Source organism: Pocillopora verrucosa, chromosome 1, assembly GCF_036669915.1.
Source record: "Pocillopora verrucosa isolate sample1 chromosome 1, ASM3666991v2, whole genome shotgun sequence".
Classification (NCBI taxonomy): domain Eukaryota; kingdom Metazoa; phylum Cnidaria; class Anthozoa; order Scleractinia; family Pocilloporidae; genus Pocillopora; species Pocillopora verrucosa.
The window spans coordinates 26,764,937-26,830,502 of record NC_089312.1 but is presented as its reverse complement, the minus strand read 5'-3'; the positions used below and the strand labels follow the sequence as shown (position 1 = coordinate 26,830,502).

Below are 65,566 nucleotides of genomic sequence, written 5' to 3'. Positions count from 1 at the left end.
CCTGGTCCAGAGGTTGTATTTGTCGGTTTTCTCGCGAAGACTCTCGCTACTTCTGTTGTTTCGTTCGCAAGTGTCTTTTCCAAGTTCTGTAGAAAGATTAAAACTCAGTCTGTAGTCCTTTTTTTTAACTGCTTTGCCACCGCTGTCCACCAATCCACGCCGGTAAGCTATAAAGTCCTCTTTCATGGCGCAGGCCTCTGCTTGATGGGGGAATCCAGGAGATGATTGGAATCACATCGTGTTTCAGACAATGGTTGACAGTCGTCAGGTTGCCAAGAAATCATGTGAATTTTACAGCGGAGAAGTCGTATGAATATAGATCTGCCCTGCATCGAAACCATAAGTTACCAAATCCTTTCTCATGGGCGTCTATGGTGTTCTGTTCCAAGTATTTTTTCAGTGGCGACTTCCATTTGAACCAGTTTGTGCAAAATCTTGCTCGAATCTTCGCTTGGTACTCTTTCGGAGAAATCGGATTATTCACGTTCACTACTGCAAAAAATTGAATGGACTGTTTTTTTACGGGCCAAAATCGGGCCAAAATTCTTGAGTGCGACCCTTGGGCTCGGTAGTTAGGAGTAAATATTCTGCCTTCATTTGTCTACACTGATTTGGTAGTTTGCCGATTCCACCGGCAAGCTATCAAAGGATAATTCGAGCTGAGTTCGGTAAAAACTGGCTCAAGCCAAATGAGAATTGGACTCACGATGACCCACTAAGGTACTCTGAGAAGCAAGTTACAGACGTCCATGAATAAAGGGTTTACCAACTTACGAATTCGATGTAGGGCAGATTTGTACCCAAACAACTACTTCGCCCTAAATTTTACATGGTTTCTTGGCAACTTGACGACCACTGTTGATGACTGTCTGAAACGTGATATAGTTTCAATTATCTCTTAGTTTCACCGTAAGGTCGGAGGCCTACGCCATAGAGAAGGATCGCATCGCTTATGTTGCCTGGAGGACAGCCGTGGCACGACGGTTAAAAGACAGGGACTATAGACTGTCTTAATCTTTTCACAGAACTGGGATTTGGCGCGTGTAGAACTAATGGAATACGTTGCAAAAATAGTCCTCGAAAAAATATCGTCAAATACACTCAAGAATGTAACAGAAGCAATCCAAGCGAAAGAAAGAAAGAACGCTCAGCGAATACTTATTCTGGTATCGCCAGGAAAAACTGCTAAGGATTCATCTAAAATCAATTCAACAATTAATCAAGAGAATAAAGAAATAAATGTGTAGAGTTTAGCCTACGTGCAGCTGTACCCTCCCTCCCTCCCCCAAGGTGAAACGCTTCCGTTTCACTTGGGGGGGGGGGGGAAGTACGGCCACACGTAGGCTACCAAGAGTTCTGTAGTATAGCGTGTAGCCACAGCTGGTAGTGAACAGAATAGCTGAGGAGGAAGTAACTCTGTCTGTTGCGAACGAGAGACATTGATGTTCTAGAGTTGGCTGCGAACTGCCGTACTTGTCAGTATCTTGTTTTTTTTTCCCTCTCTTTTTGACACTTTTTCGAGTCAAAACAACAGGGAAATGAAGATGAAATCGGCCTGTCCCATTAACCCTTTAACTCCCAAGATCTGATTGTTAATTCTCCTCTCTAGCTTTTACACAATTCCCGGCAAATAAGTTAGGCGAATTTGGTTTTAGATCAAGATAACAACTTTTACCTGATAAGTTTGGGTATTCTCATTAGTCCTTTGCTGGATAATGTATGGATCTCGTAGGGAGAAGTTTAATGTTTATCACTTCTGGGAGTTACAGGTTAAAATCGGCCAGTATTTAATGCATGTTAAATCACTTGCCAGATTCAGTTTTTATTTCGTCGGAGGCTGCTTTCTTCGTTCGCTTATCCTAGACCTCTTATCCTCTACTGAAAGAGAGCCTGGAAAAGGCTAAAATCAGGACAAATGGGTTCCTGCAAATAGGTAGAATATTGAGTCCTCTTGATGCGGGGACTGAGCCTAAGAGTCAAAAAGAGTGGTGCCTCATGTTGTGCAAAATTGCACAAATGCATGAGAGGAAATTTCATGCAAGACGAAGCTAGCCTTCCACAAGCTTCTTTTTTATCGTCAGTTTCGAGCGAAGTATACCATCACGTTTGTGCAAGTCGTTTATCTTCATTATGGTCCTATAATGAAAACCTGGTCATGTCTGAGAACATACCTTGGTTAAGGCATCAGGTGATAAAACACTCGTCTTTCGTATTGTGTTGAGGAGCTGGTATAGTCGAATGTTTACTGAGACGAAGCGGCTGATAATCCACAATTACGATAATCTGAGAAATACTACTTAATGAGGGAATTGCATCACCGCTTTAATCAAAAAGTACTTATTTGAGAGCGAAAACCAAAGAAATTACAACAGCCAATGAGAGCAAAGTAAATACCAAAAGAGCCAATGAGAGAATAAAAGGGGCATGATAACCAAAATGATACATATATGATGGCTAAGTGGCACCGATTTATACTTCAGGGTCAAACAAAAGAGATAATTTGTCAGTGTACTGGAGAGGAAATGGTAGTTCTAAATGCCGAACAAATGTCAGAAATGCAATTGAAAAAGCGACTAATTCCACGAAGGAATCAGGTCTGCTGACGTATTTTAGTGCGTGTATGGCGCATGATAACTTATTTGGTGTGACAACGGAATCGGAAGCTGTCAACTTTGCCCGTTTTATCATTACAGAGCTGCAGCAAGTCAACATATCATGGTCCTTTTACGCTCTGGAACACTACTACGACACCAAACGTGCGAATAAAAGAGAGGGACTCAGAACATCAAAAACTAAGCACTAAACTTGTCCAGGAGTTTGGTAAACATATGTGAAGTTATGCCAAAATAGCCTTAAAATTAAAATTTACGCCAGATTAGGCCAGTTATCGTCATTACATATTAGTTACTGGTATAGTTTACGTTTTCGTAATTTTGTGGTCAAAAAAAGGAGAGAAAAAAAGGAAAATGAAATACGTTTTCTGAACGACAAACAGTTAGAGACAGCAGCGTTAAAGATATAGGTCTACACGATAATTGTGATCTTAAATGGAATGCACACATACAGGAGTTAGTAAATAAAAAGAAAAACGAAAGGCGAGACAAACACAGGCACAGCTTCTGGTGAACTACAAGACTATTACTCATCAACACTTTAACCTGAATAATGTGGAAAAGTGCACTGGCTCTGACGAAGGGCTAACGCTCGAAACGTCAGTTTTTTAACTCTTTACGGTGGCTAATTCACGTTATTAACTCAGATGATAATAAATTAACTATTGGATGATTGTTTCACTTGAAAACGATAATAAAACCTATAAATCAAGAATTGGTTCTTGATTGACGTGCGTATATCGAGTTATGGACGCACACGAGACAAGCTTGGGAGCTGCTCGAGGGGTGCAGCGATAACAGTTTTTACGTTTCTTTTGTGCCCCTCAAAACTTCCCGTGTGCATTTATAATTCGATACACGCGCGCTAACCGATTCTTGATTCATGGGTTTTACTATCGTTTTCTAGTGGAACAGCCACCTAAAGGAACAGATGGTGACAATAAATTATGGCATGTCATTATGCGTTATTGACGTGCACTGTCAAGCCAACAAACCGACATGCAACCGAAACACTGTTTCATTTTTGTTTGCTAACCAAATCTTATTCCATTTCTTTAGTGGTTAAAAACTAGAACTGATGTAGTCCTCTTTCTTATGTCGGGATGTAAGAATTGGGCCATATTTTTAAGTGCGAACTCTCTTTGACTTCCATGTTATCTGCAGGCTTTATGAAACTTCCCAGTGAGTATAGTTCTCGGTCCTCGACGAGCTAAAGAATTTGTCTTTTCTCAGAGTTTAATTACAAAATGCTTAAAGAGACGGTTAGAGGCGCCATTCGCGATTTTGAATCGACTATTTGAAAGTAATTATGAACTCTACAAAGACACACGCTATTTAGTAGCACTCAGAGACAAGGGGATCCTTCACATTCTGCTCCATGATTAAATTTGAGACATACACCATTTTCCATGGAGTGAGAAGTTATCGTCCTGTCGGCCATGGTAGTGCGCCTGCAGCTTCCCTGGCCACGGTAACAGTGAAATTTCTCGTGAATGTGGGATCAGCACACGACTCTTGTGAACGAACGAAAGGCAAAGGAATTAAAGTTTGTTGCTGTAAAGACGAATAAGTTCCTTTTTGTTGTGTTTGTTTTTTTTCTCTCTCTTGAAATAATAACAACCTTGATGTTCTGGCATAACATTGGTTCAAACTAACATCTCACTTAGTCAATAACTTGTAAGCATTTTGAACCTACAGTACTCAATTGCTTCTTGTTGTTGTTGTTGTTGTTGTTGTTGTTATTGTATTAATCGGAAATCTAAATTGAAAATTTTTTTTTTTGTACCTCTCGCCTAGACACGCAACAGTTATGAGCCGGAAGAGGCGTGTTACAACCCTTAACCCATGCACCTCCAACTGTACTAGAGGCTATGAAGACATCAAGCAGCAAGACAGCAAGCTTTCTGAAAAAGTCCTTAAAATTGAGAGAACCCCCAGTCATGAGAAGGAAGATTTTTTTTCTGAAAAAAGGGACCAAAAAGGTTTGTCACAAGTTCTGATCTCTATCTAGACAGTCAAAACCACCAAGGTTGTAAGGGAATAAAGTCTACGGTTGAAGGTCTATTTTTTCGGTTGGTTTATCAAAATTAATCGATGATTTGTAAATAATTCCGCAAACAGTCATATCTTCCTTAAAAGCAACAAATAACGAAAAAAGAGAATTTAGACTGAAACTTTTATATCTTTAAGTGCCCAGAAATTACTCCCAACATGATGATTTATGCAGAAAACGAATGCGTCAGTACTCCTTTTAAAACGATTTATTACGATTCTTCAGCAGTTTGCATCATTCTAAGTCCTTCACTGAAGTTTTCATACAGACTACAAAATGCCCAAAACACGACTAAAATTACTCTAACTTATTACTTTTTGAGACCCAGACGAAAACAATGGTTGACACGATCTGGGCTTACTTAATAAAGTAGCTCAAATGTACCGATGTAAAGTTAACTAATAAATAGCCTTATGGCATTTCTTTACGAATATTGTTCAAAATCTTGGCCATCTTTAACTGCTGACCTTTGATGACTTGAGTCTCTGTCCGCCATTTGCTTTTCTTGGTGTCGTAATAGTTGTCCAGAACGTTCAGGGACCACGGTATGTTCTCCTTACGCAGCTCCTTAACAAAGAAACGGGCAAATTTTATGGCTTCTGTTTCTGTTATGCCTCCGTTTGCGTTATCGTGAGGCATCCAAGCACCAAGATAGGTCAGCAGACCAGTCTTGTTCGAAAAACTCGTTGCGTAGCTAATTGCTTCTTCGACATTTGCTTGGCCTCCAGATTTACCATCACCACTCCAATACTTTTGGGAATCCTTCTCTTTGTTTGGCCCTGAAGCATAAAGATGCCATTCAACCATCATATACCGATCACTTTTGTAAATTTCTGAATCGATTTTAGGTAAGTCCTTGGCAGTTTTTCCTGGTGACCCAAGAATGAGTATTCGCTTTGCGTTATTTCCACCCGTACCTCGAATCGCTTTTGTTACATTTTTTGTCCACTCGTTGTATTTGTCTGTTCTCCTGCGAAGACTTTTGTCACAACTTTTGCCTTCCTCTTTACAAGTGTCAATTCCAAGTTCTGTGAAGAGATTAAAACTCAGTCTGTAGTCCTTGTCCTTTAACTGGCGTGCCACAGCTGTCCACCAACCAACATAGGCGACACGATCCTTCTCTGTAGCGTAGGCTTCTGCGTGGTGGTGTATCCAGGAGATAATTGGAATCACATCGTGTTTCAGACAATCGTCGACAACGGTCGTCAGAGAGCCAAGAAACCGTTTGAATTCGACAGTGGAGAAGTCGTATGAGTACAGATCTGCCCTGCATCGAAGCCTTAAGTTACTAAAGCCTTTCTCATGGACGTCTATGATGTTCTGTTCCGAGTACTTTTTCAGTGGCGGCTTCGATTTGAACCAATTTGTGGAAAATCCTGCTCGAATCTTAGCTTGGTACTCTTTCGGAGAAATGGGATTATTCACGTTCACTACTGCAAAAAAATTGAATCGACCGAGAGCATTAGATAGAATGTTATTGTATGTTCAGTATGCCTCAGAGTTCGTTCACCAAGCAAAACAACGATCCCCAATATTGATTTTTAATACAATACCTTGAGAAGACAAGAGATACACATCGAAACGTTTAAAAAACAATTTCAATTTTTAAAAATACCCCAAACCAGACAAAAACACTCAATTTGCTTTAAAAATCTGGTCTCAAGCATCAGGGTGCGGAATCCGTCGGTATAAGGTTTGACTCCTTAAAGATTTGGAATTTCTTTTTGTCACACACTTGTGACACGACAGAAAAAAAAAACATTTCCAATGAGTTATCTGAATTTACCGGCATTTTCAATAATAACTGCGGCAAACAAACTAAGCTTGATTATTTTTAGTATTTCAGAAATTATCGTGCATTATCTAATTTGAAAAGCTTGAATTACGAGAGGGTAAAACAGGTAATTTCCTTATTACTCGCCATAACCTGTTTTTACATTGACTAATCTTGAGCGAGAAATGAATCAAACGAACGCATTTTCCTTGGGTCTATAACGTGATAAAACAAAACTCATCAGCCGTGGGGCGGGTGCTTTTTTAACTTTCGAGTGTTCTTTTAGCATCTAAAGTGGGTTGGCACCGATTTAAAACCTTCGAAGATGTGCTCTATGGCTGTTATGGCATAACCGTTTATTAGGTTTAGGAGAGCGACCTAGACATTTATCACTTACTTTGAAAATCAATTCGCTGATTCTCAATAAACCGGTCAAAAAGCGCGAACAACCGGCGAACAACCGGCGAACAACCGGCGAGTGCGACCGAATCAATGAGCGCGGTGATACAAGGAATCCAAGCTGAAATCACGATGAAGCTCAAGAGAAAGTTTAGCCTGCACAATGAAGGCAAAAAAAACATCATTACCATTAGACTTTCTTCAATTTGGATAAGGAAAACGCAAGCTTTGTGGTAAGAAAAGAAGTGTGCCCCTATTCCTGTGTGTGACGATAGGTTTTCGCTCGCTAACTGGAAAACTGAATCTTCGCGGACGGGACAATGACAACTGGGGGAAATAACTCGGTAGAGACGACTTGGCAGCGAGAACGGAAACTCGTCACGATTTCCTGGTACACGGAGATCTGCTTCGAGTGAGCTTATACGGACGTCAAGGATAAGACAATCTTTGGTTCCACAGTACTTTTATTCTAGGTCAGGCCAACAAGCGACATGACCTCTAGCATACTCTAGTTTGTAATCATCAAAGCTGTACAAGGTACTTGCTTAAGAAGTAACTGGTGTGAAGTGCTATTGTTACACAAATCGCAATATTTGAATAAGGACACATAGGAGCGGAAAAAAGTCTCTTTGAAGTTAAACGAAAACTACTTAAATATTCCATCTGTTTCTACGACGGAAAGAATCTCAAAATTAAAAAGACGGATGCAATAAACTCTAGGCCATTAAAGTAGGAAACCTAGGTGCGAATTTACAGCTCTGATATAGAAAACAATACCTATCTGAATTGCAGTAGCGCAGCTCAAGAAATAAAAACGGAAAAGCAATTAAAAGTTTCTGCTTATCTATCCATTAACACTTATATTTACCTAAAAAACCATGTAATAAATAACAAAAGTGCCGACAAGTAGGTGCATGTGATGAAAGCGAGTAACAACAAAAATCTATTCTAAAAGCTACTGTGGTTTTTATGCATTTTTTGATTTATTAAAATGAAAGGACTTGAAATGGTTAAATGTGAAAGTTTACGAATAAATATGTTTCGAATAACACACACGGGAAAATCAGTAAATTTTCCCGTAACATGTGAATTCGGCTGTCGTTCATTCATAAATGAATAATAATTTGAGCAATTTTTTTTTTTTAATTGTCATGAAAAAAAGAGGAGTTTTTTATGAGCCACAATTCGACCGAATCTCACTGCACATTTCACTTTTTGATTCAGTATTAAAACTAAAAACTTGTAGGAAAAATTGTTAAATTTGACCTGCCGAACTATTTCAGTTTGTGAATTATTGCAGATATGCGACCAATCAGTTTATTTGAACCATTCTAACAAGGATTGTAATTGGCTTGTTGTTTCGTGCTTTATGAGAGTAAAGAGCAAGCTAACGACACCGTTGTTCGCTTTAGAAATAAACTTTGCTCTGAAAATTGAATGTGATGCCTGGGGAGTTTAACGGATTCTTTACTATAAAACAAATGGAGTGCTTTGACTCAAGAAGTAGGGAGAAACACTCGACTACCATTAGTGTTTCTCCCTGCTCTTCTTTCGTGCTCCAGTTGCTTTCTACGTGCTTTACAACAGAACAAAGCACAGTCGAGGCTTCTCTATGTATTTGTTCCAGAAACTCTTCACGTCACAATTTAATAAAAAAAATTGTCGATGGACCCACCTGTTTCCCCGGTTATGAAAACCATAAACAGCAGGAAAGCTGAAGGTAACAGGACCAATGATCCAAACATGTCGTTTCCTTTCGTTGATTCCTGTCGATCTGTATAAGGGAATTTAAGAGATACATTTAAGGCCTTGCGTCCGAGAGGAAAGTGTCGTTTGGTGTGTCATAGGATTGCAAAGTGTAGTAACAGTTATTCTAACATGTGACACGGGTCTTGTAAACGCAAGAAATTCGTACGTTTTTCGCTTCGTTTTTCAAACATTGAATATTATTTTAAAATGTTGATATGCCCTAAAGCAGAATTCAATAGGATATTTTAATTTTAGAATCGTACAAATTCACGATTTCCATCACAAACTTACGCAATTTACTGGCGGTGAGTTCTATTAAACAAAGATTTAAGCAAACTGAATCTACTACGCAGTCTTCAGTATGCAAGAAATTCATTTGTTTTTTAGCGTCTTAAGCAAATTTACATTTTAGAAATAAAATTTTGGTCTCAATATATTTTTTGGGTCGTTTTTGCCTTTTCTTTTATTCATAGTTTTTGGGCCGGATCGCGATTAAGTGGTAAACTCGACACAATAGTGATAAAACCCTTTCTTCAAGCACGGGTTGAGTCCGTTATGTTATAAAAGAGCTGGTTCGTGCTTTTAGTTATGCATATATCGAGTTATGGATGCACTTGGAAAATTTAGAGAGCACTCAAGAAGCTAAAGTTGCTCGAGGCGCGGCCGAGAGTAACTCTTACGCTTATCTCGTGCTTTCCAAACTTCCCGCGTACATTCATAACTCGATATACGCACGCTAAGAATGAGCCAACTCCCCAATTTTCTTATAACATATAAAGGGGGCAAGTCCTACGTAATTCCTAAGGAGCTACTATGGTAAAAAAATCCTTATGTACGCACTGCCATGCATCCATAACACGACGTGTGCAGTTTCACCTTATTTTAGCTGCAAGTGCCCGTTGAGTATAGCCGCGAGGTTTCAAACCTTTCAAAATTTTGTTTCCATTCCTCCTTGATTAAGATAGACCTTTTGGAGCTCAAAATGAAAAGCAGATATACTAAACAAAACTTATGAGAATGAAAGTCATCTCTCTGACTTTAAGTGAGGCTTTGCGACGTAGGGGTCAATTCTTTAGAACGGTAAATATTATTTTAAGTATTGACATGTCCCAAAAGTAATTTTCAATAGGATATTTTGACTTAAATCGTACGTTTTTCAAAAATTTCAGCGCAAAGCCTTGCAATTTTCGAGTCGTAACTTCTAGTAAACGCAAATTCAAGTAAGGCGAATCAACTTGGCGGGTCTCGTAAAGACAAAAAATTCGTACGTTTTTCGCTTTGTTTTTCGAACAGTGAGTATTGCTTTTAAATCTTGCTATGCCCCAAAAGTATTGTTAAATAGATGATATTAATTTCAAACCGTACAATTTCAGAATTTTCATCACAAACCTACACAATTTTCTGGCCGTGAATTCTAGTAAACAACGATTCAAGCATGTTGAATCTACGACGTGTTCACGCACATGCAAAAGATTCGTTTTTCTCTTTAAACTTTTTATCATCATACTTAAAATCCTTCAAATACATTTTTAGTCTAATATATTTCTTGGTCGTCTTTGCCTTATCATAAAGTCATAGCTTTCGGGTAGATTGCGATTACCTGGGAAACCCGACACAATAGTGATATTTTAAAAAACTCTTTCTTCCAGCACAAGTCATGCTTTTAGCTGTTCGTAGATCGAGTTATGAATACACGCTGGAGACTTTGAAAGCACCAGGGAAGCGCTATAGTTGCTGAAGGCACAGCCGAGAGCAACTAAAGCTTCTTGATTGCTCTCCAAACTTCCCGCGTGCATCCATGATTTAATATACGCACGCTAAGCACGATCCAAGGTCTTGGTAAAGAGCGTGGGCCAGTACAAAGAAGAGTTTTAAAGATAACTTTGTTATTCTATACCAATTGTAGCCCTGAGTATGTTTTAGAATTGGTTCTAAGTTGATTGAAATAAATAAACCGCTAATGTCACGGGAGCGAGCTCTTTTTTGGCACAATTACTCCAAGATAGCACTAAAGTTTCAAAGTTGAGCTTTGTTGAATTAACTCTAGCGTGACATCCGCCATTATCGACTATTCTTCATGAAATTAGCAAGTATCCGAGACGTGTGGTTTGTTTTTATGCACACTTAAGTTTATATCAAATTCATAGAATCGGATTTTAAAACAAAGGAATCTTGTGGTTGGTTTTGTCTCTAACCGAGGAATTATGGCTGTGTTCGCTTAGATATTTCAGACAAAAAACATGCAACTTATGTGCCTGTTCAGAGGAGAACTGATTTCAAGTCATTGAAGACCTTTTTTCCCGTGAAACATCGGTTACAATGACACATAATTATATTTATTATATTATTATTATTGGACTTGAAATAGGATAACCACCAGATACCTCACTAAAACATAACGGTTTCAAAGTGTATCACATTTCTGAACATGATAGACATTTCCGTCACTACATACTCAACCAAAACCATCATTTTCGATCCCTGATCCCAAGTATTTCATAGGATAGTAGATAAAATCTAGTTGCCTATTAAGTAAAAAATGGTTTTGAAGAGTGATAGTGTTTGTCCCTAGTGTAGTTACTTACTTGTCAAGGTGTTGCTGCTGACATAAGTATGTAGATCAAGCAAATGAGATCTGGAGGGCTAACCCTTCAAACGTCTGCTTTAGAAACCCTTTACGTTGGCCAGTTTACTTTGGCCAATGGGCTATTTCCGAATTACCTTTAGCCTCTTTTTCATAACAAGGCCTGGTGCTTGTATGAAAATGAAATTTGCATGTGAATGAAAACTTATAATCCTATGAAGGGTTGTGGACCAAGACTCGCTTTGAAAATAAAGGGCTATTTACATAAGCTAATTATCTTGTTATACCCCCAGCCGACACAGCATCATACTAAGTTTCTCAAGAAACTTACCCTCTGAGGTCTGGAATTGCTCAGCTACCGAGGCACTAATGATCTAAGACCATCTAAGATGAGCTACGTTTTAAGGAAATGGGTGTTACTAAATTTAGGCCCGCGGCCTCGACGTCCGACCTCATCAAGACCTGTAGCCATAACAGGTTAGCCAAAGGGCAATAGATTCTAAAATGTTGGAATATTGCGCTATTTTAAGTTCACAGAAGGTAAAAATGTCCATTGTTTTCACGATAGAGGATCGCTACTTGAGAAATTTTGGTGACAAATCTTACTTGTCACAGAAAATAAAGGGCTATTTACATAAGCTTATTATCTTGTTATACTCCCAACCGACACAGCATCAAAATATGATTCTTAAGAAACTTACCCCCTGAGATCTGGAATTTCTCAGCCACCGAGGCACTAATGATCTAAGACCATCTAAGATGAGCTACGTTTTAAGGAAATGGGTGTTACTAAATTAAGGCCCGCGGCCCCGGCGTCCGACCTCATCAAGACCTGTGGCCATAACAGGTTGGCCAAAGGGCAATAGATTCTAAAATGTTGGGATCTTATTCTATTTTAAGTTCACAGAAGGCAAAAATGTCCATTGTTTTCACAATAGAGGATCGCTACTTGAGAATTTTTGGTGACAAATCTTACTTGTCACAGATCCAATTTATAAGACAAATGTGATTTTTGGTCAACGCAGAAATTAACCCAAAACCCCGTTACCGAAAACGTTTAATTCAGTCTTAACTCAGTCCGAAATAATTCCAAAATCGTCCACTTAGAGAGCAAATCGAAGTGGCAGCGAACCCCTAGGCTCGTAAATTGAACTATCCCGGAGGGTTGAAACTTCGAGGCCACTGAAAGGACTTAATATTTTAAAATCTACCCGTATAAGGAAGAAAATGTTTTATCAATATCAGTCTACTAGCGGAAACATGTTATCACATAGAAATATATTACATACTTTGGCAATGGACAGTACAACCCCGCTCAAGTGAAAGGTCCCAGGAGCGATTCCAAGTGATGACGATTTCTTCTCCAATTAAAATACACGTTTTTCTGTTTTTTTTCAGAACAGCACCATTTATTGCGCAGAAATCGACATTTAAGCAGCCATTACCGAAGCACAGCGTTTGTCTCTCCTTTCCCAGCTTTTGCAAAAAGGGAAGGTTCTAATCATGCCTGAGAGCAGCTCATCGATTTTGTGTTTTCGACGTTCATGCATTCAATTTTGGGACCAAGATGTATATACAAGGCATCTAAATAATTAAATGTGAGTCGGCTTATAGCCATTGAGCGATATATTTATCCGACGGAGGGAAGATTGAATTTTTGGTCCTAACAACAACTCAGAAGTGAATTTTGACCATATTTTTGAATTGAAAAATAACCCAGCGCCCAGTTAAAGTAAACAGAGTTTCTTAATGCTTGAGAAATTATTGTGCATTCTAAGTCGTTCTCAGAACAAAGCACGATCGGGAAGTGAAGACCGTGTTAACGCGTGAATACTCATTTTCAAGCTGAATTTGCAGTAGTGTAGGCAGAACTTTAGAAAATATTGTAAAAATTGATTATTTAGCTTTTTCATTCCTGCTAGGATTCCCAATCGCAAAACGTTCTAGAATTTCAGCGCGATCATCCACCATGAAGCTGGAAAGCCGCGAAAGGTAAACATTAAATCTAATCTTGAGAGATCTGTCAGTAAAGCGATAAAAGAAAATAATATACGCAGAATATCATGAGTTTGAAGAGAGAAAGAGTTTTTCATCGTGAAGTTACTTACTTGTCACGGTGCTGACTTATTTTTTTGAAGATCAGGCAATTGAGATCTGGAGCAGTTCAGTTACAGCGAGGCACTAATTATCTAAGACCATCTGAGGTGGGGACTACATTTTAGAGTAGTGGGTGTTGCTAAAATCAGGCCTGCGGCCCACGTCTTACCTCATCAAGGTCCCCAGGCCATAACAGGTTGACCTGAGGCCAACGCACTCGAAAGACTTCGAATCTTATGGTCTGTTAAGTTCACATGTGGAAAATTCTCTAGGGTTTTATATGTTACTTTTTTTTTCCAGATTATCAGCCCATAAAACTTTGGTGCTGATTGTTCAGGGAATGAAATGAAAGTCTTTCCTGCCGGACAGATTGACGTTTTTCGGCAAAACAGGGAAATTGAAAAGATCGGCCACAAAGAGAATGGAAAGTCATTCCTGTAGCGACTTGTCACAGCCTTGTCCTTTGAAAGGTGTAATACCCTGGTGTCTGCCCTTCTGAGCGCAAAGTGAAACCTGAATGGAAATTGAATAATCAACATAATGTGACGGCATTTTCAGTTAAAAAATATCGCTCTGATTAAGACATGGAAGCTGCTCACAACTTGATAACAGGCATTGAAGAAGCTCATTACTCAAACAAAGCATTTGTCTACCTTTCCCTGTTTTTGAAATAAAGGGGAGGTTTTAGTCATTCCTAAGTGCAGCTTATCGATGTTTTTCGGCGGTGGATTATTCGCTATTGGGACCAAGACGACTTACAGGCAAGGCCTATTAATAATGAAATGACAGGCTTATTTCCCTCGAACATTATATTTATCCGATGGATATTTATATTGATGGGGTCATAATAACAACTCGTAAAATGGCTGTCAGCGAATTTTTTATTTGAAAATCAACCCTGATGCGACATAGCAGAGATATAAAAATCACCAAGACTAGAATAATTTTATGAGCAGAGTGATACCCTAGTGCCTGCCCATCTGAGTGCGGGGTGAATCCAGAGGGTCATATGAATAATAAATAGGGTGTGGTTACATTTTCAACAACGAAGTAACGCACCGCAAAAAAAATAAACTACTCACTACTTGATGATGAGTTTAAAGGTGCAATTCCTGAAAACTATCTTAAATGTTCAAGAACTCAAAATCGACCGCAAAGAGCATGACAGGAAGCGCTTTCACTTTTTTCGACAAAAAATATGAACAAATTAATGTCATCGTGACACGAAGTTTCCGCTACAGGTTCCCATGTTGGAAGGATAAAAGTACCTGCCTGCTTCTATAAGCTGTGACAAGGGAGTTTAATCTTGGAAAACTTTTCGTCAAATTTTGGTCAGGAAATCTTTGAAACAACCTAAGTGTGACAGGGAAGCGCAACTTCAACTTTTTTCTTCAGCAAAAATCTCATCAAAGTGATATCGTAGTAGCACGAATGTTTTAACTGCAGGGTGCTATCTATGAAATGGGAGAGAGCTGCCTGCTTGCTTCCCAGTAAACTTTGATGAGGGTCTGGTTTCAACAAACTTTTCTCACTTTTGAGAAGGAAGTCTTTGTGGCAACCTAAACGTTCTAGTTATAATATTTTTGGTTTACCCTAATATGAAGTCATGTAATTACGAGGCAATATCTCGCTAATTGATACTAATTCTGTGGCTATTCCTTACTGGAGATTTGTAATTTTCCCTAACAACATAGTTAATTGGTTTGCATTAGAATTATAAATATTTCGTCTCGGAGCAAAAAGAGCAGAGATCATTTAAGCCATCTTCATGAAATGAATTTCAGTATGAGCCTGCCGTAGCTGTTTGGCCGTGGGCGAGTTTGTCATTTTGAAAACTGGGATACAATTTGACATATTTTGTGATTTTTTATGTGAAACAAAGGAATGATAACCTGAAGCCAACTCTCATTGGAAAGATTAAAAGAATACCGTGATATTAAAGAAATATATGCTCAAATGTCAATGTTTGCGGCCAGCCTGAGCGCATCTGGTCATTTTCTGAAAGCTGAGGCAAGTCACTCCAGTTTTTTCTATTTAGAAGTTTTAGTGGCTACCGGAAAAAATGAAGGCTAGGCGCAAACTAAGAAACCTAGTCATGCAAGGTCACGGCAAAGAAATTCATGATGAAGTTAAAATCTATTTGTCCGTCTCAGCCCCTTTAAGGGCACATCAAACCCTGTCCATTGGTGAGGGAAATATGTTTTTCAATAAAACTCTTAACAATTAGTTCGTTCGTCAGCGTGTGCACATCCATATAAAGCACGTGGGAGGTTTTAGCTAAAATAAGAAGTGTAACAGTTGCTCGCGGTATAGCCGCATGCAACATATTTTAACGCAGTACGTGATAGGTTGTTTTCCGGGGCCCAATTAGACATACGAGAAAAATGTACAGAATTAGTTAAGAAACAAATTGAAGAATAAAGATAAAAAATGTAGAGTCAGTCTCTCTCTCCCTCTCTTTTTCCCCCTCTCTCTTTTTGAAGAAAATTACACAAATAACAAATAATTTCCAATTTTTAGCTATTCCATCAGCTCGAGAATGTCTAGTGACAGGCATCAATAAGCCATCTTGCACCTTGGAAAAACATTTGAGGGCTGAGATATTTCCAAATAAAACTTAGGGTATTATCCTCGTCAGTTTCACTTCGACACTAAACCCATTTTTCAAATTTCTAAAGTAAACGGTTTGGCCACTTATATCCACGTTAGGTGTGTAATTTTCAGGTGTACCATGGACTTGGGTATCGGCAACAGTTGTTCGTACTTGATTCCTGAGCGTTACTGATACTCTTTTTTCTACACTTGCAGAGGTGTACAGCAAACTTTCTCCCACATCTCTTGAATTTGTCAGAACACCTCCACCACTCAAAGCTAAGTCGGGATAGGTGATCGCGAGATGGATGAATTGCGCTGTTTCCTCCACCATTATAAGACAATTTCCGGAACTCACATCTGTTATTGGCCCATCATTTGGCAAAGAGTTCTCACTTCTGAACATGACGTAACCTGTAACGGGATGACTGAGGCCTGACCAAAACTTGGGTGATTTGAGAAATTGAACAATGTGTGCGCGCTCATCCCTCCTCAAGACTTTGTAGACCTCGTTACCTGCGGTGTCTTGGGCCGTTTGGAGGTCACTCAGTGGCGTATGATACAATGCAGTCGGTATCAAGACAGCATACTCGTAGTCGTTGTCAACCGTACTATGTTGAAACCACGCCGTACCATACTTTCCAGATGCGATAGTACTTCCATCATGTGTTTTGGAGATCTGAGTTGAGACGTTAACCTTTAATATTGGACTACTGGATCCGGGTATGTAATAGAAGTTTCCTTTTGCATCTGTAAGAGAAGTGCTGGAGGAAGGCGATGGGACGTGACTATAATTAGACGAAGCGTTCTTTCGTGATCCATCAACCTTGATAAAGTGCGAGGGAGAAAGCTTGTCTTGAAATAATGTTGTTTGAGTAGTTTTCAATCTATTTCCTCGCGGAAGGAAAATATCACTTCCCAAGCCAACTAAAAGGTTTTCAAACATGAAAACTGACTTTTTGAATTTAAATCCGGTATTCCCTCGCCAGTCTGATACATCGTAATGCGGTTGCCGAAAGTTCATGCCAAACAGTCCGTTCTTCGAGGTCATCGTGCCCTTAAAAGTGAGTCCTCCCGCAAATCCGCGTTTATTGTAGAATCTCCCGGTTTTACCTATATTTAAGTCATCTATGTTCTCCAAGACAATAGTAGTAGCCCCAGGAATTTTGGACCAATCCCATCCGTTATCAATATCATGATGCTGAAGGGCTGTTTCGTTATTTGCGATAAGGAGAGCACCATGACTGGCAAATAATCCAAACACATTTTCGTTCGCTGAAGTTTCAAAGTCCCAGACAAAGTTATTGAAACCTTTCACAGTCACTGCCCAGTCCTTACGCCGATGTATAGAAAGAGCGGCGAAGTTCTTGGACCAATGACCTTCGGGGGACTGCTCTTGTGATATGCCTTGTGATACGGCAGTGAAATTAACCTATTAACGTAAAAACAGACCAAAATAACATTTTGAGCATATTTTGACTGATGAATGCTTCATGGAAATTCAAATTTGATTGTTATACTACATTTAATTTTTTTTACGTTCTATTTTCATTTTTTACGATTTCTTCGCCGAGCTCAAAATTAACCATCTTCCTTATTTCATTTACACACATATGACGCTATCGACATTGTTGATCCTAACAGTTTGATATAAGAACTTCGTAATGAGTCTTGCTCACCATAGAGTATGTGGTTCAGTGGTAGAGCATCGGAGCGCAACATGTATCACGCTCGTTACAAGACGAATGCCATCTTTTTCTATTTCTTCAGCAAGCTCCAATTTCACCATCTTTCTTATTTTATTTATTTTATTTTTGTGATGGACAATAATTTATGCAAAGCACAGATGGTGTTGCTGGCATCATGTTGCAAAACAAAGAGGATAATCGTCATTGAGTAAATCATGTATTTAATAATGAACATCAATAAGTTCCATCTTAAGGGGAAAGATACTTACAGCTTCCATTATTTGCAGAGATCCCAGACTGTTGAAATAGCACTTTTTTCGTTTTGGTGCTCCAATTTCCAGAAAACTATTGACAGATGGGTCATCGTATAACCTCAGAAACCATTCTGAATTATTCAAACTGCTTACACTTACACCTTTTGGCACTGAAGTCGGTAAAGTAGTAGGATAAGCCACACTGATGTAAGCATAGGCCGGTAGATTCTTCGCGAGAACCTTGTTCGAGTATTCTGGGTGACGTCCGCTTACACTGGGTGGAGTGGAGTATTTGACTGCCATGAGTCGCAGTGCTTCTAGTCCTCCTTTGATATGGTTCTCGCTTGTTGAAGATAAGGCGAACACAGTCCCTCCCAGAAGATATTGAACTAGAGCTGCATTTTGAAGGGCTGTTGGACCGTAGACTGATCCATAAAACGATTTATGGTGATACACCGAGTAGTCTGGCTTTATTAGTCCTCCAAGACCTTCATTGATAGATAACGCATTATTCTGCCACCGACTTAAGGCATCCATATCACGGATTTTATCTTTGATGGCGTCCTCGGTATCAGTCGGCATCACAAGCACAATAATAAGTCTAGAGAGCATAAGCGTGATCATACGGTCGGCAGTCGTTCCTTTAAATTCAAAAGTTGGCGTTTGATAGATCTCTCCAAAGTCGGTGAACCACTTTGCTGTATTTATCAAATCCATCAATGTGCTTCTATTCAGCGATTCACTGAGGAGAAACAGAGAGTGCATAAACCCAGCACCATCAAGGTTCATTTCATGGTGCAGGGATCCTAATCCACTACCATCTGTAAATCCTTGATCTTTAACGAAATCAAGAACATTGTTTATCCTAACCAGACGTTCGTCGTTAAGGCCTCTTATTGCAGCCGTTATTTCATTCACAGTCAGCGCAGAAGAGTTATGCAGCTCCGACTCAAAAATTTCCTTCATATTAGCGTTTTTTCCAGCAATGGTCTCTATCGCTCTTGTTTTCCTTCTACCTGCATTGTTTAACTCTGACTGCTGTACTGTGGCAACATCTGTAATCTCATTCGGACGAGAACTTAGATGGTATTCTAGTGCTAATGGTAAAAGAATTTTAATCATGATATCTCCAAACTTTGTATTAGGCTCGGGCTTGCAATTCCTGCAAAATAAAGGAGGTCCTACAATTTTTCCAGTTTGCTGATCCATGCTTAAGTTATCGTACTCATCATGTGCTGTCTTGAATGTTTCTACATGCATCCTCCATCGTTTTTCCAGAGGGCTGCCTCTGGGGTAATTAGGTGATGTTACAGTCTCATCCGAATACCAGTTCTTTAACCGGCTTTTGATATGATCCAAATGGTTTCGTTTTTGTGTGTCAATAGTTATAGGTCGTGCAGGGACGTTTGCGTTACTCCACCTATACGTCTGTTGCCAAAATTCTGCTTTGTCGTACCAATTCACACCAAATGGACTAATTGGAGGAACGATTTTGTCCCGTGATTGCTCTCTAATATCACACGTGAACTCGAGCTTGTCTATATAAACAGTTTGAGCTCCGTTTCCGATAAAGTTGACCTCATTGATAACAGTTGGGCGTTGTAAGCTATTATTTTTTGTCTTGCATTCTGCAAACTTGACCCAAATCCCACGCCACCCTTTAAAGTCATTTGCTGTAAAACCTCCAACAGTGGTAGAAAAATGTTTGAATTCCACTCGCAATGTATGTCCTGACGTCGATTCTTTGTAGATCCAGACTTTCACGCCCCCTTTTTTCAGACAATTGTTAGGAATGGTAAACGTTGGCGATGTTAACCGCAACGTTGATGCGTCAGTGGTTTCCCATTTCAGAGATGATGATCCGTGTTTCACAGTCTTTGCGTGGTTAGAAAGGCTTATCATTCCATTCGACGGCGAGGCAATAGTCTGAAAGCATCCTAACTGCGCTGCACTCTCAAAGTCAAATGTCACATTGTAAGTGCAATTAGGTGGAGATTGGGCTGAAAGAAGAAGAGTACGTGCGGATTTGCATTGAACGACTTTCTTTCACCTATTTTATTCAAAAGATAACCCTAATACCAAGTGATCTAAGCTAGTTGTCAATTAGTAGAAATAATCTTATCTATGCCTCCTTGACGGCAGTTAATCATCATTTTTAATATCACAAGTAAAGTACAAATTCGGTTCACTCATCATATCATAGTTGCGTGAAAAAGTGAAATTCAAGCGATGCATCATAGGGAAATAACTCTGTAGAGACGACTTGGCAGCGAGAACGGAAACTCGTCACGATTTCCTGGTACACGGAGATCTGCTTCGAGCGAGCTTATACGGACGTCAAGGATAAGACAATCTTTGGTTCCACAGTACTTTTATTCTAGGTCAGGCCAACAAGCGACATGACCTCTAGCATACTTTAGTTTGTAATCATCAAAGCTGTACAAGGTACTTGCTTAAGAAGTAACTGGTGTGAAGTGCTATTGTTATCCAAATCGCAATATTTGAATAAGGACACAAAGGAGCGGAAAAAAGTCTCTTTGAAGTTAAACGAAAACTACTTAAATATTCCATCTGTTTCTACGACGGAAAGAATCTCAAAATTAAAAAGACGGATGCAATAAACTCTAGGCCATTAAAGTAGGAAACCTAGGTGCGAATTTACAGCTCTGATATAGAAAACAGTACCTATCTGAATTGCAGTAGCGCAGCTCAGGAAATAAAAACGGAAAAGCAATTAAAGGTTTCTGCTTATCTATGCAAGATTGGTTTGGATCATCGCATGAAAAGAAATTAAATTTACGCGTATAAACTCAACTGCTTTCTACCATGAAAACCAATGTTTCCAGAAAGACCATTAACACTTATATTTACCTAAAAAAACCATGTAATAATAACAAAAGTGCCGAAAAGCAGGTGCATGTGATGAAAGCGAGTAACAACAAAAATCTATTCTAAAAGCTACTGTGGTTTTTATGCATTTTTTGATTTATTAGAATGAAAGGACTTGAAATGGTTAAATGTGAAAGTTTACGAATAAATATGTTTCGAATAACACACACGGGAAAATCAGTAAATTTTCCCGTAACATGTGAATTCGGCTGTCGTTCATTCATAAATGAATAATAATTTGAGCAATTTTTTTTTTAATTGTCATGAAAAAAAGAGGAGTTTTTTATGAGCCACAATTCGACCGAATCTCACTGCACATTTCACTTTTTGATTCAGTATTAAAACTAAAAACTTGTAGGAAAAAGTGTTAAATTTGACCTGCCGAACTATTTCAGTTTGTGAATTATTGCAGATATGCGACCAATCAGTTTATTTGAACCATTCTAACAAGGATTGTAATTGGCTTGTTGTTGCGTGCTTTATGAGAGTAAAGAGCAAGCTAACGACACTGTTGTTCGCTTTAGAAATAAACTTTGCTCTGAAAATTGAATGTGATGCCTGGGGAGTTTAACGGATTCTTTACTATAAAACAAATGGAGTGCTTTGACTCAAGAAGTAGGGAGAAACACTCGACTACCATTAGTGTTTCTCCCTGCTCTTCTTTCGTGCTCCAGTTGCTTTCTACGTGCTTTACAACAGAACAAAGCACAGTCGAGGCTTTTCTATGTATTTGTTCAAGAAACTCTTCACGTCACAATTTAATAAAAAAATTGTCGATGGACCCACCTGTTTCCCTTGTTATGAAAACCATAAACAGCAGGAAAGCTGAAGGTAACAGGACCAATGATCCAAACATGTCGTTTCCTTTCGTTGATTCCTGTCGATCTGTATAAGGGAATTTAAGAGATACATTTAAGGCCTTGTGTCCGAGAGGAAAGTGTCGTTTGGTGTGTCATAGGATTGCAAAGTGTAGTAACAATTATTCTAACATGTGACACGGGTCTTGTAAACGCAAGAAATTCGTACGTTTTCCGCTTCGTTTTTCAAACATTGAAAATGTTGATATGCCCTAAAGCAGAATTCAATAGGATATTTTAATTTTAGAATCGTACAAATTCACGATTTCCATCACAAACTTACGCAATTTACTGGCGGTGAGTTCTATTAAACAAAGATTTAAGCAAACTGAATCTACTACGCAGCCTTCAGTATGCAAGAAATTCATTTGTTTTTTAGCGTCTTAAGCAAATTTACATTTTAGAAATAAAATTTTGGTCTCAAAATATTTTTTTGGTCGTTTTTGCCTTTTCTTTTATTCATAGTTTTTGGGCCGGATCGCGATTAAGTGGTAAACTCGACACAATAGTGATAAAACCCTTTCTTCAAGCACGGGTTGAGTCCGTTATGTTATAAAAGAGCTGGTTCGTGCTTTTAGTTATGCGTATATCGAGTTATGGATGCACTTGGAAAGTTTGGAGAGCACTCAAGAAGCTAAAGTTGTTCGAGGCGCGGCCGAGAGTAACTCTTACGCTTATCTCTTACGCTTATCTCTTATAGCTGCAAGTGCCCGTTGAGTATAGCCGCGAGGTTTCAAACCTTTCAAAATTTTGTTTCCATTCCTCCTTGATTGAGATAGACCTTTTGGAGCTCAAAATGAAAAGCAGATATACTAAACAAAACTTATGAGAATGAAAGTCATCTCTCTGACTTTAAGTGAGGCTTTGCGACGTAGGGGTCAATTCTTTAGAACGGTTAATATTATTTTAAGTATTGACATGTCCCAAAAGTAATTTTCAATAGGAGATTTTGACTTAAATCGTACGTTTTTCAAAAATTTCAGCGCAAAGCCTTGCAATTTTCGAGTCGTAACTTCTAGTAAACGCAAATTCAAGTAAGGCGAATCAACTTGGCGGGTCTCGTAAAGACAAAAAATTCGTACGTTTTTCGCTTTGTTTTTCGAACAGTGAGTATTGCTTTTAAATCTTGCTATGCCCCAAAAGTATTGTTAAATAGATGATATTAATTTCAAACCGTACAATTTCAGAATTTTCATCACAAACCTACACAATTTTCTGGCCGTGAATTCTAGTAAACAACGATTCAAGCATGTTGAACGACGTGTTCACGCACATGCAAAAGATTCGTTTTTCTCTTTAAGCTTTTTATCATCATACTTAAAATCCTTCAAATACATTTTTGGTCTAATATATTTCTTGGTCGTCTTTGCCTTATCATAAAGTCATAGCTTTCGGGTAGATCGCGATTACCTGGGAAACCCGACACAATAGTGATATTTTAAAAAACTCTTTCTTCCAGCACAATCATGCTTTTAGCTGTTCGTAGATCGAGTTATGAATACACGCTGGAGACTTTGAAAGCACCAGGGAAGCGCTATAGTTGCTGAAGGCACAGCCAAGAGCAACTTAAGCTTCTTGATTGCTCTCCAAACTTCCCGCGTGCATCCATGATTCAATATACGCATGCTAGGCATGAACCAAATCTTTAAGGTCTTGGTAAAGAGCGTGGGCCAGTACGAAGAAGAGTTTTAAAGATAACTTTGTTATTCTATACCAATTGTAGCCCTGAGTATGTTTTAGAATTGGCTCTAAGTTGATTGAAATAAATAAACCGCTAATGTCACGGGAGCGAGCTCTTTTTTGGCACAATTACTCCAAGATAGCACTAAAGTTTCAAAGTTGAGCTTTGTTGAATTCACTCTAGCGTGACATCCGACATTATCGACTACTCTTCATGAAATTAGCAAGTATCCGAGACGTGTGGTTTGTCTTTATGCTCACTTAAGTTTATATCAAATTCATAGAATCGGATTTAAAACAAAGGAATCTTGTGGTTGGTTTTGTCTCTAACCGAGGAATTATGGCTGTGTTCGCTTAGATATTTCAGACAAAAAACATGCAACTTATGTGCCTGTTCAGAGGAGAACTGATTTCAAGTCATTGAAGACCTTTTTTCCCGTGAACCATCGGTTACAATGACACATAATTATATTTATTATATTATTATTATTGGACTTCAAATAGGATAACCACCAGATACCACACTAAAACATAACGGTTTCAAAGTGTATCACATTTCTGAACATGATAGACATTTCCGTCACTACATACTCAACCAAAACCATCATTTTCGATCCCTGATCCCAAGTATTTCATAGGATAGTAGATAAAATCTAGTTGCCTATTAAGTAAAAAATGGTTTTGAAGAGTGATAGTGTTTGTCCCTAGTGTAGTTACTCACTTGTCAAGGTGTTGCTGCTGACATAAGTATGTAGATCAAGCAAATGAGATCTGGAGGGCTAACCCTTCAAACGTCTGCTTTAGAAACCCTTTACGTTGGCCAGTTTACTTTGGCCAATGGGCTATTTCCAAATTACCTTTAGCCTCTTTTTCATAACAAGGCCTGGTGCTTGTATGAAAATGAGTTTAATTTGCATGTGAATAAAAACTTATAGTCCTATGAAGGGTTGTGGACCAGGGCTCGCTTTGAAAATAAAGGGCTATTTACATAAGCCAATTATCTTGTTATATCCCCAGCCGACACAGCATCATACTAAGTTTCTCAAGAAACTTACCCTCTGAGGTCTGGAATTGCTCAGCTACCGAGGCACTAATGATCTAAGACCATCTAAGATGAGCTACGTTTTAAGGAAATGGGTGTTACTAAATTTAGGCCCGCGGCCTCGACGTCCGACCTCATCAAGACCTGTAGCCATAACAGGTTAGCCAAAGGGCAATAGATTCTAAAATGTTGGAATATTGCGCTATTTTAAGTTCACAGAAGGTAAAAATGCCCATTGTCTTCACGATAGAGGATCGCTACTTGAGATATTTTTTATGACAAATCTTACTTGTCACGGAAAATAAAGGGCTATTTGGTGAGGGTCATATGAAGAATAAATAGGGTGTGGTTACATTTTCAACAACGAAGTATCGCACCGCAAAAAAAATAAACTACTCACTACTTGATGATGAGTTTAAAGGTGCAATTCCTGAAAACTATCTTAAATGTTCAAGAACTCAAAATCGACGGCAAAGAGCATGACAGGAAGCGCCACTTTCACTTTTTTCGACAAAAAATATGAACAAATTAATGTCATCGTGACACGAAGTTTCCGCTACAGGTTCCCATGTTGGAAGGATAAAAGTACCTGCCTGCTTCCATAAGCTGTGACAAGGGAGTTTAATCTTGGAAAACTTTTCCTCAAATTTTGGTCAGGAAATCTTTGAGACAACCTAAGTGTCACAACGAAGCGCAACTTCAACTTTTTTCTTCAGCAAAAATTTCATCAAAGTGACGTCGTAGTAGCGCAAATGTTTTAGCTGCAGGGTGCTATCTATGAAATGGGAGAGAGCTGCCTGCTTGCTTCCCAGTAAACTTTGATGAGGGTCTGGTTTCAAAAAACTTTCAAAAAGTCTTTTTAGCAACCTAAACGTTCTAGTTATGATATTTTTGGTTTCCCCTAATATGAAGTCATGTTATTACGAAGCAATATCTCGCTAATTGATACTAATTCTGTGACTGATCACTGAAAACCGAGTCGATTACATATCCCTTAATGGAGATTTGTAAATTTCCCTTACAACATAGTTAATTGGTTTGCATTAGAATTATAAATATTGTTACGGGAAAATTTACTGACTTTTCCCGTGTGTGTTATTCGAAACATATTTATTCGTAAACTTTCACATTTAACCATTTCAAGTCCTTTCATTTTAATAATGCAAAAAATGCATAAAAAGCACCGTTAGCTTTTGAATAGTTTTTGTTGTTACTCGCTTTCATCATATGCACCTGGTTGTCGGCACTTTTGCTATTTATTACACGGTTTTTTTAGGTAAATATAAGTGTTAATGGTCTTTCTGGAAACATTGGTTTTCATGGTAGTTAGCAGCTGAGTTTATACTCGTAACTTTAATTTCTTTTCATGCGATGGTTTCCAAACCAATCTTGCATAGATAAGCAGAAACTTTTAATTGCTTTTTCCTGAGCTGCGCTACTGCAATTAAGATAGGTATTGTTTTCTATATCAGAGCTGTAAATTCGCACCTAAGTTTCCTACGTTAATGGCCTAGAGTTTATTGCATCCGTCTTTTTAATTTTGAGATTCTTTCCGTCGTGGAAACAGATGGAATATTTAAGTAGTTTTCGTTTAACTTCAAAGAGACTTTTTCCGCTCCTTTGTGTCCTTATTCAAATATTGCGATTTGGATAACAATAGCACTTCACACCAGTTACTTCTTAAGCAAGTACCTTGTACAGCTTTAATGATTACAAACTAGAGTATGCTAGAGGTCATGTCGCTTGTTGGCCTGACCTAGAATAAAAGTACTGTGGAACCAAAGATTGTCTTATCCTTGACGTCCGTAAAAGCTCGCTCGAAGTAGATCTCCGTGTACCAGGAAATCGTGACGAGTTTCCGTTCTCGCTGCCAAGTCGTCTCTACAGAGTTATTTCCCCCAGTTGTCATTGTTCCATCCGCGAAGATTCAGTTTTCCAGTTAGTGAGCGAAAACCTATCGTCACAATATTTCGTCTCGGAGCAAAAAGAGCAGAGATCATTTAAGCCATCTTCATGAAATGAATTTCAGTATGAGCCTGCTGTAGCTGTTTCGCCGTGGGCGAGTTTGTCATTTTGAAAACTGAGATACAATTTGACATATTTTGTGATTTTTTATGTGAAACAGAGGAATGATAACCTGAAGCCAACTCTCATTGGGAAGATTAAAAGAATATCGTGATGTTAAAGAAATATATGCTCAAATGTCAATGTTTGCGGCCTGCCTGAGCTCATCTGGTCATTTTCTGAAAGCTGAGGCAAGTCACTCCAGTTTTGTCTATTTAGAAGTTTTAGTGGCTACCTAAAAAAATGAAGGCTAGGCGCAAACTAAGAAACCTAGTCATGCAAGGTCACGGCAAAGAAATTCATGATGAAGTTAAAATCTATTTGTTCGTCTCAGCCCCTTTAAGGGCACATCAAACCCTGTCCATTGGTGAGGGAAATATGTTTTTCAATAAAACACTTAGCAATTAGTTCGTTCGTCAGCGTATGCACATCCATATAAAGCACGTGGGAGGTTTTAGATAAAATAAGAAGTGTAACAGTTGCTCGCGGTATAGCCGCATGCAACATATTTTAACGCAGTACGTGATAGGTTGTTTTCCGGGGCCCAATGAGACATACGAGAAAAATGTACAGAATTAGTTAAGAAACAAATTGAAGAATAAAGATAAAAAATGTAGAGTCAGTCTCTCTCTCCCTCTCTCTTTCACCCTCTCTCTTTTCCATGCGCCTTTTTAGTGACAGAAAAAAACAGAACGTTCATTGTAATGTTTATTCTTCAATTTTCAATCTAGTGATTTAATTTGATTACACAAATAGCAAATAATTTCCAATTTTTGGCTACTCCGTCAGCTCGAGAAAGTCTAGTGACAGGCATTAATAAGCCATCCTGCACCTTGGAAAAACATTTGAGGGCTGAGACATTTCCAAATAGAACTTGGGGTACTATATCCTCGTCAGTTTCACTTCGACACTAAACCCATTTTTCAAATTTCTAAAGTGAACGGTTTGGCCACTTATATCCACGTTAGGTATGTAACTTGCAGGTGTACCATGGACTATGGTATCGGCAACAGTTGTTTGTACTTGATTCCTGAGCGTTACTGATACAATTTTTTCTGTACTTTCAGAGGTGTACAGCAAACTTTCTCCCACATCTCTTGAATCAGTCAGAGTACCTGCACCACTCAAAGCTAAGTCGGGATAGGTGATCGCGAGATGGATGAATTGCGCTGTTTCCTCCACCATTATAAGACACTTTCCGGAATTCACATCTGTTATTGGCCCATCACTTGGCAAAGAGCTCGCACTTCTAAACATGACGTAACCTGTAACTGGATGACTGAGGCCTGACCAAGACTTGGGTGATTTGAGAAATTGAACAATGTGTGCGCGATCATCCATCCTCAAGACTTTGTAGACCTTGTTACCTGCGGTGTCTTGGGCCGTTTGGAGGTCACTCAGTTGCGTATGATAAGCTGCAGTCGGTATCAAGACAGCATACTCGTAGCTGGGGTTAGCCGAACTATGTTCAAACCACGCCGTACCATACTTTCCAGATGTGCTAGTACTTCCATCATCTTTTTTGGAGGTCTGAGTTGAGACATTTACCTTTAATATTGGACTACTGGTCCTGGGTATGTAATAGAAGTTTCCTTTTGCATCTGTAAGAGAAGTGCTGGAGGACGTCGATGAGACGTGATTATAATTAGACGAAGCGTCCTTTCGTGATCCATCAACCTTGATAAACTGCGAGGAAGAAAGCTTGTCTTGAAATAATGTTGTTTGAGCAATTTTCATGTTATTTCTTTGAAGTAAAATATCACTTCCCAAGCCAACTAAAAGGTTTTCAAACATGAAAACTGACTTTTTGAATTGAAATCTGATGTTCCCTCGCCAGTCCGAGACATCATATTCCGGTTGCTTAAAATTCATGCCAAACAGTCCGTTCTTCGAGGTCATAGTGCCCCCAAAAGTGAGTCCTCCCGCAAATCCGCGTTTATTGTAGAATCTCCCGGTTGTACCTATATTTAATTCATCTATGTTTGGATTCCCCAAGGCGATAGTAGTAGCCCCGGGAATTTTGGACCAATCCCATCCGGTATCAATATCATGATGCTGAAGGGCTGCTTCGTCATTTGCGATAAGGAGAGCACCATGACTGGCAAATAATCCAAACACATTTTCGTTCGCTGAGGTTTCATAATCCCAGACAAAGTTATTGAAACCTTTTACAGTCACTGCCCAGTTCTTACGCCGATGTATGGAAAGAGCGGCGAAGTTCTTGGACCAATGACCTTCAGGGGACTGCTCTTGTGATTTGCCTTGTGATACGGCAGTAGAATTCACCTATTAAGGTAAAAGCAGACTAAAATAACATTTTGAGCATGTTTCATTTTGAGTGATGAATGCTTCATGGAAATTCAATTTGATTGTTACGCTACATTTCATTTTTTTACAATCTATTTTTAGTTTTTTTCGATTTCTTCACCGAGCTCAATATCAACCATCTTTCTTATTTTATTTTCCAAGATATGACACTATCGACATTGTTGATCCTGGCAGTTTGCAGGACGCGTGCGATATTAGAACTTCGTAATGGGCCTTGCTCACCATAGAGTATGTGGCTCAGTGGTAGAGCATCGGAGCGCGGCATCTATGGGTCTGAGGTTCGATTCCTCATGAAGACTCAGAATTTATTCTCTGTACCACGCTCGTTAGAAGACGAAAAACATCTTTCTCTGTTTCTCAACCAAGCTCCAATTTCACCACCTTTCTTATTTCATTTATTTCATTTTTTGTGACGGACAATGGTGTATGCAAAGCACGGATGGTGCTGTTGGCATCATGTTTTATAGCAGAGAGGGTCATCGCCAATTAATAATGAACATCAATAAGTTCCATTTTTAAAGGGGAACGATACTTACCGCTTCCATTATTTGCAGAGATCCCAGACTGTTGAAATAGTACTTATTTTTGTTCGGTGCTCCATCTTCTAGAAAACTTTCGACAGATGGGTCATTGTACAATCTCAGGAACCATTCTGGATTATTCAAACTGCTTACACTTACACCTGTTGGCACTGAAGTCGGTAAAGTAGTAGGATAAGCCACACTGATGTAAGCATAGGCCGGTAGATTCTTCACGAGAACCTTGTTCGAGTATTCTGGGTAACGTCCGCTTACACTGGGTGGAGTGGAGTATTTGACTGCCATGAGTCGCAGTGCTTCTAGTCCTCCTTTGATATGGTTCTCGCTTGTTGAAGATAGGGCGAACACAGTCCCTCCCAGAAGATATTGAACTAGAGCTGCATTTTGAAGGGCTGGTGGGCCGTAGGCTGATCCATAAAACGATTTATGGTGATATACCAAGTAGTCTGGCTTTATTAGTCCTCCAAGACCTTTATTGATAGATAACGCATTATTCTGCCACCGAATTAAGGCATCCATATCACGGATTTTTTCTTTGATGGCGTCATCGGTATCAGTCGGCATCACAAGCACAATAATAAGTCTATAAAGCATTAGCGTGATCATACGGTCAGCAGTTGTTCCTTGAAATTCAAAAGTTGGCGTTTGATAGATCTCTCCAAAGTCGGTGAACCACTTTGCTGTATTTATCAAATCCATCAATGTGCTTCTACTCAGCGATTCACTGAGGAGAAACAGAGAGTGCATGAACCCAGCACCGTCAAGGTTCATTTCATGGTCCAGGGATCCTAATCCACTACCATCTGTAAATCCTTGATCTTTAACAAAATCAAGAAGCTTGTTTATCCTACTCAGCCGATGGCTGTTAAGGGTTTCTATTGCAGTCTTTATTTGATCCACAGTCAGCGTAGAAGAGCTAGGTAGGCTCGACTCAAAAAATGCCTTCATATTGGCGTTTTTTCCAGCAATGGTCTTTATCGCTCTTGTTCTCCTTCTACCTGCATTGTTTAACTCTGACTGCTGTTCTGTGGCAACATCTGTAATCTCATTCGGACGAGAGCTTAGATGGTATTCTAGTGCTAATGGTAAAAGATTTTTAATCATGATATCTCCAAACTTTGTTCTAGGCTCACAATTTCTGCAGAACAAAGGAGGTCCTACAATGTCTCCAGTTACCGCATCAAAGCTTAAGTTATCGTACTCATCATGCGCTCTCTTGAATTTTCTTACAAGATCACTCCATCGTTTTTCTAGAGCCGGGCTGCGACTAGGGTAGTTAGGCGACGTTACAGTCTCATCCGAATACCAGTTCTTTAGCCGGCTTTTTATATGATCCAAATGGTTTCTTTTTTGTGTTTCAATAGTAGTAGGTGGGTCAGGGACTCTCGTGGCACCCCACCTATAAGTCTGTTGCCAAAAATCTGAGTTGTCGTACAAATCCTCACCAAATGGACTGATGGGAGGAACTATTTTGTCCCGTGATTGCTTTCTAATATTACAATTGAACTCGAGCTTGTCTATATAAACAGTTTGAGCTCCGTTTCCGATAAAGTTGACCTCATCGATAACAGTTGGGCTTTGTAAGCTATTACTTTGTGTCTTGCATTCTGCAAACGTTACCCAAATCCCACGCCATCCTTCAAAGTCATTTGCTGTAAAACCTCCAACAGTGGTAGCAGAATTTTTGAATTCCACTTGCAATGTATGTCCTGACGTCGATCCTTTGTAGATCCAGACTTTCACGCCCCCATTTCTCAGACAACTGTTAGGAATGGTAAACGTTGACGATCTTAACTGCAACGTTGATGCGCCAGTGGTTACCCATCTCAGAGATGATGATCCGTGTTTCACAGTCTTTTTATGGTTAGAAAGGCTTATCGTTCCAGTCGATGGCGAGGCAATGGTCTGAAAGCATCCTAACTGCGCTGCACTTTCAAAATCAAATGGCACATTGAAAGGGCAAGTAGATGGAGATTGGGCTGAAAGAAGAGGCGTACGAGCGGATTGGCATTTAACAACGTTCTTTAGCCTTTCTGATTCAAAAGATAACCCTTATACCAAGTGATCTAAGCTAGTGGTCAAGAAGTAGTAATGATTTTCTCTATGCCTCCTTGACGGCAATTAAACATCATTTTCAGTATCACAAATAAAGTGCCTATTCGTTTAACTCATCATATCATAGTTGCATGAAAAAGTGAAATTCAATCGATGCACCACAGCTTTGAAATTACCCCTCTTGGGTTAAAGGCAAATGGTTGGTTATTAGTGAAGCCCTACTCTCATTTAGGACTTTCTGTCTAGTTCGGACGTCTGTTAAGCGGATTTTAACCGGGTTTTTTTTTTATATATACTATAAGGCAAAACTCCAATGTGCTGAAAATTAACCTGAATAATGGCAAATGAAGATCTCCAAAAGATATGTGCTTGGCTGTCAAGTTTTCATTCCATTCTCTTTGACGAAGGGCTCACAGTCGAAAGATCAGCTTTAGAAAATCTGTAGATGCGTAATTTGCATTACCAATTCAGTTGACAATAGCAAATTATTAAAAAGTTTTCAATGCGATTCTCATATTTTGAGGAGACGTATCTTGCTGTGTTCGGCGATTACTATCATCTTGGCTTTATGATTTAATTATGATACCATATTCTCTTGGGTATGGTGCTACACTAGCTTGTCTGCCCCGCATAGGTTCTACCGTTAAGATGCCTTTTAAAAGTGACAACAGACTCACCTCGAACGCAAGTTTTAAAAACCGTCAGGAACAGGAGGAATATTTGCAGCAAAACCAAGAAGCTGAACATCTTCTTTGTTTGGGCCTGTCGATGGGTAACAATTTTCTTATTTATTTGTGGCCCATAGGACCAGTCGGATGATTGCCATAAATTGAACCATATCAGGAATATGTATTTGCCTATTGATGTGCAGATTGTGATGGGATAAATGTACGTTTGACATGCCAATCAAAATCTAACTCCTGTGATAAACGCTTCTCGCAAATCCATTGATTCACTAACGATTATAATTTAAAGCATTCTGGAGATGATCATCATAGTCAAGATCTAAATTTTTTACATGAACAACAATGCCCCAAGTTAATTATAGTTACAGTTTGAAATTTTACAAGATTCCATCGCTAGCCTTGATGTTTTTTTCCTTCTTTTGGCCATATAATTTTATAACTCTACATTAAATCGTCTATCTCAAAGAAAAACAGGATGGCGACAACGAATAAACTTATCTTGGCTGGCCTTGGTCTTTGATGTTTGATGTTTAATAACTCAAACCCTTTTGTTTAAAAGGAAACAAGATCACATCAGTTGTTCAACTTACCTCACAGGATTTGCAGGACTACTTAACTAACCTTGGTGTTTTATTTTTTGCCGCAATGTTTGATAACCACGACAGCTGTGTTAAACTTGCTCCGTGTCTCTTTTTTCAGGCTCCACGCCCAGTCATAAGAGCTAAGAACGTTGAGTAATAAAGAAATATTTGGTGCTTTTTATACCTTGTCTTTCAAATGACTCATCATTGAATCAGTGTTACAGCAGGGCAGAATTATCTCCATGACAAGTTTACAGGTGTAGAATGAAAGGACGCCCCCATGAGATATTTGGCACTTGTGACGCTATATTGACTAGTTCTTCCTCCATTGAGTTGAACTTTCCTCTTATTTTTCCACGAATTACCACAGAATCTTTTCATATGCCTTGATTTAAAATGTATCTCCTTGTAGACAACTAAGATCTAAGGTATACTGTAAACGTTCTTAACAATTTGAAGAAACGTGCCTTTACTCTAACTATATTTCACGATTTTCATTATTATTTATGACTGAGATAGAGTAAAAAAATCTGTTCCATTGTTGAGCAGGCAGTGGCCCACGTGGTGATCTCGCTGGTACATGCAGATGAACAACAAATGGTTGCTGTTGTCCGTTCTCGCAGAGCTGAAATTTTTGCGATAGCGATAAATTTCTCTCTAATCTCTCAATCTAATGATCTTTTCTTGCTATTGCGGAGTTTTTATCTTAAAAGATAGCTAGAGGAATTGATATTTCAAAGCTATTTCCCCGAAATACGATTCAAACTCTGCAAATTCATGCAAAGATGTAAAAGAGCTAAAAAAGAAACGGGCGGTATACACCTGTATACAATAGACACTCAGAGCTATTAGAACTATGACAACCGTATCTACATGTCATCTTTTTATTTACTTCTTTTAAGTAGGCTGTAGCGCTGGCTGTCACAAGTACGCTGTTGAAAAAAAGCACGACTATGTCAAGCGTGTCCTGAACAACAGGTTTTAACTTAGTTTTATAATAATAGTAAATCAATATTATCGTCCGCTAAAGCGAAAGAAAAATAAATTTCTTTAAAGAAAGTTTCGGTGACAGTTACCAGTGTTTCGTTACCCTGATGAAAACCCATCATCAGGGTGAAGCGTGGAGTGGTTTAGCGGTGGAATGTTGCAATAAATTGCATCAAAGTTCTTTGACTTTCGATACAAATCGTCATTTTTTTTTCTCCATGTGGCGATGACGCCGACTTTTCCATGATGAACATCATCTCACTCCGCACGACAGTAGGGGCTGAGGGACAGTGAAAAACAAAAGGATCTTTTGAGAAAAGGCGATGGCATATTTCGAATTCTGCGATGTTGGACAGGGCATTCCTAGCCATGAGCAAGATAGGAAAGACTTTCAAGTTTCAATGTTAAAATACCATTACTTTCTCAGTTTCATTTAATTTTTAACCAAGAATGCAAATCACAAAACCGAGGGAGAAGTCAAAAATTGGTTTCGTTCTTAGGTTTGGAAATAGTATCAACTTGCATAACATAGATTCGAAACCCCTCATCCAAAGATATGAACTCAATGCATGTAATGAGTCACCAATAAGTTTCAAGCTTCTGTTCTATCTCACCACCAACCATTCTAACCAATTAGTGTGCCGGTCGCGAAATAGAGAGGTCTGATATTTCAATCTTTATGGGAACTCATATTTTGTCCTCTTCCCACTCTCTTGCCAAACTTTGCGACTAACATCTCACTTATTTCGTTGACAGAGCTTTAATTTAGGCATCTTTCCTGATTCTTTTTTGACACACACACGACGACTTGAGGGTAAAGTTTCTTTGTTCGATACTCATAATCGTTCACAGTCGTACTTCATTCTTTTATCGCTTATGAAGGAATTAGGAGATCTCAACGGTAGAAACAGCTGATCAACGATGCTATTTCACACTTCCCTTGTGTTCTTTCTTTGGGATGTTATAATCTCCAAATACAAGGAGGGGAATTTTATTTGATCATATTTTGCATGTCCCTTTTATGACATGAAAATCTCTCAGCTGTCAGAGGTTGACAATGCTTACTCTTCAGAATTCGGGCTTACCCATGTAAACTATAATAATCGTAGCCTTTATTCTAAGATTCTTTTCCCTGTTATTTAGTTTTGGATGTCATTCCTTGTCATTAGGTGGAACAGGGATGTTATAGTAAGAAAAACTACTCTTCTTTCTTGGTCATACAGTCAAACTACAATTTCAAGTCAAGTCATATTCTTTACAGTATGCGAAGGAGAACAGGGTACTTTTCCTTTTTTTATTTTTACTGGTTCAATCCCAAACGAAAAAAAAAAAAAACAAAGAATGGGGCGGAGATCCAGATAAAAAATGAACCGTGTGACATGTAAAACTCCCCCCCACGTTTAGGGCCCTCTTGTAACAATGACCTTTCCTTGTGGAAGATGACTTCCTGTGGTTTTGATTGTTCAGTTTCTGCGTTTTCAACACATTCTTGAAAGCTGATGTAATTTTCGTTTTGAGAAGGAAACCAGGGTTTGAATTCGCCACAAAAGGTAGGTCACGGTAAATGAATACTCAGGAATTAAGAAGTTCTCATCAAATTAAAAGGGAAAAAGAAAATCAGTTAATGACGTGAGTTTTCATTTGCTTAAGCCCTTACAATAGGTCCGATGAATAATAAATGTGGTCAATGTGGAAGCTTAAGTCCATGGCATTACCTCACGAATGTTGTCCAACACTCAGGAAATCGTTAGAGCTCGATCTCTAATTACCTGTCCTTCCGTTTACCATGTATTTTCTTTCGTATCATAATAGCGATCTAGGACGTTCAAAGACCATGGTATGTTGACAGAACGCAGCTCAGAAACAAAGAAACGAGCAAAATTGATTACTTCTTCCTCTCTTAAATCTCCATCCTCATTATCTTGTGACATCCATGCACCAAGATACGTCAGTAGACCTGTGTCGCTCGAGAATTGTTTGCCTCGGAAATCGTTTTTCTAACTTTAGTTTGGCCTTAAGGGACACCTTCTCCTCTCCAAAATTTCTGCCCATCTGGATTTTTGTTTGGCCCTGAGGCATAAATGTGCCACTCGGCCATCATATGAGGATCATTAATATAAATTGATTGATTTATTGTAGTAAATCCTTGGCGGTTTTTCCTGGAGATACCAAAATCAGTACTCTCTGGGCGTTCATGCCACCTGTTTCTCTTGCTGCCACTACATCCGCAGTCCATCGGCTGTATTTGTCGCAGTTGCTCCGACATTCATCGATTCCCAGTTCGATAAAATAGTCTATAGTCCCGGTCTTTTAACTGCTTTGCTACTGCTTTCCATTAAGACATATAACCGTTGTGATCTTCCTCTGTGGCATAGACCTCTGCTTGGTGATGAATCCAGGACATGATTGGAATCACAGCAGTTAGAGCAGTTAGCCGCGGTGTAATTATGAGAGTACAGGTCTTACCTGCATCGAAGCCTTAAGTTTTTGAAGCCTTTATCACGGATGTCTTTGATATTCTGCTAAAAATTCTAATGCATTGGGCTCTTCGTCTTGAATCAGTTTGTAGAAAACCCTGGCCCAATCAGCTTTTGATATCGTTTGGCAGAGAACGGTGTTGGCAGAACGGCAGGGTATGAAATGGCAAAGATTACGACAATGACAGCGCTTTTTACCAAGAGCGTGGACAGAGTGATGTGAAGTTTCGGGGTAAGTTGATGAAGGATTGTTGACATCTTTGGATATTTCACTATTAAATAATTGTCATCTTTGATGTAAAAAAACAAACAAAATTGTCAGTAGATTTTTTGAATGATTAAAGTATATCAAGCTTCCAAATGATTGAGCTGCGAGTTCGAATAAAAAATGCACTGTGGTGGAATCTCGTTTTTTTCGTTAGGAAAGAAAAGGTTCGAAAGTAATTTTTTAAGTGTATGATTAAGATAAAAAGTCAGAGAAGGTCCCTGATCTTAATAAACTGGAGGGTAATTTTTGGCCCATTCTTCTCTAATTTAGGGCTCTTTAAAGCGAGGTCGCGTTCAAATTTGCCTCACTTCACTTCAAGTTCATATGCAGATTACACACCTCACCTACTTGTGCTTTCATTTACATAATTTACGTTCATTGATAGCTGAGAGAATCATTTAATCCTCTCACCGTTCTTACAATTTTCTATTTCTTTTCATAATTTCGGTGTGTGAGGCTGTCACCTCTTTTGTACCACTGATCTCTAGAAACGTCAAAAAAAAAAAAAAAAGATTGACAGTGAACACTGGAGAGAAAAATTGTGATACGGATAACAGTTTCTCTTTAACATGGTAACTGGCGACAAATTTTCCCCCTTTTTGTCCCAGTTCATTCCTTTTAGGTTAAAGAATCCTAAAAGAGCAATTAAATGATATATTGTGCAAAACTAAATTTTGGACGCTTCATTGACAATCATTTTGAAAACGTTCCGATCCAGGTCACGTGATGCGATACGTCACACGTGTGTAAGGCAGTGCAAAGGGTCAAGTTAAGACCTGAAAGTAATAACTTCGCCTTAGCTATCCAGAAAAGATTTCCGTTTCAAGTCCAGTGCAGGGACTTGAGGACCAAAAAGTTTGAAGGACATAGTCATGGCATCCACCTGCACAGGTTGATTAAGCTTACTTCCCACCTTCAGATGCCGAAAAAAATCGTTTTTTCTTTTATTTTACTAAACTGATTTCAAACATTTAACCTAAAGTTACCGAAAAAACTTGAAAAACGTATTTTCAAGTAATAGTTTTTAAATCAGGAAGGTGCCATAATATCGTACCTGGGTGAGTCTCTTGATGAAATTTTCGCGGCAGCCGCTCATCTTAGTGTCAGTTTTTCAATTCATTTGCACATTTTTTTGCGTCGCGAACTTTACAAATTCACATGTGGAAGCTCTTTACTTATGGAAAAATCTTTACTCACGGAAAAATCAAAAGCGGAAGAAAGTTAACTTAAAAGTAAACAAAAAAAAAAACAGGAAAAAAAAACAGACCCAAAGAAGAGTACCATTCTGTCTAGAAAAGAAAAAAATCCTTTATGAAGCCATTGGTGCTGGCGGAGCTCTACGCTGGCGTCCAGATTTCGAACAAAGAAGTCGCCGTCAAATCTAAATTGTCAAACATAATGCTAAAAACGAGGTTTCCTTTCATTTATGCAAGTATTAGCCGTGATACAAAAACATTAACAATCGCCTCGATTCTTTGTCTTGCTTCTCAGCAAATTTTCCGATTATCCATTTTTGCTGCGGGTCTTTTCTTTGCCTGTGGGAACTTTGCCCGTTGTGTCGTCCTCCTGAACGCCCCACTGAGCAATCGAGATGAAAAAAAAGCTTCTGTTACGGTTTACTCTTCCCGCGAAATCCTGATCTAGCGTCAGCGACGCTAGGAGGTCCCATCATCCCATTGGAGGCGAGATAATCACCTGGCGTGGCGCGAGTTGTTTGCGAACCTTTTATACTGACGAGCTAAAATCTCGCGTTTGATTTGGGGACGAATACATCCGCTTTGAGCGAATTTATAGGGTATATAAATTTGACCAATTTTCGTCAAATTTCGCCAAAACATCCCAAGAATAATAACAAACGAAAGCATCAGGAAATTTTGATATTTGAAATATTTGTCCAGTAGCGTCCAGTTACGCAACGCCTCCCATATTTTTAACAACTCCAACTTTAAATTTTGATATCTAGACAACCAATCAGAAAATCGAAAATGAATAAGACTGGGCAGCCAATTTGCTCGTGCTGCAGTATCCAATACCCGATAAATTCAACAAAAGAACCCTCGGTCGTTTCACGTCTTACCGGCTCCTGACACTTCCTAAAAGGAAAACTCGCTTAAATTATATTTGTATCGTAAACCGCAGTTATTAAGCTTTCTTCCGATATATCCTTTGCTAGGATTTTAGTGAAACTAGCGCGCGTACGAATTTTCACCGAAGGTAGGAAGTAACCTTAAGATTGAAGTAGAGTTAGGCCTATCAGGCGAGGAAACGGAGAACCTCAAAGCTGATCAACGATCAGCCGTTCAATCTTAAATAAATTTAATGGAAATTACCCGTGTCATGCAACCGTGCGTTGACCAAGCAGCACGTGGGTAGTTAGCATGCAGGATGAAAGTGAATTAGAAAATCCACGCAACACGCAGGCGATCATAGGTGTTCTACTATTCCTCTTTACCTCCTGACCTTCATTATTTATTTGTTTTTTTCCCTTCTCTTTCCAGTGCAAGATCACAATCTTGCGTGGATAACAAACCTGCATGCTACTGAATTTGAGACCGGTGAAAAAATAAATCTGACGTTGACTTAAAGATCTTAATCTCTGGCATGAGAATCAGCAGAAAAAAAATGTCTGACATGAGACGACAAAATGATTTATTTAACATTTATCACCAGTGCATCAAGTATCGCAATAAGCTGACTTTGATATAATATACTAAAATACATGGCATATAGGCAAAATTTAAAACCTTACACGAGAAACCGAAACAAAAACTACCTTTGGACTATATAACTTAAATCTATCAAATGCTACACCGTACAGGCCTACTCTCAACGAGATTAAACACATTTAAATTATCAGAACATTAATAAAATGATTGCTGTTTCCCTCTCTTGATGGTAAAAAATGCTGGCAACAGTTTCAACTGCACTCATCTTGACTTGTAGAATTCTTATCTAACCTGCATCCAGTACAGTATAGCAACTTTCTTAACAAAGAGTACACTCTTCTGACCTGCATTCAGTACAATAGCAACTTTCTAGACAAAGATAACACTCTTCTGAAAAGCAACTCTTGATCCTGAAAAATTTTTTTACTCTTGTATACGTCATGGAAAAGGCTTTTAATCGGTCTCCCCTATATAACCTTTATAATATGACTAACATATAGTGAAATCTGTCTGACAGGCTAATGTCTAAAAGAATGCTAAGAACTTTTATTGCTACAGGAAGTTGTTCAGCTCTTTTACCAAAAAGCAAACCCGTTGTACAGTCACAAAGCACATACATTAATAAACAAAGCCTTCTTTGCTAAATCATAAACAATGGAGAGGAAAATATCCATCTGCCATGTGGTACCTAACCTGTAACGAACTGGAATCATTCTTGATATGAAAAAAAAAAACTTTTGAATCAATTTTTCTTTTTGGAAAGATAAAAAAAGGCTCTAATTCTTTAGTTTATGACTACACACTGAGTTAGATGCCAACTATGCATTGAAACTTACAACAACTATAATCTAGAAAAAAGGAAATATCAAAACTGTGACAACAGTTTACACAACCAAGGGAGCCTTGTCATGAGTCTTTGCTGTTTGCTCTGTGAACATGGCCTGTCCAGCATAAGTACCCTGAGGGTAAGCACCCTGAGGGTAAGCACCTTGGGGGTAAGCCCCTTGGGGGTAAGCCATTGGAGCCCCTCCGCTAACCTGCATGGATGAATGAGAGACCACCACACCAGTGGGGGCCATTGTTGGCTGAGCAATAACCATCATGGGGGGATCCTAAGAGAAGCAAAGATTTGCTCAGTCATTATGTTACTCACTGCTGTTTTCAAAATAACTGGCCAGCATAAATAACTTACAAACAGAATGCCTGTCATACAAGAACATGTTGTCAATAACTCAATGAGGTATTTAAAAATGATATCATTACTAGTAGCAATGGACTACAAAATACAAAGATATGAGGCTCAATTGCTTGAGGTGAACTCAGATTCTTTCTTGTCCACCACTCCTCAAAAACTGAACATCTTTCTTAGCAGTTTCTTTTCAACAATATTTTCAACAAAATTATATGCTATTAAGATTTCTAATGTTCATGCATCATTTAGTGCTTTCAATCCTACAAATCTCTAAATGCCTCTCTACTTACAGGTGGGGCACAGCAAGTTGTAACACAGCCCAAAATTGATCCAGCCAGGGCCAAAGCAGTGGAGATGTAGCAGACAATCATGATCACAACAATCACAGCTCTGATGCTGCTCAGGTAGGAGCAGTCATCCACTGCAGTAAAGAGTGTTATTTTAGAGATATTACCTCTAACAGTGATCAGAGAGGTGGTTTATTGAGCTTTATAGAGATGAAGTAAAACTTCAATAATGTAAAAATTACCTTAATTGCTACTATTTTTATTATTGAACTACTCTTATCATTATTTGCATTGCCATTCTCCTGTAATTTTGCAGACAAGAGTTATAAAGGATTACATATATACAGTATTTTTGTTCCCCTTTCGCAGTCTGTGTTGGCTAGAAACTTAAAATTTTGACACCAAGTTACTGAAATGGGTTCTTCACCCCACTTATAAATTCACTCAACCCTTTAGTTCCCAGATCAAATTTGTAATTCTCCTTACTGTCAACCATACAATTCCTATAATGTTAGTTTAGAGAACTTAGTATTGGATCAACGAATCTTCCCCTGATTGATTTTTTTTCTTTATTCTCATAACTCATCTAGTTGATATCATATTGATATTGTAAGGAGAACGTCTGTCCTGGTCACTCATGGGAGTTAAAAGGTTAACTTAAAAAGAATATTTACACAAAGCATTGTGCAACAATGTGTAGCCGTGGGGAAGTTTTGCAGGACTCCAAAAAATCCAAAGAGCAAGAAAGAAAAGTGTTACTAAAGTAGAGAAAGATGCAAATTGCAACTTTATATGCCTTTAATTAATTGTGCAACCAGGTGTCTTCCTCTCAATTATAGCAAACAAGTTGATTTTTCAGAATGTTGATCTTGTGACACTCTGCAATAAACCTCTGCAGTTGATCCTGCTGAGAAGTTTTTGAAGAGAAGTGTTTGTAGTTTGAGCAAAATTTTTATAAAACAAAACACAAAATCCAGATACAATACTATAATAGGCCACTTCCGAGTTCTCACAGTGATCTGGTGCCAAAATTACAGCGTGAGGATGAGGCTAAGTGCAAAGTTGTTTTCATTGGTATAAAGAATAAAGTGCCCTGGTGATGAAAATGAGAGAAAATTTCCCGAATGTCAGGGTAAGAGAGTGAAAAATTATTTGTGGGAGAGAGGCATTCAGCTAAGTGATGGACACAAAGGAAAGAAAACGGCAAAACTGTTTGATTTATGCAAGAAAGCTGCAACAATGAAGCAGATCCAAATAGCAGCTCTGCTAAAGACTGCATGAGGTAATAAGGAGAAATGTGTCATTTACCAAAGCAGGAGTCATGTGGTAAACTCCTCTGCCCGGGAGGATGAATTGTTCAGTTCATTACTAGCATAGATTGCAAATAAAACTTAGCATACAATATAAACTAAAATTTACATTTGAACCCCAAGCTAAAATTCCTTCTGATTTCATTCCATATTTGAAGATTTTTGTTGTAAAAAAGGAATGGTCAGAGATAACTGCCATGGTTTCTCGATGAGCCCAGGGAATGTGTGACCCTTCCAGTTCAAGTAAAGTGTCATGTCACACATTTGAATAATTCATTATAAATGTTCCTGTGAATATTTCGCAAAGTAAACTACGACGATTTTCCTTTCACACTTTCTCTAATGGTTATTATTTCAAAGTTACGTATGTTATCTGCAATAGCAGTGAACTGACCGATTCATCCTTCCAGCTCGAGGTCATAAGTTTTCCACATTTCTTGTTGCAAACAACAGATCTACAGATTTCCATCAGCAAATTGCAGAATTACAGGTTTTTGAGTTCATTTCATAATTTACAGCTTTCAATTTCTTTGTGTTCATTTCACAAACTACAGTGAGCCCTCACTACGATTCAGCAAGAAGTAAACAACAGTTATATGATGACATCAAAACATCAAAACAACTAAGGCAAGGCTGAGCTCTGGAATGTTAGAAAAGTGGTACCTCTGCACATTAAAAATTTTTGGTACCTGAAATTTTCTCTCACTTGCTTCTAATTTCTCCTCCTACATTTTTTTTGGGGGTCTTTGGCAGAAGAAGCAATTTTGATCTGCTTCATTGCTGCAGCTTTCTTGCATAAATCAAACAGTTCTGGTTTTTTTTTCTTTGCTGCCATCACTTTACTGGATACCTCTCTCACAAATAATTTTTCACTCTCCCACATTGAATTTTGAGAAATTTTTGCTCATTTTCTTAACCATGCCACTGTATTCCTTATACTTTGCACTTAGCCTTGACCTCACACTGTAATTTTGGTACCAGATCACCGAACTGCGAGAACTCAGAAGTGGCCTACTGCAATTTAGAGAATGATCAACAGTGCAAAATTTTCTTGATCATCATTAAATATGGACAGATCACAATACAATTTGATTAATTACCACTTTGAGACACCAATAGTGCAAATTTTCACCAATATTATAATAAAAGTGACATTAACAAAGCACCTCTGATTTTAGGACAGGATGCAGAATTTCAGAAAAGCCAGATTTTGTTTTGAATTACTGAAACATTCGAAGATATAGGAGAAATGAAAAATTACACCATTACAAAATAAATGTAATTAAATAGTAGAGTCTAACATACCTTCATAAATTTGGTCACCTGGACAAACGCAAGAGTCTCCAACAGTGGTACAGTCAGAAAGATCAACTGCAACATCCCAGTAGGACAGAGCTAAAGTGACAATAAGCGATGCTGATGCAGAAATGACTGTGACAATAATGCTGAAGACCAAAAATGTAATCATCTGGAATAAATTACAAAATACAATTTAAATTAATAGCATTGTTTTGACTCTCAAAATAATCATTTATCAAAACATTTTCTCATACCTTTAAGGCTATAAACAAAGCTGTCCCACAATTTGCAAAAAAATATTCTTGAATGTGGCTATCTGAGGGTACTAAATAGTCATCTGAATCCAGAGAATTCTGTGTCTCAGATTTGCATAACTTTCCCAAATACCCCAACCCCTCATGTTTAGATCATTGTGACTATACAAACATGAAAAAGTCAATATAAAAAATGTAAGGAAATTTAATTTTCTGAAAATTTTCAGAGTCACCAGATGACAATAAAGTTTCGTGCTTTTCTTTCAGAATAACCACAAAAAAAGCTTCACAAAAACAAAATATTTGCAAAGAGTAACACTTACACAACAATGGTTCTTGGTAACACCTCCACAAATGCCAAAAATTCCACAGAGAAAGAACTAAAATATAAAAGTCACTTTTACTACAGCAAAAGTAAAAGAAGTTATGGGCATAACATTGTTCTTAAACATGCAGGTGTAGAGATTTTTTAGTTACATTTTGAGTAATCATTGCTGTGTCTATGCACAATACTGGTGGTTCTCAGCCAACAGTTGTGCTGTTTTGCTTGTGTTTCCTAATTGTAAAACAATGTCAAGAATTTCAAGAATTCCTGATTAAAAAATCGAAATTTAAGGGATGAGAATCAAATAGTACTTAGAAAAACCTGAGGGTGTTTAACCCTTTTTCTATGATCTGCACATCCTGTCATCCTTGACAATGAGTCTTGAAGTCTCCTTTACAAAACATTTCATTTTGATCTCCAGTTCTTGCATTTCTTAGAAAGTTGTCACATATCTGGGGCCATTCAATATTTTCGAGAACAGAGGAAAAGTTGAATAGATGTTGAATGAAAGTTTAAACCAATTTTAAACTTGATTCAACACGCTTTCCACAAGCTTTCAACATTTTTACGTTTTCAACAATGTTGGACGACCTGTTCAAACGCACCAAACATTTAGTTCAATAAAGCGTTGAATGCATGTTGAAGCAAATGTTGAAACTATTTAAACGGACCCTAACGCGTGCCTATCCAAAAGTTAACATTTTGGAGAAACCGGAGAAGCAAACACAATGCATGGTAAATTTTTATATGAATCATCTTTTCCCAAAATCAAGCTCCAGTGAAAGAAGGTCATTTAATAACTTACTTTCAACGAAGAAGACAATAGATGTATATTGAGTTTTTACTCTAAAATCAAGACAAAAGACGTGTGTAAACAGGTGTGCGAATCTAATTTCAAAGTGAATATGCAAATTTATCAGTGTGTAGAGAGACCTCATGTTTTATGGAATTTAAAAATAAGAAGCAAGACGAAACTGACCGAGGAACGTTTCTGGAAGATGGTTTTATTCAAAACGGTTCTTGATTATCTGTTAGTAGCGAAAAACGTGCGAATTTCTTACGTGTACGAAACCCACGAGGAAGAATTAATCTCCTTAGATCATTGTTTATTTGAATTCACGGCTGGTAAATTGCGCAGCGTTATGTTGAAAATTCTGAAAGTTCTACGTTTTGACACAAATCATCTATTAAACAATACTTTTTGGACATCTCATTACTCACACATGATATTTACCGGGCCTTGGAATCTTCATAATGTCGCTAGGCCTTACTTGAAGTCTGAAAGTTCGGTTTTCACTTTACGGCCCCAATTCGCATCGCTTCAGAGAATCGTGGTGTTGTCGGCTCGAAAGTTTGATTTGTCGCTCTTAAGACTTTGATATCCATTATCTTCCAAGAAGATTATTCTATAACATTTTTACTTTTTCTTTCTGTTCCAGAAGGTCTAAAGTGATCGGAAAGAAACGGAAAATCCGACTTGAAAATATTGAAAGTCGGCCGTGAGGACGCCATTTTTTCCATCTTGTGAACGCATAAAATGACGCCTTTCTAGTGCCCCATAGAGTCATCAAAATAACTGCGCAAAACACGGATTCTGATAAGTTTATAGATCCTCAAACAACAGAGAAAGTTTGGAGACAAAATTCTTCTTAGTGGGGGAGGTAGGGGGAAAGCGTCTCTCGCGCGAGTCCACCGCGCAGCACGGGCGCTTCAGGTGTCAATGGGAAAATTGAGTGTAACAAAGAACAACAAATCTTCCACTTTTTGCAGAGTTAGACTCATATTCCATTTTCATGTCCTCCTTCTAGGGGATTCAGGTGACATGCACTTGGCCAATGATCCTGATTTATTTCTCGTCATTCATAAATAATTCAAAATAAAAGATAAGCAAAGTCTGAATTAATTTAAGTTGAAACGTATTCAAAGTGCATATGGTAATTTTGATCAAAATGGTTTTCTTCACATATAGATTTTGAATGTGCACAGCAACTCTGGTAGTATATAGTCTATGGATCATGTGATCACTGTGTGTATTACACATTTATTCTGAACACGAAACGTTTCATGGAGACTATTTGCATGTTCAATCCGCAAGAAACGTCATCCTCTTCCCGACATTTTAAACACGCATAGAAAACAATTCTAGCTATTTAGAGATCAATTGAAAAAAGACTTGATATTTAACACTAGCGATGAGGATGAGATCCACATATTAGGGGACAACGGCGACATTAATCATCGAAATAAAAGGCGTAGCTCCACTTGATTACAAAGGTATTATCGACGGCATTAGCACTACGGTGGGAAAATAGCTTCAGACGTTTCAACACTTTCTGGTTAGCCAAAGGGGTGCAAATGACTAAGTGCCTATTGCCTCGAAGACATGATAGCTCTAAGTTGCAATGTCCGTCATGGTCTCTCGACGCTCTAAAATGGCTTTCCATGGAAGCTTCTTGCGTGAGAAACTTTAACAACTCAGTTCCTAAGGGGCGCTCGGCAGACGCGTATCCTCAAATGTCACCCGGAAAAAATGAAATCGCAGGTTAAACCGTAGGTTTCGAGGAAATAAATTAATTTACAGGTTTCACTGACATCTAAAACCCTTTCCAGAACAGAAATCAATTTCGAAAACCCTCTAACTACACCACAGATTTGCACGTAAACGAAACGAAATCTTTTCACACTCACCGGGAACCCACACCAATATGGCGTTGAGGATGTGTTGACGCCGTGGCCATAGCTCGAAAGAACGAAAGAGGGAATGATCAAAGCAACGGAAAACAACAACTGCAGAATACCAATAGAAATGGCAGCGACAGAATGGCCTCTCGTCATTCCCATTTTATACGCTGATTCTCGTTTTCTTCCTTCCTCGAGACCAGCTATTGCCAAAGACAAGCTTTGAAGACGACGTTGAAACCCCCTGGCACTTGATTGACGTTTTTTTACTGGGATACCTGTGGTAGCCCAGTCATAAAATGCCTTTGTTTTTTTGTCTTTTTACTGGGATACCTGTGGTAGCCCAGTCATAAAATGCCTTTGTTTTTTTGTCGTCTTTTTTTTTTTTTTGTTGTTTTTTTCCTCCGCCACAAAATGGAAAAATTGCGCAATAGTACCCAGAGGTCATTGGGCCCTCAACACCATGACAACTAACTGTGATCCAATGAGGTGTTTACATGCTGATCACGCGTGCTCTCTTGATGATGATTGACGTTGTCATGCACGGACAGGGCCGGGTCACATGACGAACACGAGATTTTTGCCCATAAAACTATCTTGTCAGTCGTTTTGTATTTCAACGTAATTAGATTACGATCATCTGGAGCATTATGGGGCAGACGCTCAAAATACTTATAGACGCATACACAAGTCGTATTGTTCGCGGCCAATCCACACAAAAAGATGTTATTGAGCGGTAATTTTGGATCGGACAGAATCGTGAACGCTTGAAAGCCATGAAAGCATTGAATGCCCTGTATGTCTTGTATGCCAAGTATGCCAATGTCTTAGTTGAAAACGTAAACTCGTTGTAAAAAGCAAAATCTGAAATCTGAAACCAAACTGCATATACTCTATGCAATCTACTGAACAACACTACTACTGTGAGACTGAAGAACGAGATTCAAATGGATGCAAACTGCTAGTGAAGAAAGACGCCATGTTGGATTCACTTGATGCCAGGGAACGTAGCTACGATAACAGTGCGAATGGTATTAATTTCACGATAAAAAAAAATACGATAACAGTGCGAATGGTATTAATTTCACGATCAAAAAGGTGAATCTTATGTTTGTTTTCATTGTAGTTGTATGGATATTCTTTTTTAATAAATACATGATCCAAAATCCCGTGTTTTTTGTGTATAATGTTATTATGTCAAGTATTGTTTACGCAATTGTCTTGTCACAGGCGACCCAAGGTCACGTTTCGAGAAAGAGCCAACGATTAATTCACGAACGCGTCACGCGTTGTGTGACTCAGAGTAAGTTATTCTAGGAACCGTTGAAAATTTGAACACGTTATAAGGAATAGTATAGGGAACGAAATATGGTCGATTTACAACGATAAATATTTCGAAATATGGATATTTTTCTCGAAAAATCAATAAAACTTACTCATACCCTGTGTATCCGTTGTAGTTTTGGCGATTGTTGCCGTTTTAAGCTTGCTTTACCATCACCATTATTCACGTCATCTACTTTTATTACATTGGTAAAATCTGTATTGACATCACATCAACCAACTCGCGCGCAAAGTAAGAAGACTATGTTGAAGGCTTGAAATTATATTACGATCGATTTTCATCAAGAAATGGGCCAGGAATTTTCCACAATAGTGCAAATAATCGTGAAGGCTGATCGCGGAAAAGCGATTGCGTGACGCTCGGTATGCTGTAAGATGACATGTTATTATATACCAGACGTGAAAACTCTTCAGATTCTCAGTCTGCATTTTTTACCCACTCTGCAGTCTATATTTTGTATCCGGTCTGCAGTCTGCTGTCTACATTTTGTACTAACAGGTATCCGTGGCACAAATACAGTTTATTTTTGGTTACATTTATTCGCACAACACACATAATCTACCACAAAATACCTGTGTGTGAGGTAATTCGACATTTTCATTCTTTCCCGCGTTAATAATCTTCTTTCCTTTTGTAAGAATGTTGACCACTTACAATGTTTCAAGTAATCCACCCACCCTAGAAAAAATAACTCTTGCATGCATAGCATGCCTATGTTTTGAGACAGGTGTATGCCCTTGGCCAGACTTGAGCTCACTATTTCAGTATACTAGTCCGACACGCGTAGTATCACTACACTTGATTCCACGGATCCAGTACCTTCCAGGTATCCCAGTTACCCTGCTCACAGGGTCTAGTTTTTTTTTTTTTTTCCTCCGCCACAAAATGGAAAAATTGCGCAATAGTACCCAGAGGTCATTGGGCCCTCAACACCATGACAACTAACTGTGATCCAATGAGGTGTTCACATACTGATCACGCGTGTTATCCCTCAACACCATGACAACTAACTGTGATCCAATGAGGTGTTCACATGCTGATCACGCGTGTTATCTTGATGATGATTGACCTTGTCATGCACAGACAGGGCCGGGTCACATGACAAACACGAGATTTTGCTTATAAAACTCTTTGGTCAGTTGTCTTATATTTCAACGTATTTGGATTGCGATCTCCTGGAGCATTATAGCGGAAACGCGCAAAATACTTACAGACGCATATACAAATCGTATTAATCGCGGCTAATCCACACTGAAAGATGTTATTGAGCGGTAATTTTGGAACGGATTGAGTCACGAACGCTTGAAAGCCATGAAAGCCTTGAATGCCTTGTATGCTAAGTATGCCAATGTCTTAGTTGAAAAACGTTCACTTGTTGTAAAAAGCAAAATCTGAAATCTGAAACCAAACTGCATATACTCTATGCAATCTATTGAACAACGCTACTACCGTGAGACTGAAGAACATAGCTATAAGGGATGCAAACTGCTTGTGAAGAAAGACGACATGTTGGATTCACTTGATGGCAAGGAACGTAGCTACGATAACAGTACGAATGGTATTAATTTCACGATCAGAAAGGTGAATCTTACGTTTGTTTTCATTGTAGTTGTATGGATATTCTTTTTTAATAAATATGTGATCCAGAACCCTGTGTTTTTTTGTGTATAATGTTGTTATGTTAAATATTGTTTACGCCATTGTCTTGTCACAAGCGGCCCAAGCTCACGTCTCGGTAAAAAGCCAACGATTAATTTATGAACGCGTCACGCGTTGTGTGACTCGGTGTTAAGTTACGAGAGGAACTGCACGTTATAAGGAATAGTACAGAGAACGAAGTATGGTCGATTTACAACGATTCATATTTCGAAATATGAACATTTTTCTCGTAAAGTCAATAAAAATTAATCATACCCTGTGTATCCGTTGTATTTTCTGGCGATTTCTGCCGTTTTAAGCTTGCTTTACCATCACTGTTGTTCACATCATCTACTTTTATTACGTTGATAAAATCTGTACAGACATCACACCAACCAACTCGCACGCAAAGTAAGAAGACTATATTGAAGGCTTGAAATAATATTGCGATCGATTTTCATCAAGAAATGGGCCAGGAATATTCCTCAATACTGCAAATAATCGTGAAGGCGGATCGCAGAAGAGCGATTGCGTGACGCTCGGTGAGCTGTAATATGACATGTTATTATATACCAGACGTAAAAACTCTTCAGATTCTTAGTCTACATTTTGTACCCACTCTGCAGTCTGCAGTCTATATTTTGTATCCGGTCTGCAGTCTGCTGTCTGCATTTTGTACTAACAGGTATCCGTGGCACCAATACAGTTTATTTTTGGTTACATTTATTCGCAAAACATACATAATCTACCACAAAATACCTGTGAGTGAGGTAATTTGACATTTTCGTTCTTTCCCACATTAATATTCTTTTCTCCTTTTGTAAGAATGTAGACATCACTCACAATGTTTCAAGTAATCCACCCACCCTACAAAAAAGGAACTCTTGCACGCATAGCATGCCTATGTTTTGAAATTGGTGTATGCCCTTGGCCAGACTTGAGCGCACTATTTCAGTATACTAGTTATAGTTCTCACTAGAGCTGCCCCCGCCCTACAGTACCATTTTCTTTTTTTTTTTTTGAGTTGGGCTTGTTGTTTACAGTTGTGTAGTTATGACCATTTGCGGGAAAAACGTTGATACCTTGCGGCCGTGCAAGCGATCAAATCGAGATTTTTTTTGGTTACGATCAACCGAAAACACCTACATTCTCTCTTCTCCAGTCTTCCTCTATACTAGGACAAATCTCGTGTCAAAAGTCCTCGCGCGCGTGTCTTTTTACTGGCAGCCCATGACCATTTGCGGGAAAAACGTTGATACCTTGCGGCCGTGCAAGCGATCAAATCGAGATTTTTTCTGGTTATGATCTACCGAAAATACCCACATTCCCTCTTCTCGAGTCTTCCTCTATATTACGCGGGGAGTCCTAAGGTGCCTCCTCGGGTTTTTGGCCCTCTGGGGCCAAAAACCCTGCGGGGGCAACTAGTCCGACACCCGTAGTATCACTACACTTGATTCCAAGGATCCAGTACCATCCAGGTATCCCAGTTACCCTGCTCACAGGGTCTAGTCAAGAACACGTGATCACACGAACCGTTATAGGTAATTCTTTAAATCATTTGAGCCCTCCATCACCTTCAATGTGAACAGAAGATGCGTGCTTTTGAGATAAAATTCTTTGGACGACTCCATGGATGGAATGGTAAGATGGCAGAAATGAAAAACCACAATGCACGGAAAAAAATTTCCGGGAGATCAGGAGTCTCCTTGATAGTAAATATCTTGTAAGTATATACGAATCTGAACTGTAGTAAAAATCGCGGTTGATTGCGATTCTATCATCTTTTCTGAGTCATGCTTCACTCAGGGGAATGAAGACTGAAAAAACGCTGGGAAGAGGGAAGAGAGGTAAGAGTAACCTGCGATGGACTAGAATCTCGTCTTGAGTATTCATACTCATAGTCGCATCATGCATCGTTTTCGAGAAGGTTAAAGTTGATGTATGTCGTAGTTTGGAGCCTTTCAAAGATTTGGACTGCCGCTTTGATCCTTCTTCAACAGCTCTGACCAAACGCTCTCAAACGCCCTCCAACAGTACGTGTGTTTCTCGCACTTAAAGCGATAGTGTTTGAGACCGATTATAGCCTATAAGAGGCCTACTGTTGCCTTACACAGCGTTACTATCGTATACTCAATTGTGTTGTAAATCTACTTTCCTCAGTAAAAGGAAATTTACTAATGGCGAGTATTGTATGGTAAATCTACTATCTTGATCACTGAATGAAGGAGAGATGAATTAGAGTAACTAAAGGAGTCACTTGACCAATAAATAACTCTACAATGCACACGGCGACACGCCAGGTAAGCCGGTGTCCTAGCGGATTTGGATCCCCCGGTCCAAATCTGCTAACGGATATGGACCCCCTCCGCGGATTTGGACCCCCCAACAAAACTGAGTGAAAACATCATCCTTATCGTTCTAGTAAACATGGATGATACTTTACGTTCCAGTGCGTACTAAAGTATGTTTTAATTCAGTACATGCGTATCGTTAATGCATACGAACTGGCATCCCGTCGAATGTTTCTTTTGACCAAGGGAAAATGGGCAACAATTTAGTTTAATGTCTGGAGAAAGGTCGTTTCTGAACCTTTTCCGTGATAGCCGAACACCGCTGGATTCAATAAGAGAAAAATTTGTGACACTAACTTATTTTGTCATTGTTCAATGCCCCAGTGTTGGGACGACATGGTACAGTGCGAGTTGTGCGAGGAATGGTTACACATGAGCTGCGAGGGATTTAAGACTGCCCCGGAGGACGAGTGGCTCTGCATTGTCTGCAGATCGCCAGACTCTAGACGTCTTCGTAATTGTTAAGGTGTTATTTCGGATCTCTCATCAGTTAATAATCGTTAAAATTAGAAAATAAGATTGAGTTCGATGTAATAGTTTCCACTTTTGATAAGACGTGGACATTAATGTTGATTTGCATCTGAAATTAAGCTGAGAGTTCCAATAGTTCAGAATAGAAACATTTTTACTTATCATAGGCTTTGCGAACGACTTGTAGTAGGAGTAGTTTCTTCGTTCTTGTTCAGAAACTGTTTAATGTTATTATTTTAGAAAATCAGACTGAGTTATTTTTGTGACAGGACGCAATAGTCTACTATTTTTATGACGTTTCGTGTCAATGTTGATTCGCATCAGAAGAAGCAAAGATTTATTGTAACAATTTCAATGGTTCAAATGCAGTAGTTTGTTCACATCTAATTCTTGCATATACATATATGTATGACTCGCTATAATAAATGCGGTAGAATTGGAACGAAATTGCTGTGTTGTTTTTTTTTTTACCTTTATTGATGTTGTGTTGCGATTGAAAAGAACATAGACAAAAAGCTTGCAAATAGAATTAGTAACTAAATATGATACAAAGGATGCTTAAAAGGAAAGTCTGGTGAGGGGGTCCAAATCTGCGAAGGGGTCCAAATTCGCTGTGACACCGGAAAGCAGAAGGCAGTCGATGGTTAAAAGGTGTTGATAGGCTTGTGCGACTCCTGCCATTCGCTTGTGCTTTTAAATCTTCTGACCTGAAAGCTAAGCTGTTATTAGGATATCTTTTGATGACTTTCGTTCGCGATGTGATAGTAAAGGTTAGTTTTCAGGTGTCATTTCTCCATCTGTGTGTTCTTGGTCTCCTTGAGGATTGTCAAAGCCGGATTAGATTGTGTTACCAAAGGTAATATTTTTATCTGTGTGCGCTATTTTTTTCGTTTTCAGGTATACTGTCTCTCCCGCATAAAATAACTCCAGAGATACGCTTCTCAAAACCTTATTCTCGGTATTCTTTATTCTTTAAGCATATTTGAAACTGTACGTTGAGCGTAACGAATTTGGTCTTAGGAGGCGTAAGGCTTCTCCTTTCGCGAATCCCGCTATCTCGCTGCCACAAGAGATGTTCACTCGACCGCGACAGGATGCAAATGACTCGCTTTTCGTTTTACGACCATGATGCAACGCAATCAGAGTGGGCACACCGCCTGTGTTTAAGTAGTGTACATTACTGCGAGGATCACTTTCATATTCACAATATACACAGTAACACAGTTATCTCGAACCAGATTTCTACGGGTTGTGGTCACAAAATTTTTTTTGACTAGTCAATTACATTGGCGGACCCAGACCTTGACATAGGGGGGGGGGGGGGGGGGAGGGCGTTTTTTGTCGCTTGCCTTGCCGGCTTTTTTTCCTGCTGCGATTTTTTTTTATAACCCAAAATATAGAGGAGGGGGAGGGAGGGGGCCCGGGCCCCTCCCCTAGATCCGCCGCTGAATTCTCGAAACATCGCGGCAAAAGAAGATTTGCCGCCAATGACACTCTTTCATGTTAGGTAAAGGCATTCTCGATTCAGGGGAAGAACCTTTAGTTATTAGTTAGTTGGCATCAACATCAGATTCCCTAGCGAGGTTATTGGGATTCAAATAATCTTTTTTTTCTAGGTTTCCCTCTGGATAATCAGAAGTCGCATGAAGAAAAATATAATTTAGCGAATAGCCATCATGTCGTCATCATCTTGCATGGACCAGCGAAGGTGGAAATAACCCTGTTTCAACATGGTCATCAAGAATCTACAAAGAAAAATTAGTTTGAATTAACACTCCAACAGAACTGACACGCAGCAAAATGTTTAATATCATATGTTATCGAAAGAAACCGGGGCTTGGTTCTCCTTGCCGAGATGTTGGCTTTACAAAGTGTCTCCGAAGAACCGCTGTACATATTTGCTAATACTAATTTGTTTTCAGTTAGCATTTCTCTGCGCATCTTTTTGTCGTAAGCATTCTCGTCTAGATTGTATTTGCTTGCGGTTGGCGTTTCTCGATACATTTGTTTACTGAAGGGTAGCATTCTTTCACTGGAAAACGCGCTTCTGAGGTAACACGATTCACTATTACCGCGGTACCAGTCGTACATAATTGACATTTAATTGACAAACCTCGGCTAAGCCTTCCTCAAGAACTGACATTTCGAGATAGAACTGTACACCAAGATTTTCTTCGGATTGGTGCAATTTCTACACCCCTTCAGTTACACTCGCCAGACGTCAACTTCAGAGAGCGAGAACTATGTACACGACGCTCAAAAAGAGAACAAATGACTAGCAAAAAAAAAACTTACCTCTCTAAGCACTTCCGCTGTAAGTTCGAGATAATTGTAGCTAAAACCCGATTCTTCAATCTTTGATCCGTTAACGAACAAGTGATTATCATAATGAAGTTCCTATTGAAAGAAATGAGGCAAACCAAAGCTGAAATTCGTAGTAGCACTATAAATGCAGGGAAGGGCGTAGCAGTTATGAACAAGCAGCTCGCTTCCCAAAATTAAAATTTAAAAACTAGGAAATGACAGAAAAACGAAAAATAAAACACTTTATTTGTTTAGTGCATCACTTTTTAAAGACATTTAGAGGGGGTTACAGACCAAAACAGCCTAAAAGTTCTTAGTACTAACAGCCTATTAGGACACATATCAATTTACATTGGCCTATATTCTGAAATCTTTCTTAAGATAGTCTATCAGAAAGGTACTAACTTTGATGTCCTAGATTGTTTACGTTTTGTAAATGGTCGGTAGCACACATAGTATCTAACATCAAAAACACTTTATTTGTTTAGTGCATCACTTTTTAAAGACATTTAGAGGGGGTTACAGACCAAAACAGCCTACAAGTTCTTAGTACTAACAGCCTATTAGGACACATATCAATTTATATTGGCCTATATTCTGAAATCTTTCTTAAGATAGTCTATCAGAAAGGTACTAACTTTGATGTCCTAGATTGTTTACGTTTTGTAAATGGTCGGTAGCACACACAGTATCTAACATCCATGGCTTACATGGGTTCTTAATATAATACTTCTTAGAAGTGACTGTCTGTGTTTGATAGATGTCTTCATTGACAGTCAACTGTGCTACTTTTAATTACTCATTCAGTCCTTGCCTGTCAGCTTTTCCATAAATAATTGTAGGTCTAGCAGTGATAAACTTTAATCTAAAAAGTCAAAAAGTAGATCACTTAGTGCCATCAAAACCTTAAAGTTTCCCTTAGTTTTCTCTTTGTGTTCCGTGTTTCAAACTGGTCACCAGCCATAAGTACGAGGTAAAACACAGGGAAACTAAAAGTATATGTATATGAAAGGGGACTGAGGGAATAAATTGAACCACAAAAATCATATTCAAAGCTAGTTTCAATTTTCCATCAATTATTTCATGCCCATCAAGTTTAGCTATTTCTTGTTCCACCATTAGCTTGTATTTTGCAATGTGTGTCCATGGTGATTTCTTGCCGTCTTTATTACTTATGCCCTGTTACAAGAACAGAATACAAGTGAATGAATGGAAGAATGGAGTTCGATCAACTTAATGCTGTGGCTGATCATGGAGATCTGTCTGACTATTATTCTTATGATGAGTTGGAGAATGACAATAAGTTGAGAGACCAAGAAGAGGACCATCAAGAGCTGCTAACATCAATATTTCAAAGGAAATGTTTTCACAAGCAATACAAATTAAACAAAACAGTTGTATTTCATTTTGAAATTAAACCCTAAGGGTTTTCCTTTTCATGTAAGGCAATGTAAATAAGGATAAAATAGACCCCAAGAAGAAAGCTGACCTGGGCAACAAAGTTCCTTTTCAGGCAAATAAATTTCAGAAATTGCTAGTCTGGTGGCTTGTAACACAGCTGAGCAGGTGTCCAACCCTGTTCATTGTATGCTACTAAAACAAAGTATGTGTGTATTCCCAAAATATCAATGTGATAAACCAAACAAAGTAGCTCATCAAAATAAGGTAGGAGGAAAATTTAAATTATATGTTTACCAAAATACCTACAAGAGATTGCATGATTGCGATAACCACTGGTGGCAGCCAGGAAGATATTGAGAGCACAAACATTAACCCCTCTTCAAGAAACCCTTTCACTCCCAAGAACTTACTTATGATTCTCCTCACAAAATGTCTGACATGGGATGACAAAACAATTTATTAAACTTTTATCACCACTGCATCGAGTATTGCAACAAGCTGACTTTGGTATAATATACTAAAATACATGGCATATAGGCTAAATTTAAAACCTAACACAAAAAACCGATACAAAAACTACCTTTGGTAGTATATAACTTAAATCTATAAAATGCTACACCATACAGGCCTACTCTTAACGAAATGAAATATAATTAAGTTATCAGAATACTTTTAAAATGATTGCCGTTTCTTTCTCTAGGTGGTAAAAAATACTGGCAACAATTTAAACTGCACTCATCCTCACTTGTTCAATTCTTAACTAACCTGCATCAAGTACAGTAGCAATTTTCTAAACAAAGAGAACACTCTTCTGAAGAGCAACTCTAGATCCTAAATAAATGCTTAATTTTTATATATGTCATGGACAAAGCTATCAATTGGTCTCCTCTATATAACCTATTATAAAAAAATTATTAACATAAAATGAAACCTATCTGACAGGCTAGTGTCTAAAAGAATGCTTAGAAATTTAATTGCTAAAGGAAGTTTTTCAGCTTTTTTACCAAAAAGCAACTCTGTTAAATACAGTCACATATCACATACATTAATAAACAAAGCCTTCTTTGCTAAATCATAAACAATGGAGAGGAAAATATCCGTCTGCCATAACAAACTGGAATCATTCTTCATAAAAAAATATTTTGAATCAATTTTTCTTTGTGAAAAGATAACAAAGGGCTCTAATTCTTTAGTTTATGACTGCACACTGAGTTAAATGCCAACTATGCACTGAAACTTACAACAAATTTAACCTAGAAAAAAGGAAATATCAAACTAATGTAATAAACTGTGATGACAGTTTACACAACCAAGGGAGCCTTGTCGTGAGTCTGTGCTGTTTCTTCTGTGAACATGGCCTGTCCAGCAGAAGTACCCTGGGGGTAAGCACCCTGAGGGTAAGCACCCTGAGGGTAAGCACCCTGAGGGTAAGCACTCAGAGGGTAACCACCCTGGGGGTAGGCCATTGGAGCCCCTCCGCTAACCTGCATGGATGAATGAGATACCACCACACCAGTGGGGGCCATTGTTGGCTGAGCAATAACCACCATGGGGGGATCCTAAAAGAAGCAAAGATTTGCTCAGTCATTGCGTTACTCGTTGCTGTTTTCAACATTACTGGCAAGCATAAATAACTTACAAACAGAATGCCAGTAATACTAGAATGTTGTCAATAACTCACGCAGTGAGGTATTTAACACGTATCATTACTAGTAGCAGTGGACTACAAAATACAAAGATGTGTGGTTCATTTGCTTGAGAAGGGTTCAGATTCTTTCTTGTCCACCACTCCTCAAAAACTGAACATCTTTCTTAGCAGTTTTTTTCCCCCAAGGAAAAGAACAGATTTAGTGCTTTCAATCCTACAAATCTCTAAATGTCTCTCTACTTACAGGTGGGGCACAGCAAGTTGTAACACAGCCCAAAATTGATCCAGCCAGGGCCAAAGCAGTGGAGATGTAGCAGACAATCATGATCACAATAATCACAGTTCTGACGTTGTTCAGGTAGGAGCAGTCATCCACGGCTGTAAAGAGTGTCATTTTAGAGATAATACCTCTGACAGTGATCAGAGAGGTGGTTCATTGAGTTACAGAGATGACATAAAACTTATAATAATTATTATATAAAAATTACCTTAATTAATTATATTTTTTATTATTGAACTACCATTATCATTATTAGCATTGCCATTCTCCTGTAATTTTGTGGACAAGAGTTATAAAGGATTACATATATACAGTATTTTTGTCTCCCTTTTGCAGTCTGTGTTGGCTAGAAACTTGAAAATTTTGACACCGAGTTACTGAAATGGGTTCTTCACCCCACTTATAAATTCACTCAACCCTTTAATTCCCAGATCAAATTTGTAATTCTCCTTACTGTCAACCATACAATTCTTATAATGTTAGTTTAGAGAACTTAGTATTGGATCAACAAATCTTCCCCTAATTGATTTTTTTCCTTTATTCTCATAACTCATCTAGTTGATATCATATTGATATTATATGGGGAACTTCTGTCCTGGTCACTCATGGGAGTTAAAAGGTTAACTTAAAAAGAATATTTACACAAAGCATTGTGCAACAATGTGTAGCCATGGGGAAGTTTTGCAGGACTCCAAAAAATCCAAAGAGCAAGAAAGAAAAGTGATACTAAAGTAGAGAAAGATGCAAATTGCAACTTTATATGCATTTAATTGTGCAACCAAGTGTCTTCCTCTCAATTATAGCAAACACGTTGATTTTTCAGGATGTTGATCTTGTGACACTCTGCAATAAATCTCAGCAGTCGATCCTGCTGAGAAGTTTTTGAAGAGAAGTGTTTGTAGTTTGAGCAAAAGTGTGATAAAACAAATCACAAAATCCAGATACAAAACTTAATTGCAATTTTGGGAATGATCTTTGTTATATATGGACAGATCACAATACAATTTAATTAATTACCATTTTGAGACACCAGTAGTGCAAATTTTCACCAATATTATAATAAAACTGACATTAACAAAGCACCTCTGATCATATTTTAGCACAGGATGCAGAATTTCAGAAAAGCTAGATTTTGTTTTGAATAACTGGAATGTTAAGAAATATAGGAGAAATGAAAAAATTACACCATTACAAAATAAATGTTATTAAATGGTAGAGTCTAACATACCTCCATAACTGTTGCCATCTGAGCAATCATAAACATCACTTGTAACATTCCACACAGTCAGAGCTATAGTGACAACAATCGACGCTATTGCAGAAATGACTGTGACAATAATGCTGAAGACCAAAAATGCAACCATCTGGAATAAATTACAAAATATAATTTAGATTAATAGCATTCAGTTTTCACTCTCAAATAATCATTTATAACATAAATTTTCATTTATGTCTCAGATTTGCATAACTTTCCCAAATTCCTCTACCTTCCCTCTCATATTTAGATCATTGCGACTATACAAACATGAAAAAGTCTTCAATATGAAAAATGTAAGGAAATATGCCATAATTTTCTGACAATTTTCAGAGTCACCAGATAACAAAAACGTTTCATTCTTTTCTTTCAGAACAACCACAAAAAAAAGCTTTACAAAAACAAAATATTTGCAAAGAGTAACACTTACACAACAATGGTTCTTGGTAACACCTCCACAAATGCCAAAAATTGCACAGAGAAAGAACTATAATATAAAAGTCACTTTTAATACAGCATAAGTAAAAAAAGTTATGAGCATAGCATTGTTCTTAAATACACAGGTGAATAGGTTTTGGAATATCATTTAAGTAATTGTTGCTGTGCCTAAGCATGACACTGGTGGTCCTCAACCTTTAAACAATTGTGCTGTTTTGTCTGTGTTTCCTAATTGTAAAATAATGTCTACAGTATCAAGAATTCCTGATAAAAAAATTAAAATTTAAGGGATGAGAATCAAACTACCCAGAAAAACCTAAGGGAGTTTAACCCTTTCACTATGATCTGCACATCCTGTCACCCTTAACAATGAGTCTTGAAGTCTCCTTTACGAAGCATTTTATTATAATCTCCATTTCTTGCATTTCTTGAAAACTTGTCAAATATCTGGGTTATGTTCTTAGAGGTGAGGAGCTCTGTCTCAGAGTAGTTAGTAATTGAGAGTAACTTAGAGTTATCATTAAGTTATCATTTTTAACACAAAGTCTGTAAATTTTTACTTCCATTTGAAATGACGAAGTTTTTTAAATCACAGAAGTAAATGACTAAAAGAGTACTGCAAGTGTCCCTTTTTCACCACACTCAACTCCTAATGTTGGGCATGTACTAAAACTTGAAACAGCAAAATGAAATGAAACAAGCAAAACAAGCAAAACCACTGAAACAACCAAAATGAAACGATCGAAACAAAACAAACCTTATGACAAATATTGCCAAAATATCATACAGGAAAAAACAGTCAATAATCATATAATAATAATGATGATGATGATAAAATGACTGCCCCTGGGAGTCAGGTATCAACCCTCATATTTGTCTCATTACAATTTAGGTCTACTCCTGGTCTACCTTGCGAGGAAATTCAATTATCTCTCGATTGCCATTAGCTTGGTATAAGGCATCAACAAAACCTTAATTTAAAAATGTAATAAGTGTATTAGAATTAAAATGTCGCGAAATGAGTACGCTTCATGGTTACTGAGTGTAATTGGAGAACCATGTAATTCACAACTCAGAATATGTGATATTTACATAACTTGTTTTTACTCGAACGAAGATGAATCAAATTAAAACTTGACTTTATGAGTCACACTCTAGGAATTGAATCGACCGACTAGGATCCGAGCGCGATCGCACATAAAGTAGATGAATCAACTGTTGTAACACATGTTTTAACACGTAGGCGAACTGACATATGAGACGTAGGCGAATCGACTCTAACCGTGGGCTAACAGACCGTAGGCGAAACGACCCGTAGGCGAAACGACCGTAATTCCTGGTAGTATAGTCTATGGATCATGGGATCACTGCGCGCATTACACATTATTTTATTCTAGTCACGGAACGTTTCATGGAGACTATTTTCACGTCCAATCCCCATGAAACATCATCCTCTTCCTGACATTTAAAACACGTACAGAAAACAATTCGGAGATCAACTGAAAGAAGACTCGATACTTAACACTGACGACGAGGATGAGATCCACAAATTAAAGCACAATGGCGGCAATAAACATGGCTTCAGTCATTTCAACACTTTCTGGTAACCAAAGGAGTGCATGGCAAATGAGCGAGTGCCTACTTCCCCGGAGACATAATAGCTCTAAGCTACGTTGTCTGTCGTAGTCTCTCGGCGCTCCAAAATTGCTTGCCGATGAAGCTTCTTGCGTGAGAAACTTAAGAACTAAATTCTTAAGGAGCGCTCAGCAGTCCGGAAAAAATGTTTAAATTGCAGGTTTAATTTGAAGTTTTGACTGAGGAAATAAATTAATTTACAGGTTTCACTGACATCTAAAACCCTTCCCAGAACATAAATCAATTTCGAAAACCCTCTATCTACACCACAGATTTGCAAGTAAACGAAAACAAAATCTTTCCACACTCACCGGAAACCCAGTCCAATATGGCGTCATGGATGTGTTGACGTGTTGGCTGTTATAACTCGAAAGAACGAAAGAGGGAATGATCAAAGCAACGGAAAACAATAACTGCAGAGTACCAATAGAAATAGCTGCGATAGAATGGCCTCTCGTCATTCCCATCTTCGCGGCTGATTTTCGCTTCTTTTCTTTCTCGAGACAACCGATTGCCGAAAGCAAGATTCGAAGATTGACTTTTTTTCAAGAATACGTGATCTCACGAAAAATGATAGGTTGCAGTCAAATTCCTCAAATCAATAATCTTTATGAGCGGAAGATGCGTGCTTCTGCGGTCAAATTCCTTGGATGATGCAATGGATGGAATGGTAGAATGGGAGAAATGAAAAACCACAATGCACGGAAAAAATTTTTGGATTAATGTCAGTATTTGGGCGACTACCCGCCTACCCCTCCCCTAACTCAACAACTGTCAATTGACAACAATTTGAGGTTAATGTTGGGTTAAGGGAGGGGTAGGTGGGCATTTGCCCAGATACTGATATTGATCCAAATTTTTTAGGGCCTGTTTATATGGAGGTGGGGGACCTCAGGTAGGTAAGGTAACTCGCCTGGCCGTGGTCGAAAAATATAACGCGTTTACATGCATCTTATAACCCCGGGGTGCTGGGGTGAGGTTTCTTGAGGTTGTTGTTGCACTTGCAATTAGGGAGTTTGAGCAGAGGCGTCCCAAGCTCACATCTTGAAAAAGACGAAAGATTAATTCTCAGACACATATGTATTTATTCATGAGAGCGTCACGGGTTGTGTTGCGCGGTGTTTGATTTCGCGAGGAACCGTAGACTTTAACACGTTATACGGAATAGTTTGGGAAACCAGGTGTGGTCGATTTAAAACGCTAAAACGCTAAATATTCCGTTGCGGTTTCTGATTTCTGCCATGAGACGCCTAAGAAATGTACAAAGTTTTAAAAAATACATGTTTCGCTGGGTTACCCCACCTTGACACGTTTACATAGCAAATTGTCACCCCGGCTGACAGGATTACCCTACCTGGCAGACCGGGCAACCCGCCTAGGCGGGTCACCCCACCTATCATGTTAACGTGATCAAAATAAAATAAGAATTTATATGGACAGGCGGGGTATCCCACCTAGGCGGGTTACCTCACCTACCTGGGGTCCCCCACCTCCATGTAAACAGGCCCTGAGAGGCCACGAGTCTCCTTGAACGTCTGTAAGTACATATGAGTCTGAACTAAAGTAAAAATCGCGGTTGACTGCGATTCTATTATCCATCCGCTGTCTTGCTTCACCCAGGGGAATAAAAGGTACTGGTTGACTGTCAGGGAAGACTGAAAAAACGCTGAGAAGAAGAAAGAGAGGTAAGAGTAACCTGCTATGGACTAGAATCTCGTCTTGAGTATTAATACTCATAAATAAAGGGGTAAGTTTCTAAAGAAACTGTGGTGCTGCGTCGGTGGGAGAGTATAGCAGGTAATTTAGTGTTAACAACTGGGTTGAAAACGTAAATTAGCCACCGTAAAGGGTAAAAAAGCTGACGTTTCGAGCGTTAGCCCTTCGTCAGAGCGAACCAATCGCTCTGACGAAGGGCTAACGCTCGAAACGTCAGCTTTTTTACCCTTTACGGTGGCTAATTTACGTTTTCAACCCAGTTGTTAACACTAAATTACCTGCTATTAATACTCATAGTCGCATCATGCATCTCAACTCTAAAAAAAAAGATTCTCGAGTGCGGGCCTTCCGGCATCTTTAGGCCAAATGGGTCATCGTCTGCTTACAACACCTCTTTCTCAGTCATTAAAATATAAACTTCTTTTTCCTCTTATCCAAAATTGAAGCTGACAAACCCTCAAAGGACTTAACGATAAATAGAACAAAAACTACCTATTCATTCAAGCTGTGCAAGCACCTGAGTTTCAAACACAATGTTCAGACTGAACTAATCCTGAATGAACCTGGATGAAACGTTTCCAGCACTGAGCGAAAATCGCCAACCACCCGAACCTGCCTTTAATCCGTTATGTTTTGTTTTTGTTTCTGATATTGCTAGACTGTGTAACAAGCTCTCTACGGGTACCTCTGTATCCCTCGCCCTTTCTTGTCCAGATACCTGGAACGGCATTTATTTCAAAAGCTACGTGCCTTACACGTGTCTCAAAAAGCTACATGCCTTACACAAGTTATCTCGAACCAGATTTCTACAGGTTGTGGTCATTTTTGTATATTTGATGAGTAAATTACATTGGCAGATCCAGACCTTGAGTTTTTTGTCGCTTGCCCTGCCGGCTTTTCTTCCTTCTGCGATTCTATTTTTTTTTAACTCAAAATAGGGAGGGGGGGCCCGGGCCCCTCCCCTAGATCCACCACTGAATTATCGAAACATCCCGGCAAAAGAAGATTTGCCACTAGGGGGAAGAACCTTAAGTTATTAGTTCACATCAACATCAGATTCCTTGGCGAGATTATTGGGATCCAGATTAATCGCTTTCCCTCTGGATGATCAAAAGTCACAAGAGGAATTATTTAATTTAGTGAATCGCCATCATGTCGTCATTATCTTGCATGGACCAGTGAAGGTGGAAATAACCCTGTTTCAACATAATCATCAAGAACCTACAAAGAAAAATTATGTTGAGTGAACACTCAAATAGAACTGACACGCAGCAATGGGTTAAAGGTCACATGTTATCGAAAGAAATCGGGGCTTGATTGTCCCTGAACGCCTGGATATTGGCTTTATAAATCAAGTGTCTCCGAAAAACCGCTGTACATAATTGCTAACGCTGGATTGTTTTCAGTTAGCATTTCTCTGTATCTTTTTGCGGTAAGCATTCTCGTCTAGATTGCATTTGCTCGGGGTTAGCGTTTCTCGATACATTTGTTGATTGTATGGTAGTATTCGTTCACTGGATAACGCGCTTCTGAGGTAACACGATTCACCATTACCGCGGTACCACATAATTCGCACACAATTCGCACATAATTGACATTTAATTGACAAACCTCGGCCAAACCTCCCTCAAGGACTGACATTTAGCGATAGAACTGTACACCATGATTTTCTCCGGATTGGCGCAATTTCTTCACCCCTTCAAGTACACTCGCCAGATGTCAACCTCAGAGAGAGAGAATTATGTACATTATGAACACGATGCTAAAAAACAGAGAACAAATGACTAGCATAAAATAAATTTTCTAACTCTTACCTCCCTAAGCACATCCGCCGTAAGTCCGGGATAATTGTAGCTAAACCCGATTCTTCAATCTTTGATCCATTAACGAACAAGTGACTATCATAAAGAACTTCCTATTGAACGAAATGAGGCAAACCAGAGCTGAAAGTCCTTTGAGGGTCTACAATCACAGTAGCACTATAAATGCAGGGAAGGGCGTGGCCGTTATGAAAGGTCTGTTAGTAATGAACTTTTAATGCAACCTAGATCGTATACTGAGACCTACAGAGACAGAGCATTCGCTGTTCAGGCACCAAGAGAATGGAACTTAATACCCTATAAAATTCGAAAGTCTAACACCACCTCAATTTTTAAAAAGCACTTAAGACGTTCCTGTTTAGTAAATATTAATATTAATAACAGACCATTATTTTTATAGATTTATATATATTGCTTTAGATTTAATTTTCTTTTTTAATCATTGTGAATTTTAGCTATGTTTAAGCATCATATAAAAAGACATGGCTGGCTTTAGTTTTGTTTTTCTTTTTTAATCCGTATGAATTTTAGCTATGTTTACCCTTCTGAGGGTAAAGATGTGTTAAACTGGTTAAAGTTTAGCCTTTAACTTCCGGAAGAAATTAACATGTAATCTTTTTTTCCCATAATATCCTTACATTATTCAGCAAACAGGTAATGAGAATACTCAAACTTGCTACTAGCTGTCAAGAACATTTGTAGCCACTAAAAAGGAGAATTAACAATCATATTTTGGGGGTTAAAGGTCTCAGGTGTCACTCTTGTTGGTTAAGTTGAACACATCACCACTGCTGCCATGGCTGATCAGATGCCATAGTGCTCGACAAACATCAATGACATGAACAGTGCTCATCTTCAGGTCCTTAGTCCAAAGCAAGGGGAAGAAATTTATTATCAAAGTTGATTTCATTAGAATCAAAAGGCAAGCAACAATTGTACATTAAAATAGTTAATTGTATGGTAAGAGGATCTTTCGACAAGAGTTGACGACAAAAAA

The 65,566-nt window shown here is 38.6% G+C and overlaps 5 protein-coding genes and 2 pseudogenes across 9 annotated transcripts; all 7 read right to left on the bottom strand.

The window, feature by feature from the left end:
- LOC131771671 (uncharacterized) overlaps nucleotides 1–2,129 on the bottom strand; it is a 2,686-nt pseudogene extending 557 nt beyond the window's left edge.
- Nucleotides 2,130–4,858: 2,729 nt separating this feature from the next.
- LOC131771607 (endoglucanase A-like) lies at nucleotides 4,859–13,375 on the bottom strand. Of its 5 annotated transcripts, none has more exons than XM_066169773.1 (3): nucleotides 13,280–13,375; nucleotides 8,514–8,612; nucleotides 4,859–6,098 (listed from the first exon to the last, which is right to left on the bottom strand). In XM_066169773.1, exons 2-3 carry the CDS (start codon nucleotides 8,581–8,583, stop codon nucleotides 5,077–5,079), a joined length of 1,092 nt encoding a protein of 363 aa, XP_066025870.1. In that variant the 5' UTR covers nucleotides 8,584–8,612; nucleotides 13,280–13,375; the 3' UTR covers nucleotides 4,859–5,076. The 5 variants fall into 5 exon arrangements, with proteins under 5 accessions (XP_066025870.1, XP_066025879.1, XP_066025866.1 ...); XM_066169782.1 differs by lacking the exon at nucleotides 13,280–13,375 and adding an exon at nucleotides 11,503–11,643; XM_066169769.1 differs by lacking the exon at nucleotides 13,280–13,375 and adding an exon at nucleotides 11,173–11,273.
- A 2,407-nt stretch (nucleotides 13,376–15,782) lies between these two features.
- LOC131793528 (chondroitin sulfate ABC exolyase-like) lies at nucleotides 15,783–20,686 on the bottom strand. Its single transcript, XM_066162385.1, has 3 exons — nucleotides 20,674–20,686; nucleotides 17,818–19,802; nucleotides 15,783–17,292 (listed from the first exon to the last, which is right to left on the bottom strand). The coding sequence occupies exons 1-3, from the start codon at nucleotides 20,684–20,686 to the stop codon at nucleotides 15,886–15,888; spliced, it is 3,405 nt and encodes a 1,134-aa protein (XP_066018482.1). The 3' UTR covers nucleotides 15,783–15,885.
- A 6,461-nt stretch (nucleotides 20,687–27,147) lies between these two features.
- LOC131793532 (chondroitin sulfate ABC exolyase-like) lies at nucleotides 27,148–32,728 on the bottom strand. The gene is made up of 4 exons (XM_059110945.2): nucleotides 32,708–32,728; nucleotides 31,934–32,018; nucleotides 29,199–31,180; nucleotides 27,148–28,620 (listed from the first exon to the last, which is right to left on the bottom strand). The coding sequence occupies exons 1-4, from the start codon at nucleotides 32,726–32,728 to the stop codon at nucleotides 27,217–27,219; spliced, it is 3,492 nt and encodes a 1,163-aa protein (XP_058966928.2). The 3' UTR covers nucleotides 27,148–27,216.
- A 2,563-nt stretch (nucleotides 32,729–35,291) lies between these two features.
- On the bottom strand, nucleotides 35,292–36,245 carry LOC131793531 (uncharacterized; annotated as a pseudogene).
- A 2,642-nt stretch (nucleotides 36,246–38,887) lies between these two features.
- LOC131793533 (uncharacterized) lies at nucleotides 38,888–46,527 on the bottom strand. Its single transcript, XM_059110947.2, has 5 exons — nucleotides 46,277–46,527; nucleotides 43,587–43,643; nucleotides 43,016–43,178; nucleotides 40,404–40,534; nucleotides 38,888–40,033 (listed from the first exon to the last, which is right to left on the bottom strand). The coding sequence occupies exons 1-5, from the start codon at nucleotides 46,427–46,429 to the stop codon at nucleotides 39,806–39,808; spliced, it is 732 nt and encodes a 243-aa protein (XP_058966930.2). The 5' UTR covers nucleotides 46,430–46,527; the 3' UTR covers nucleotides 38,888–39,805.
- Nucleotides 46,528–56,214: 9,687 nt separating this feature from the next.
- Nucleotides 56,215–61,740, bottom strand: LOC131771660 (uncharacterized). Its single transcript, XM_059087520.2, has 5 exons — nucleotides 61,345–61,740; nucleotides 59,391–59,447; nucleotides 58,934–59,069; nucleotides 57,670–57,803; nucleotides 56,215–57,336 (listed from the first exon to the last, which is right to left on the bottom strand). Exons 1-5 carry the CDS (start codon nucleotides 61,498–61,500, stop codon nucleotides 57,079–57,081), a joined length of 741 nt encoding a protein of 246 aa, XP_058943503.2. The 5' UTR covers nucleotides 61,501–61,740; the 3' UTR covers nucleotides 56,215–57,078.
- Nucleotides 61,741–65,566: the final 3,826 nt, after the last annotated feature.

Coding starts and splice junctions, on each gene's coding strand:
- LOC131771607 (XM_066169773.1), bottom strand. CDS start 8,583: ATGTTTGGATCATTGGTCCTGTTACCTTCAGCTTTCCTGCTGTTTATG. Junction 6,099..8,513: donor TTTCATAACCGGGGAAACAG/GTGGGTCCATCG, acceptor ATTTTTTTGCAG/TAGTGAACGTGAATAATCCC.
- LOC131793528 (XM_066162385.1), bottom strand. Junction 17,293..17,817: donor CTCTGCAAATAATGGAAGCT/GTAAGTATCTTT, acceptor TTACGTTAATAG/GTTAATTTCACTGCCGTATC.
- LOC131793532 (XM_059110945.2), bottom strand. CDS start 32,728: ATGAGTCATTTGAAAGACAAG. Junction 32,019..32,707: donor TGAGTCATTTGAAAGACAAG/GTATAAAAAGCA, acceptor ACCCATCGACAG/GCCCAAACAAAGAAGATGTT. Junction 31,181..31,933: donor TTTTAAAACTTGCGTTCGAG/GTGAGTCTGTTG, acceptor CTCTTCTTTCAG/CCCAATCTCCATCTACTTGC.
- LOC131793533 (XM_059110947.2), bottom strand. CDS start 46,429: ATGGGAATGACGAGAGGCCATTCTGTCGCTGCCATTTCTATTGGTATT. Junction 40,535..43,015: donor AGGTGACCAAATTTATGAAG/GTATGTTAGACT, acceptor TCTTTACTGCAG/TGGATGACTGCTCCTACCTG. Junction 40,034..40,403: donor CAACTTGCTGTGCCCCACCT/GTAAGTAGAGAG, acceptor TGCTTCTCTTAG/GATCCCCCCATGATGGTTAT.
- LOC131771660 (XM_059087520.2), bottom strand. CDS start 61,500: ATGGGAATGACGAGAGGCCATTCTATCGCAGCTATTTCTATTGGTACT. Junction 59,448..61,344: donor CATATTGGACTGGGTTTCCG/GTGAGTGTGGAA, acceptor TTTATATTATAG/TTCTTTCTCTGTGCAATTTT. Junction 59,070..59,390: donor TTACCAAGAACCATTGTTGT/GTAAGTGTTACT, acceptor AATTTATTCCAG/ATGGTTGCATTTTTGGTCTT.